We start from the raw sequence: 72,089 nt of genomic DNA on the forward strand, positions 1-72,089 counted from the left end.
GACAAAACCAACATAGTGGGTTTGCGACCAGCATGGATCCAGACCAGCCTGCGCAGTCTGATCAGGATCAATGCTGTTCGCTATCAGTTTCTCTACTTGTTGTAGGGTTTGTAAGCGAACAGCATGGATCCTGATCAGACTGCCCGGATGCGCAGGCTGGTCTGGATCCATGCTGGTCGCAAACGTTCTATGTTGGTTTTGTCGTGACGCGGCTCAAATGATGTTACCAGATATTATAACCAGAGGCTGCCGATATAAAAATAAAAGTTAAAACATCTGCAAAACAGCTGATCAAGTTCAAAAATTGATTAGACTAGCCAGAGGTAATATCATTTTTAGAGGTTGCCACAAAAAAAAGATATAGCTACAATAAAAAGAAATGATACATAGTGGTTGCCAGACAACAAAAAACCTTCCTCCAAATGAGCTTCATTGACAGACTGGAGCCACCTTTAAGTGATGAGCAGTTAATAAAGCTAGAGTTCATTTCGATGTGTCAAGCATGCTGAAGTTAAAGTCAGTTTAGGTATACATACTACTTTATTGTTTCATGTTTCCCATACCCCGCTTAACTTAAGTTGACTTCATCATCTTTCAATCTGGATAAAACAATATTTTAAATATATACTGACTGAAAAGCGGTCAATGCAGACGATAACTATACGACACGGTACATCACATTTCGTATGTCAGTGAATTTATAGCACAATGAGCAGCGCGCGTTTAACATTATTTTTATCACAAAACAATCAGTACGTCATATTTTTTGGTCTCGTGTCAATTACTTTTTTTTCTAACGAAAACCTAGGCAGGATGTAAAATAGAAAATGAAATAAATGTAAGAAATATTATCGTAAATAAATCGCTTAGAAATTGTCATCCTGGTCGTTAGAAAACATAATTACGGTACTAACGATCGATCAAGATTGAAATTTGCGATTATTATAGCTCACAATATCCGAATTGGATACAGCTCGTTCTCATTCATTGCTCCGAGCCCACAGGCGCGGGGCTATTTGTGTTGACTTTTTTTTGTCCATGGACCCGATTTTTATCAATTAATCCCTTCGATTTACAGCTAAAAATAAATTCGGAAGCAAGAATTCCTTTCGATTTTTATTGTGTAAATTAAGTCATATATTGGTTTCCCATTCGTGATTCGCAGTATGTCATATTAATGGATGAAAACGGGAATTAATTTCATATATAAAAGCAGTATAAAAGACAAAATGAAAAAAATGAACATTAAATTTGGTAATTTATTTCTTACATTTGTATCTTCTACAGGAAATTACCAATTATTCTGTAGTACACAGCGGGTAATGTATGTATTTATTGCTGTATATGAAAGCTACAAATAGATATTACCTTCACATTGTAAAAGGCCGAAAATCTATTTACGGTCATTTGTTTCGCGCTATGGCAATAAACATCGAACTGGATAGTCTTGCAGGAAATGAAATGCAAACATATTCAGCCATAAATTGCACTCTTCATAAAGCTTTTATATCTTTCATTCGCATGAACATGATGTTAGTGAATTTCCTCATATCTGTCAGAAATTCAAGTAACAGTCTTCAATTGATAAATAATGTTTCACTATATCAACATGCAAATGATGCCATGCAAATTTATTCATGATTTTTAATGCTGTCAACGCGTATAACAAAAATCATGAATTTGGTCATTTTGAAATTCATCACAATTATTCATTCCAGTGTGTGTACTCCTTCCAGTATTTATCTTGGACTAAGAATACATTGTATTGCTATTGTATCTATTAAAAGAAACCATTTTACTTCGTTTGACATGAAAAAATGCATGTAATATTACTATATTAGTCCCTTAATTTTATTTCTATTTTTATAATATGTAAGACTGTATATTTGTTACAATCATAATAATGAAAACAGACTTAGTTCATTTTGACTACTGTTATGTATGTTCCAAAGAAAATACATTTAATAGTCTTATCTCTAGCAAGCCTACCACAGTTTATGATGAACAATGTCTTTCGTCCGCTCATTTATCTATGATAAACATGTACAATTCTGATAAAATCCAATTAACCATTGAAAAGTTAAGTCATCAGATGCCTACTAGGTCATCGTCACTTGCTGCATTTCTTGCTCGGATGCGCTTTGATAATGTACACTAGTACTTAATCTAAATAGAAAATGACTTGTGCGCAGGAATGATTTGGTAAGGTATGTGTAATGAGCGCATTCTTTTGCGCGGAGCTTCTCAATTGCTGCATTGCAGCAACATTTGTTATTGTTGCTATTTATATAATTATCACGGGGGTGGAACCCCATTTGAATCTCAAAAATGAGCATCGGTAAAAATGATATGTGAATTTCCGCTGCACCAGATGTGAAGCGTAACACCAGATGTGACTGGAAAAATAGGCCGATCTCAGTGTAAGTTTTCATCTTTTTAAACATTTATATAAAATTCAATCCTTTTTTTAAGAAAATCGAAATGTGATTCTACCCTCCTGACTCTCCTCTATATTACCCCTTGTTGTTTTGGATTTCTATGCAGTCTTCATCGAGATATTATTTCCGTCGTGGGTTCTGATGTGTCCAAAACATGCAATATGAATGAAGAAAATGTCACTAAAGGGACTCGAAAAAACATAGATTTTACGAAATCTCACTACAGGTCGATGCTAAACATTGAAACAAACCCTGGTTTAAATATTTATTGAGATTTGGCTACATACAAGGGAATCGCTGCTCAAAATTGCATTTGAGCTCCAGATGTGCTGAAGAGATTCATATGTGCATAGCATGAAAAATTAGCAACATAATTTCGCATCTCTTTCATACGGCAATCTAGAATTTATTCTATTGTGTATCATTCTGTAATAAATACTATTATCCGAAATAGACACATTTTCACGAGACGAGCTTGAATAACATAGTATCCATATAGAAAGAGATATAAGACATTCTGCATACGAAAGGTTTTGAAAATACGTAGATATGGTGGGAAGGCCTTGCTTATTTTGACTTATTGACGTCGTGTGTACTGCAATCTTTCCCTTTTTATGCCACCATGCATTAATTAATTAATTAATTATTCACTCGACTGCACTGTCTGCTTAATAGGGGAGTAATGTGAAGCGTGTTTGAATTTGTTATGATGCTGTAAGAAAGTTAATGATAAACTTTAAAAAAAAGATCAAAGAAGATTTGCATATTTATTTTCCACATTAAGAAACGTCCCTGCAGAATATTTACATGGTTCACTCCATGCCCACAGTCGTAATTATGAGTCAATGCCTATCTGAATATAATGCCTGCTCTGTAATTCTTTGAATGGTTTTAAAGAAACTTTAACATATCTTAACCGTATTGAGCGGACATGCGTAGCTCATAATGCACATGGATTGTTTCCTGAAAATGTTCATGTACGCAAAAAGATCACTAAACTTATTCTCCGCTTTATAACTATTATTTCAGTGGGAACTGTACATTATAAACATTTTCGTAATTCGTTTCTTTTCTTTTGTTATTTTTCAGGAAAATGGGTCGTTTTCTAGGCACAAAAAGGAAAGGTTTAAAACTTTTAAGAATAAAACGTCACGTCATCGTGTATCGTGAAAACAGGAAGTCATCAGCGCTTACATCTCCTTTTTCGCCTTTTAAATTGTCCCCATGTGTCAAAAGATTCCGCGTATCGCAGACTCCAAAGTCCAAGAATTCACCAGAAAGTGCACGTATTATTTTTTCCAATTCAAAGAAAAAACGCTTAATATTCAATTCACAACTATTAAGTCCCATGAAATGTTCTCCGCAGATAGGATTTGCAAAGATATAGAGGATATTTGTTTGTTTGTGTGTAAGATGAAATTTTATTTCATCGAGTGGGCTTTAAAAACAGTATGCTCACGAGTGGCGTAGCCACGAGTGAGAATACTGTTTTTAAAGTTCACGAGATGAAATAAAATTACATCTTACACAACAAACAAACAAAGTTTCTTTTTATTTTATGCTTAAAAACAAGAAGTCTTGAGCTGAAAAATAAGTCCGACAATCGACGTTAAATGACGGTAATATTATTCATTTTATTAAAAAAAATATGAATGATCGCTTGTTTTAATAATAAAAACAAACAATTCTTGTAGGAGAAAAAGTCCAACCATCCATCCATATTTCTGTTACTTATTGCGAATTTATATTAGACCTGGCTTTGTAAAATGTAAGCGGCAGCCATTTATTAAAGTTGTGTATTTCACGGGAGGAAAATAATAGTGTTTTATTCAGAGGAATATCATTTAGATTTGTTAGTCATACACCTTTTTAAAAGAAAGAAAACTTATTTGAGGATTGCAACAGACAAAAAATAAGTGTTAACAAATGTGAAAACATTAAAAAAAGCAGCAATGAAAATGGAAAACTTGGAAGCTGGCTCAAGAATGCTTGGTTGTTTTAACTTGTTCTTCGAGTGATGGCTGTCATTGCTTTTCAATTTTTTATAAAGCATACGGCAGTTATTGCTCGAAGGATACTTTAATATGCCCAAATGTCATCAAGAGCAGTTTTGCATGTGGAAGGAATGTATTTTTCAGACTGTAAAAATGAAAACAAAAAATTTAGAGACGAAATTTGGTGATTGGAATTTGATTGAATAGAAGTAAGTTTTCTTCTTTTTATTACTTTTGACATTTAAGTTATTTATCAATTTCAGCTTTGCTTTTTCTTTAAACAGCCTGACATTGTCAGAATTGTCAGCAAAAATAAAATTGAGGTACCACATGGGGAAAATCTTAAAAAAGTAGTTTCGTCATTGAAAAGTGTGAAATTATATTTTGATAATTTTCACTGTGAAATTATCAAATATAATTTTCACGGATAAATCAGTAATCCACTGAAAAGCATAAAATAAAAATAAAATCAGTTGCAATGAACAGATAGACATTATGGATGACATGGGTTACATTAAAAGTAACCGAGGTTCGGGTAGGGAATTTAATTTATGGAGAGAAGCCAGTCATAAATTGAAATTTTATGCTTATTAAAATTATCATTTCTGTTTATCATGCGAACAGTGGAAACAGTTATAATATATCGAACTCGACTATTATGTAGAAATATCATGACCTGGGGCGGCATCTCGGTTTTTCCTTACAGACAATGTTCTCGGCCCATAAAGAAAAACCTTCGATGTCGCATTAGGCCATAGTATTTACACATAACAATCTGTCGCTATAACTATAATTTGTGGAATTTTAAAGTTAAAGATAATTTTATGAATGTAAACATTATTAAAGAAACATATTATATGACACGATAGCTTTACAAAGTTCAATACTTTCAGTTTGGTTTGTCCAAGTTACATATCATTTATTAGTGAATGTACGTTTATCATAAGAGTACTATCCGCTCTGCGTTAACATTTTCATGTACTCGGGCCTTTTAGTATTTCTAATGCTAGCATAAGCTAGTAAGCTCTGTCACTGTGGTAATCAAACACACTAATGTTACAATTAAACTTTCAGCCAAAGCTGCAAAACCTATATTGTTTCTATACATTGGCTATTCAATGATTATATGGAAGTGGTCCGTAGTTTTGTAGATGGTTTTCTACATCACTTATGAATCTCTTCAGCACATCTGGAGCTCAAAGGCAAATTTTGAGCAGCGATTCCCATGTATGTAGTCAAATCTCAATAAATATTTAAACCAGGGTTTGTTTCAATGTTTAGCATCGACCTGTAGTGAGATTTCGTAAAATCTATGTTTTTTCGAGTCCGTTTAGTGACATTTTCTTCATTCATATTGCATGTTTTGGACACACCAGAATCCACGACGGAAAGAATATCTCGATGAAGACTGCATTTTTACCGATGCTCATTTTTGAGATTCATATGGGGTTCCACCCCCGTGATTATGGGACAGTCATTTACTATTTATATAATATAGTCTATAAATAGAATTAAAGTATCTGGCTGATTGAGTTTAATTATAGTTGGTTAAGCGGAAGTAAAACTATAAACTGAAAGAGTAAAAAAATCAGGTAAATTAAACGTTTTCCTTTTATTACAAGAGGCTGATAAAAAATAATGACACACTCAAGATTTAAAATTGAAAATTGATTAGCAAATAAGTGAACTGAATATATTATATTTCATTTTGTTGTAAATAATAATATTATGAACTACTTTCGGTTTCAACTACTTTTACATGTTTTAGCATTTTTAAATGTTTCAGTTTTTGGTTACTTTATAATTTAAGTTAAGTGTAATGTTTTGCGATATCTGTAATTAAAAATCTAAATACATTTATACTTATTAAATAAACAGCTGATACCTCGATTGTTCTTTTTAAATATTTAACTTTCGTTTTCAAACAATACTTTGATTGATTCTAAAATAAGACTCTTTACTGTTTTCGTTGATTTGTCGTTTTAAAAGTAAAAGAAGTGTTATATACATAAAAATTTACATGTATATTGTTTATGAAATAAACAACAGCGATAAAAATTAACTTAACCGGTATACGCATGTTGTTTTAATAGCCATTTCAGCTTTCTTAGAAATAATTGAACAAAAAGTGGTTGATGTGTAGATGATTAACGAGCTTGTGATATGGGATATTATTATAAAAGACAAAGCATGTGTTCACAGGTCACAATCTTTTCATGTATATTAACCTAATCGAACTCAACTTGTGTCTAGACTTTCCGTCACTATCCGTAGTTCGTATAGCTGTCATTATCCAGTCTCATTTCTTGAGCACAAACTAAATACCGTTTTCCGGTATATACCGTACAAGGCGCTTGAACGGTTAATGCTAAAATCTCACGTATTCACCCGCTGGTCACACCGATTTATATACGATAAAGATTGAAAGATGTAAGAATCGGCGAAAAAAAAGCGATATTTTTTCTACTTTGTGATCATGATATTTCTGCAAGCGTCTAGAAGTACTGGTCCAATACTGTAGTGAGTTAAATCCATTATCAAGTCTCATATCAGTATAAAAACTACATGTACAGTTCCAGATTATTTTTATGCATTTCCAGGGAATCGAAATATGACTGAAACACATGCAAATATTATAACTCTCCTCTCCAAACCTCATCTTAACAAGGGGCGATATGCAGTCAGTATTGATGCAACAAGCAAAGACGATCCAGGAGCTATCATAGAAAAAAGAAGAGATGAGAAACTGGTACATTTATGTATAGATTAAGATGACAGTAGCATATGTCACCGTCTATTTTCATTATAATACAGTCATGTTCATGAACAACACTCAATCTCTTTTCAACAATACAATACTACAAACCACGTACATTTTGTAAATAGAAAATATGCAATTAAAGAAAGATAGTGCACAAAAGTTTTATAAATACAGTAAAAATCCTACTGAAGAACACTCCGGAATTAAGAACATCCGCTATTAAGACCAGTTTAAAAATGAACAGAATTTTTGTTTGTGTGTCAATTTTTACCAACCAGCTAATCCACTAAGACCACCGGTTTCAGTCCCAAGACATTGTTTTTGGTTGGTTTTTTTAAATCTATTATTATTTTTACCCCTCTTTATATAAATATATATTCATACAAAGTGCGGCAATTGAAGAATAAATCAATAGAAAAAAAGAATTTTTTTTTATTAAAACTGGTCTTAATAGCGTTTGGTCTTAATTTCGAGGTGTTCTTTAATAGGATTTTTATTAGCTCGACTTTTTTTTGAAAAAAAAGTAGAGGTATTGCTATAGTCGCGGCGGCGTTGCCGTTGCCGTCCGCAAACTTGGACCTGGATCATAACTTTTTTATTTCTTGGTGTATTGCCGCACAAGACCTTTCAGTAGACCACACTAACCTTGACCTTCATCCATAAATTACCTTGACCTTCAAGGTTAAAAGTCCAAATTTTGCTTGTTCATGCTGTTATTGGTTGTAACTTTGTTATATTTGAATGGATTGTCTTCAAACTTGAACATAATAATCTTCAAGGATATCCCTTAAAAATAACCAGACAGACCTTGACCTTCACTCATAAATGACCTTGACTTTGAAGTTCAAATTATTGAAATTTTCATTGTTTTTGCTGTAACTGGCTGTAACTTTGCTTTTATTGAAGGGATCAACTTCATATTATAACAAAACATACTTAAGGACAAGACTTTGTTACCACCACGTGACACCACCACCACGTGACACAACCACGTGACACCACCACATGAATTCACCTCGCGACACCACCACGTGTCACCAACATGTGACACCACGTGTCACCACGTGACTCCACGTGTATCTATTTATAGCATTTTCTATTTATAGAATTGCGTGTTTCTATTTATAGAATTGTGTGTTTCTATTTATATATGTAAAATAGTATATTTATATATACAAAATATATAGACAAAACTAATGTGACAAGATAGACCGATTAATTTTATAAAAACGAAACGTTAAGATTTTGTTTAAACATTCTTTTGTTTGCTTTTAGAGAAAGTAAAAAGTCGAGCGTTGCCCCGCCCGGCTGTGGCCCTTGTTGTATATAAAATAATACATTGTCAGTGTAGATTCGAAGTTTTATCAGTGCAAGTTCAAAACTTTTCAAGATATGGGCAACACATTTAGGACACTAACAGATGTAATTAAGCAAGGTATCTACAACATTTTGTGATAAGCGAAAATATTGATTCCAAATTCTATTTCTGTCAAAAGAATATTATGTTTACCAACATGAATGAATACATAGATAATGAAACAAAATACACCAATGATATGAAACACATTTCTTGACAAGCGAAAACATTGTGACATTTTAACAATTATAACCAAAACATATCGGCAGATTTAGCTATATGCATGGAACAGTACATGTACATTTAATTACTAATTATGGACGACCATTAAACCCAGGTGGCCCCAAATATGCCTGATCTAGTCGCTGTCTTTGTGATAAATTATTGTTTTTTATCAACAATAAACGCATGTTTCTACTTTAATTAAATGCTGTAAATTAAATTGATTTTAACTTTCATGAAAGAAAATTGTTTTTATGTCTATTACAAGAACGTTGACATTTCTGACGTCAGGAATGCTATGCCAGACTTCTCAGCATTTCAGCATGTGCTGCTTGAATGAATATTGAATATTATATTAAGACTAAAAATATAGTAAACACCAAAGCAACATACAGAATTCAGGCAATTTTGATACACCCTGAAAGGGCCTCAAATACAGGTTTTCTTTTCTTACAAAACACTCAAAATAGATGTGAAGCAAAGCTCACTGTTTTTTAAATTAGTTGTTTTTTTTTTCAAATCTAAATTGTCAAAAATATACATGTAGTACATCATAAGTATTTGGCATTTTTAGTACATTCATCTCATTTTATCTCTCAAGCACAAATCTATTATCATATCATATAAACATATAAGGATCCATGCTGTTCGCTATCAGTTTCTCTACTTGTAATAGGGTTGGTAAGCGAACAGCATGGATCCTGATCAGACTGCGCGGATGCGCAGGCTGGTCTGGATCTATGCTGGTCGCAAATGCACTATGTTGGTTTTGTCGTGACGCAGCTCGATCATATGTATTTCAAGGCAGGAACACTGTCTATCAGAACACTATAATTATGTAACACTACACACAAGTTCCATAATTATATTGTCTTTTCACCCACAACCATCAAGTCTTTATCACAAGTATAGAACTTGTTAATTTTCATTCGGGACATAATGCTTATCTATTTTCTAATATTGTGAATATTTCATGGCAGTAAATCAATCAAAACATAGATAATACATATATATTACTGTCTGTATTTATGTTAAAAAGCATTCCTTTAAATATGCTGTGCATATATCGTTAGAATAATGCACTTGATTGCCTTATCTGTTTGATAAATTCATTTACTTATTAATTAAATAATTAATTAATTAATTTATTAATTAATTTATTTATATATTTATTTATTTATTTACTTATTTATTTTTATTTATTTATTTATATATTTATCTTTTTATTTATTTATGTATTCATTCATTCATTCAATCATTCATTCATTCACTAACTCACTCATTCCTTCACTCACTTACAAAATCACTTATTCATTCATTCATTCATTCACGTAGTCAGTCAGCCACTAAGTTATTTATTTATCTATTTATTGTTTTATACTTATGTATTATTTATTTATTTATTTATTTATTTATTTGCTTATTTATTTTTATTTATTTATTTATTTATTTATTTATTTATTTATTTATGTATTCATTCATTCATTCATTCATTCACTAACTCACTCATTCCTTCACTCACTTACAAAATCACTTATTCATTCATTCATTCATTCACGTAGTCAGTCAGCCACTAAGTTATTTATTTATCTATTTATTGTTTTATACTTATTTATTATTTATTTATTTATTCATTTATTTATTTTTCATTTATTTATTTATTTATTTATTTCAAGGAATATATAGAGGATCATGTAATGACAGGTGGAGGATGTTCTCCACAAATAGAGCTCCATTTAAACAGAGGAAAGTGTAAAATACAAATATTGATATCCGGCGCATTAAAACCCTCAGCTAAGCTCGAAAAGGTATAAATGAGTTTTAAAGTTTTAAAAATTAACTTCCATAGATGGTTATGTTTTTTCATAATAGCAATATTTTTATCCATTTTTTTCGTGTCTAGCGTGGAGAGTGTTTTTAAGTCTAATTTTGAGGCCGGTTTGACTTGGAGCCACTCTGACTTAGGCCGATTTGACCCTTTTGCATAATGACACTGTGAATATCAATCATATTGCAACGTCCCAGCTTTACCTGAGCAGAAAGACCTCCGGTGTCCCTTTATGTATTAATTCAGACACCTTAGAAGAACCGCTGAAGCTTTGTAAGCGATCTCTGTAGCTTCTAGTCATGAAATAATCCAAAACTCCATGACTGATTTTAAAGCCACAAAGGAAAGGTAATTTACTTGAAAGCAGCAAATGTACAGAGAGAGACCTTGAATAAAAAGAGATAAAATAATGTTTACAGTTATCTGCATTCGTTTGTTTGCTGGAGAGAACATGCTGTAGTGTTGGGTTCGAACTCACGCCGACACTGTAAATGGTTATAGGGCAACTATAAGGCTTTTCAGTTATACGGCGACTATACGACTTTACAGTTACACGGAAACTATACGGCTTTACAGTTATACGGCAACTATACGGCTTTACAGTTAAAGTCATTGTCTCCGGCACGAAGTTTACCGAAGTAGAACTACTGAATTGCTCATTAGCTGAAGAAATGAAAACAGATCCAATTGAGATATTATTCATAACTGCTCTTACAGACTATATCAATACAAGCAAACTTGTGTTAAAGACCACTTCCGAATTAAGGTACCCCTGTAAATAAAGGCCACTTTTCGACAATCCTACATTGATCAAAAAGAACAAAGCTACCTCCAAATAAAATCCACTTGTCTATAAAGGCCAAGTTCGGTCTCTCCCTTGTATGACCTCTATTCACAGGTTTGACTGTATATTAAACACTGATGTAATAATTGTGACGTAAAACTTCTCATTACAACAGGGAGAAGATGTTCTAGTTTTTAACGAAGCTCAAGGGGAGTGTAGAAAAATTTTGAGCTTGATTCCTGTATACGACGGTTCCGAGGATGACACAGCTACGATTAAGTTCAAAGTCGACGATGAGATCAAACATACGGTACACATTCATGAAATACCGACTGAGAAGAGTCAGGATCTTAGCCAAAGCCTGAAAAGTACACGAAGCGCTAATTCCAGTATTAATGATGCCAGTTTTCGTACGGCGCCAGAGAGTATGGCGTCATCGAGTTCCTCTTCAGATTTTACAGACGAGTCTACTTTAATGCAAGGTAAATGTGCGAAATCTAGTCTTCACAAATCTTACTTACAAAATGAAGGTTATTCATTATTTATTTGAGACAGTGCTTGTTAAACATAACGAGAACTAACTTAATTTCAAACATATTTCTTAAAAAATGCTTGCCTCTAGAAGATAACAAATAGCAGGCATTGTAATAACATTCCAAATTTCTTCAAATGCATAGAATTGTTTAAAAAACGAAATATTTCTTTAAAATGTGCATTCGAAATAAGACAGTCCTTTATAAAATTATACTGCTTCTGTCATCCGGGTTATAATTAGACCGAATATAACTTTTGACTGTCTGGGTAATAAAGATGGCTTTTAATTCCCCTTTTTAAGAGACTGTTAAAGGAACTCCACTGATGTTTAAAAGCATTAAACAAAAAATTTAAATTTCATACATAGATCACCTATTGTACTTAAAATAGAAACAATATAATTAGAAATAGACAGAGAAATAGATTGAAAATCATACTTTTGTGTTATACTTGAAACGCTTTCAATTTTGGATCATTTTCACAAAAGAATAATTATTCTGGAAAAACGGAGTGAGCAAATGATACGAAATTTTCCACCAAAGTTATTAGCATTTCGTCAGTTTTAGTATTATAACTAATTATCGCCCCTTGAGAAAAGCAACATAGTGCAAGAAAATCACATTTTCACTTTTTATAATTTTATAAAAATACGATGGTTCTCAATTACTATGGTACCAATTTCATCGTTTTTGGATAATTAAAAGTTGTTAAAATATTAGTTCGAAACAAAAGAGGATTTAACGACGGTGACGTCATTTTCTACACTATGTTGGTTTTCTATTGGGGCGGCCCATTATGTGATATAGGCATACGGTTTGATTTGATAGAAATGCTAAGAACTTCATTTACATATTTTACTGCACATAACATTTTGTCATTTTAGCAATAATAAATGGTTTCTTATATTTAAAGGTTCTGTCAGGCAAACAAGGGTCTCAACATCAGGTAAATCACCTTTAACTTACATTTTTATAAGTGCATGTACTTGTGTAAATGCTTGCAAGAAATGACATTAAACAGTATTTATAGTGAAAATCTTGGTGGGTATCGCCTATATGTGACTACATGTACAATGATATTTGCGACTGTTCAAACGTGGGTGTTTGCGTTTGAAACAAATGTCACTGCTCATGTTATAAGGTAAAAATTCGTCACTAAAGAATCGTCAGTGTTATTTTCTTGTTATTTTTGTCAACAGGAGGTGAATCTGCAAGGTCAAATCTATGTGCTGATCCGGTTCCACCAAAGGATTCAGGCCTGGATGATGCGGTCGGTAAGTTCATTATAGCTTAAGTCATCATCATTACCGAGCTATAAATGTTACCTTGCTGTCCTGGCTGTACTGGTGACCAAGTTATTTTCTGTTCCAGCGGGTTATAGGTTAAAGCATATGTCTTTTCCTGCCAAACAATGCATATGTATAAATAAACATATATTGACAAATGTTAAGGCCCATAACCTTATCAGTAAGTCAAGCTCGTCCGAAAGATATGACCATTCATTTTGGCAGCTTTTTTTCTCCATGGCTTCCCGTATATCAAAATAGTAAACACCACAAACGTCGAATTATATACATATTTAGTATTATTTATTGAATTACTGAATTCAAAATTTATAGGTCACCGTTTTGATGATAATAACCTTTAAGGATACGAATTGTAATAATGTCCGGGGTTCATACTTTCAGTGCCTGAAAGGGCAGATGGACCCTCATTAAGACTAGAATACACACATACATAGTGTAAAGGCCATAACTTTAAAATAGAATAATAGGGATTACAGAACCAAAATACAATTATTCGGGTTCAAACAATATCACTGATGGATATGCATACGTATACAATACACGTGCCTGGCTTTATACTGGTTGCCAAGGCCAATCACTGATTGGTTCAATAAGCTTGTAGCTTCCGACACAAACGAACTAAAATAAGTTTTGTATAAACTAATCACTGATGAACATAAACGGTTCCGGCAGATCATCTCTTGAAACCGTAAAGTTAAACTTTGCTTTATTGGCTGTCACATCTTGCCAAAACTACGCTTCTTAAGAAGCAAGCAGACCAGTTTTACATTTTTTTACCGTTTTTTTTTATTGAAAGAGTCACAAAATACAGCTATATTAAACGTCAGGCAATCCGAAATATTCTATAGTTTCCTAGTCAAATGGGTATACACTTCTTGCATACATATTTTATATTTAATAAGTTCTTGTTTTACACTGTATTTTATTTTTTCACTCTTACTTTACTTTCTTTCGACTGCTTTCGTAATACATGTACCCGCTTTTTAAATTTAGTAATTCATTTTTGAGTCGTGAATTGGTGTTTCCAATTATGACGTAATAATCTTAGAAAATACCAATATTTATTTTATGCTTTTCAGTGGATTACTGATTTATCCGTGAAAATTATATTTGATAATTTCACAGTGAAAATTATCAAAATATAATTTCACTTTTTTCAATGACGAAACTACTTTTTTAAGATTTTCCCCATGCGGTACCTCAATTTTATTTTTACTGACAATTCTGACAATATCAGGCTGTTTAAAGAAAACGCAAAGCTGAAATTGATAATCAACTTAAATGTCAAAAGTAATAAAAAGAAGAAAACTTACTTCTATTCATTCAAATTCCAATCACCAAATTTCATCTCTAAATTTTTTGTTTCATTTTTACAGTCTGACAAATACATTCCTTCCACATGCAAACTGCTCTTGATGACATTTGGGCACATTAAAGTATCCTACGAGCAATAACTGCCGTACGCTTTATGAAAAATTGAAAAGCAATGACAGCTATCACCTCGTAGAACAATTAAACCACCCAGCGTTCCGAGCAAGCTTCCAAGTTTTCCATTTTCCAAGCTCCTTTTCTGATAGTCCTATAACATAAGACGTTTCCGTTCATACTACGTACACTCCAACGTCTTATCGGCTTCGTCACAAGTTCCTTTAGCAAAACGCGCAGCGATTTTGAAGCGCTATATAAACCGTCGTAATTTACTACAAAAACAATATTTTGAGTAAACAGATATACAGACAGTAAATCTAAACATTTTTGCATCAATGTGCAGCAAAAAAAATAAATGACTCACCTTCGTATGTAAATAAATCCAATCCAATACAATCTATACCATTTTCACCGCTATATACATTCGGCCATGTTACCTGTATACATGTGGTTAATTAAAATTTCGGTTTACTTTAGACGAAATTAATTTTCCTGCATGTTTGTCTCTTGATAATTGGATTATAGTGCAATGTAGTCGATTTTTTTTCATTTGTGCGTTTACACAGACATTTAATCATCGTGAAAGGAATATATAACAGAAATGATATATTACTTTGAAATTTGCAAACAAAAGTTATTTATTTGGTTCATATTATTTCCTTGAAATTGTTGGAAGTTTTGCATTTATGGTTTTGCGAGACAATTCTCATTCAATGTTCAATATCTATAATAGAAATAAGATTTCATTTTCCAAACATCTTAAAATAGAACAGCTTATTGCAGTCCATGCTTTACGTTGTCCACATAAACTTAATTAACCAGTTAAACTGTAAATATATGTACTATATAGTAAAACCTCGCAGATAGGATCGACATTTTTATGTTATCGTGAAAATGTTTATGTTGTCAACATCATGATAGAAAATATGTTAATGAAAAAACAGGGTCTTCAAATAGAAATACCCTGATGAAATTAATGTGCACTGTTTGGCACATAATGTTGATGTTCATCTGTATTTTTAAAGACTTCTTGCGCTTTTTGATCACGTGAAATAAATTTCATTCACGTTAAATAGATTCATTTTTGGGTCTGCATGTGATAACTTAGAGGCAATTAATTTTTAAGAAGAAATACATGAACATTTCGTCTATCTTAACATATTACTTTTTTATTACAAGATAAACATTTTAGTAATTTATGAAAAACTAATAATTTTAGATACTCATTGACATTTTTTTAGATAATTTATTATTCGTTGAAAATCAGTTATCAAGACCATAATGATTTTATATACTGGTTGAAAAACTGTTTGCAATCATTTATTATTGAATGGTGTACATGTATGTATAAAGTGTCCGCAAAATTACAAATGATGTACAGCGCCTGCTTGTTCTGTTCAATGACGACGTAATTGATGTGACCCGAAAATCTATCTCTTTGTAGTATTCCGATCTTCCGATCATCACATGGGTGAGAGTTCTATTACTAGTATCTTTCATGCAGTACTAAGGTACGCTTACGTTGTATTCTAATATCATACTTTAAGTGAATTTTGAACATGGATTATTAAAAGACGCTACTTTCGTCTCTCCTTTTTTGTCTAGGATTTGTAACAGGTTATATAAAACTTGGCTGACAGTTAACTGGAATACTTTTTTGATATTGTAATATATTCACACTTTGAATATGTCTGTGAATAACTTAAAAAAACAAATCGAAAAGCTTGGTGATGCTGTAGAAGATTACCACCATACAGGAAGTCGTTGTTTTTTAGTAACTGACAGTAAAGGAAGGTATTTATCGCGTCATCTTGAACGAAGGGATTACTTGGATATTATTTGGAAGAGTGGAGCGCGAGTTGAAGATGCAGCTTTACTAAGCCGTCTTGAAGTTAAGCTTAAAGATTTAAAAGCTCCATTGGTCTTGCTTTGGCTTGGTACATGTGACTTTACAAAATTAGAACGTAATAAAACAATTAGTCTCAGGAATATCTCTGCCGAAGACGTTTTTTCTAAGATGGTAAAAATGCACACTTCAGTATTACAGATTAACTCTTCCGCACGTGTACAATTTTCTTCAATGTCCGGTATATTCAATGAAAACTTGGAATACTTTGAAAGGTTTCTCTGACTCCGATGATAAAGATCTGGAGGATTTAGTAGCAAAATTTAACGAACTGGTCGACTCATACAATTCCATGTATACGCCTAAATTTTCATTGGATTTAGAAAAAAATACAAAAACGAAAAAAGGATCACGATCTCGATATTATTTTAATTACAACTTGTATATTGATGGCATTCATCCTGGTCCTGAAATTGCACAACTTTGGATCTTAAAAATTCGCAAACTTATCAAAATCTTCAAGACTAGTATATCCCGTGTAAAAGCAGAAACATGTTTGACTGTTGAATGGGGATTGCCTCGCTCACATATCAAACGATGCCTGTTTTGGACTGAATTTTAGACGGTAGAAGAAGATACATATGTACATTCATTATTATTGTCGCCGTTAACGGACTGCGAGATATATAATGAACCTGATTTGAAATTTTTTTACTGTACACCGCCTGCGCTAAGCAAATCAGAACAGAGGATCTAATGCCATATATGATTTAAAAAAAACTGGACGGCCAATCTTCTGTGAACAAATTATGATAAACAAGATCAAAAAGAAAGGCGGCGTTCAATGAACGCAAACTCCTACACGATCCAGCAACAAGAACCAGTGGCAAGCCCATGATCCGCCATGTTATTCGTCAGTAGTTTGCACTTGACAGTACCGTCCATGAACAAGCCCAATCAGGCCAAGCCTGCAACATTTTCAATTTTGCCGTGTTGGACTTTCTTTAGGGATTCTTACTGTTTCTTTTGTTTTATTTACATGTATAAAGGACATAAAGCACCATTATTGTATTAAGTTTGTAGGCTCTTGCGGGGTTAAACATTTTAAAAGGTTCATCTGAAAGAGTTAAGAAACATTAGTGTTATTCTTCGTGTAAGGAATCTATCTCAAGAAAATACTTTTTAGAAAAAAAATCTGTCAGCAAATATTTGTGGCTGAATGGTGATTCAAAGCATTTTTTGGATATGTAATTTAACAAATCAACAAGTTTTGATGATACGGTGAGGTGTCCTTGCTCTTTAATCGAATAATATTCATTACAACTATATATACTGTATACCATGGAGTTGAGTGTATGTATATCTGTGTGTATACAATATCTACTCTTATATATATAATAAACGGTGATAATATTTTTAAAACTAAGAAAAGTGACAGAAAATATCCTAATACTTCATATCATTCCCAAAAAATTAATTTTTTTAATAGTGACTGAGGATTGCCTCGATCACTAATCTTTCTGCTGTAAAATTTTTTTCGTACAAAATGAATTTTAATTATATCGATTCGGGGCCCTCGGTTGTTACTGTTCGAGGAAGTGGAGGAAATGGACAGCAGACAGGCTGAAATTTGTGTGATTTGAAATTGGATTGGATTTATTTACATACGAAGGTGGGTCATTTATTTTTTTGCTGCACATTGATGCAAAATGTTTAAATTTACTGTCTGTATATCTGTTTACTCAAAATATTGTTTTTGTAATAAATTACGACGGTTTATATAGCGCTTCAAAATCGCTGCGCGTTTTGCTAAAGGAACTTATGAAGAAGCCGATAAGACGTTGGAGTGTACGTAGTATGAACGGAAACGTCTTATGTTATAGGACTACTTTTCTGAATGTTTTCACATCTGTCAACACTTATTTTTTGTCTGTTTCAATCCTCAAATATGTTTTCTTTCTTTTAAAAAGGTGTATGACTAACAAATCCAAATGATATCCCTCTGAATCAAACACAATTATTTTCCTCCCGTGAAATACACAACTTTAAAAAATGGCTGCCGCTTACATTTAACAAAGCCAGGTCTAATATAAATACGCAGTAAGTAAACAGAAATATGGATGGATGGTTGGAATTTTTCTCCTACAAGAATTGTTTGTTTTTATTATTAAAACAAGCGATCATTCATATTTTTTTTAACAAAATAAAAATAATATCACTGTCATTTAACGTTGAATTGTCGGACTTATTTTACAGCTCAAGACTTCTTGTTTTTAATGAGAAATTCCGACTAAATGGGGCTCTCAATGGGGAAAACAGATTTTAATATTTACGTTAATGTCATGAAAATTTCGTTTGAACTTGTTTTTTAGCATAAAATAAAAAGAAAATTTGTTTGTTTGTTGTGTAAGATTTAATTTTATTTCATCTCGTGAACTTTAAAAACAGTATTCTCACTCGTGGCTACGCCACTCGTGAGAATACTGTTTTTTAAGCCCACTCGATGAAATAAAATTTCATCTTACACACAAACAAACAAATATCCTCTATGTATTATGCTTAATAGTGTCCGCTATCCCTAAAACGTTTGCCATTTACTTGTCAAACAAGAATCAACTTTTTATATTTTTTAAAACTTCTTTTAAAGACAAATGAGCCGCGTCACGACAAAACCAACGTTATGTGTTTGCGACCAGAATGGATCCAGACCAGCTTGCGCTTCCGCGCAGTCTGTTCAGGATCCATGTTGTTCGCTGGTCGCAAACGCATAACGATGGTTTTGTCATGACGCGGCTCAAATGTCTTCCCCAACCTCTCCTCCTCCTCCTCCTCCAAATGAGTTTCAATCAAATCTTCTTAAGCAAACTCGATAGACTTTTCATGTATAATTTATTTATCGATTTAATTGATATATTTATGGATATGAATTGTTTATGAAGTAAACATTTTTTTACAATTTTACAGGCGGTATGCGTTTAAGTGATAATGCACCAGGACCAACAGTGGTTCCGCAGGAAGATCCAGGTAAAACCTTTCACTTCTATGCATTAACTTGCTTACTCTTGAGTTACTCTTGAGGAACTTAATGACTATTACTTCAAAAGTATATGTTACGGTTAATCTTGGATAATGAATTAACCTTTTCTTCATAGAACATATAATAACTCTTGAAGAACAGATTAACCATTACTTAAAAAGAACATATAAAGGCTATTTCGAAAAATGAATTTACCATAACTTCAAAGAATTTGTATGTAAAATACTCTGGAAGAACCGATTGACAATTACTTGAATAACATGTAAAGGTAAACATAAACATAAAAATAAACATGGAGAGCGGGTTGACCATTACTTCAAAGAACACAATTCACAATTAACAGAAAGAGAGAAAAGAAATGCAAACGTTTCTCATTGAGAACGGATCGACTATAACTTCAAAGAACATATAACATAAACATAATATGTTGACGAACGATTTAACCATTTATTCATATAACGAGTTAAGATTTATTGACCATTTCCTCAAAGAACATATAATATGAATATAACATGTTGACTAAATAATTGACCATTACTTCACAGAGCGTGTTACAATAAACTTACCAATATTATATTTATTTTTTTATAATCGTAAAAAAATACTCTTAAAAAAAGTATTGGCCATTTTTTCAAAGAACATGTAAAAGTTACTGTTGATGAACGAGTTTCTTCAAAGAACTGGAAATGTGACTCTTCAAAAACGAATTGACCATTACTTCAGAGATTATGTAAAGGTTACTCTTGAAGAACGAATTGTCCGTTACTTCAAAGATCATGTAAAAACAAAAACGAATTTACCATACTATAAAAACCCTTTAAAGAACGGATAGGCCATTCCTTCAATGAATGTGTGAAAGTGACAGATTGACCTTTTCTTCGGTTACTTTTAAAGAACGAATGTGCCTCACTTCAAGGAGTAAGTTAAGGTAACGAACAAATCGACAAACAAGTGGACCACTTCTTCAAAGAACATGTAATGGTTTCCCTTAAATGATGAATTGACCTTTAATTCAAAGAAAATATAATATTGATTACTTCAAAAATACATAGATTACTTCAATTTACTTTACATTACTTTGTAAATATATAGATTACTCCAAAACATGTTTAGATTATTTTTCTTACTAAATAGCTTATGACAAGATTTTGCTAGACGACTCTCTATTGGCTCTGATTGGTGGGCTTTCACCTAGCGACGCAAGCTTGTTGTTAACGAGTCTACTAGTACCAACACATATACAAGGCCAGAGTCGTTTTAATAACAGCCAAAATATTGTGGCGGCAAATTTTACATCTCTGAAACATTGGAAATCAAAGAAAACATCGAGGAAAGATTTGCCGGACACAACCAACCGACAGCTGTGTGAAGATTTGATCACAGCGCTTGAAGGCATCGGAAGGAAAGACATTGTTCGACTTATAAAATTGAAGTTACAGGCAAATAAGGCGCTAGGGCATGATGATTTTAGTGACCTTTGAAATAGCATCATTTGAGTAATATTTGCAACACTTTTTTTCCATTTTTCTTTTTAACCTGTATACATTAAAATAATTAATTGTTTTTTTTTAGTTCATTTCTGATCTATTAAAGAATGTTAACTTTGATTTGCCATTGTACGCCTGATCTCAATTTATGAAACTTACACATTAACTTGAGAAGTCGATTTTTATTAGACTTTTGTGGTGTTTATGTATAAAATTTGCATGTTTAAGAGATTATTTTTGTTAGGCATTTGTGATGTTTTATATTTTTACATTTTCTCTTTCATACAATGTACTAACCATTTTTTAAATTGATACATTGATTTTTTTACCTAGGAAATCACAAATCATCTATTGATCGATAGTACTATTGGAAATTCATAAATTCGTTTTTATTTAATATCAAATCAATGTAATTCTACAGAAGTTACAAATATTTTGGACAAGTTGTATGACCGTGAATAAAAGAGTTACAAATTTTATTAGGTCATATAACTTGCAAATATTTTAACTTAGAATATATCTATTTTTAATATTTAAATACATTTTGTAAATACTCGTATTTATACAAAGGTTTACCAAGATATTGTTATGTTTTAAAGGCACATGCCTAAGAAATGAATATTTTCTCATTCTGTAGAAAGTGTAAATGTGTGTTATATGATATTTTAATAATGGAGTTAAAGGCACGTTATGTCTTAAAAATGAATGTTGTTTTTTTTTTCTTTCTTTACAAAGGGCAAACATAAGTTTTATAACGTTTATATAATAGTTTATTAGAATGTTAAATGTTTATTGATTGAAGAAAATGGCATTGAAACTGAAACTATTAAAAAATTTGTCGTAAACGTCGGAAAGTGTAAACAAAGTAGTATTTTGACTCCCATAAATGCTAAATCACTATAATTGTTATAATTGCAATACTGTAACAGAAGCAATAAACTGTTTCAGGTAAAAGACCAATTAGTATCTTTCTGGAAACTATAACAGGACACCAAAAATAAATAGAGGATATTTGTAAGATCGGAATATATTTCACCGAGTTAGCACCAAAAGGTATATTTCACGAGTGTCGCAGCCGAGAGTGAAATGTGAACTTTTGGTGTTCACGAGGTGAAATATATTTCGATCTGACACTAAACTAAACAAATTTTCTTTTTATTATATGCAAACAAACGTTAAAAAGGACATTTTTACCTAATACTAAATGAATAGCGCGCAAAATAATTATACAACTTAAGTTGTTTTCCGCTGGTATTTCACTGAAACAACGTAAGGGGCTTTAATTCAAAACAGTGAAATTATCAAATTGATAATTTCACTGTTTGAAACAGTGAAATTATCAGTTTTAATTCACTGATATATTTCTATAAACCATCGAAAAGCATGTAATAAAAATAAACGTTTGGGAATCAACAGGGGAGAGGATTTATTGGGAATAATGGGCCTTTTAAACATGTGAGATACTTATAACCTGAAGAAAATAGTGTTGAATGGAAAATATTTGTGATATAGGTAGCGAAACGTAAACAAATTGGTTTGTTGACTTCTACACAAAATATACAATCACTAAAACCGTACTCATCGTAAAATTGAAAGAGAAGCATATGGCCAATGCGTAACTTTATTGACACTGTAACAGTACAACTAAAAATAAAAAGTTTTTGAGAAATAAAAATGATGCATAACGTAATGGGCCTTTGAACCGTATTCCTGTGTAATCTCTACACTATGTCATTTGTTATTAAAGTCATACACCATTTAATTATGTTTCAGTTGCAGCCAAGATCATGTGAGCAAATTTATGGCTTTGCGCCTTTGGTATACTGCATTTAGAAAACATATATTACTTAATGTCCCATTTATACTGTTTATAATAAGTTTGATTTTTGGAATTTCGTCCCTTAATGGAGGACCTGCCAGAAATGATCATTTTACTTGCCTTTATAAGGTGATATGTATACCGGTGATACAAAGGTCAATGAATAGATACCAACTTTGAGTGCATGGTTGTAGAACAACGCACGGTTCGAGTTCAAATGCGTAGGAATATAATTACGGGCGCCGAAAGGCCCGAGTGATTAATCACAAAGCATTTGAACTATATATAAACCGTGCATTATTATACATTGTATTATATTTCAAGAAAGAATTAATTCTAATTTTCTGACATGGTAACAAAAAAGAATTGATAAAAATATGACGAGCGAACAAGTTACTTTCCTAGCGTTATTTTGTTTATTGACGTCATATCTTATGTGTATTCATTCCATTATTCCATTTTTATGCTGTGCATATATCATATAATATAATGACTGATAGGGGATATTGTATATTGTATTTATATTTGTAAATAAATATAAAGAATACATATATCAAAGAAGTTGCTCGTTTTTAACTAAACACCCCCATAGACAACAAAGAAAGACAACTCCGTATGAAAAATTACATAGTCCTTTCCAAAGAGTTGTCTTTCTTTTAAGTGAAATTTTATTGGCAGTTATTTATGCTTCAGTGACAGAAAAAACAACAAATATCTCTTATCAGACAAAACATAACAGTGGACATTATCAGCTGTATGATAACGATTTGTGAAATATAGATGACACATGTTACAAAAGAAATATCAACGGCAAGAACAAACTAATACACATGTATAAGTATTTCTAAAAAAAGGCTGGGAATTGCCGTTCAGCGAAATATTCGATTTCTTAGTGAAATAGACGTCTTCTTCAACAACAAAACTAATGTTTCTTTTTCTGAATCAGGATCTATCCACTGTTTTCGAGCTTCTTACATAAAGATAGTATTTCAATTCAATTGTAGGTAACCCGACAAAAAGCATGGCAGATGGCGTGCCTCGTAGAGGTCTTGTCGTACATTTTACTACCATGTGACATTATGTGCCTTCACTATGCTGGTTAGCTTAGGGCAGGTCAAGTATTGTTAATGTCGTCATGCAGGTATGGCGATAGTGAGCAGTTATTGCCAATGTAAAATGTAGATAGCAGACAGTCCATGTAACCCAGTAGATGCTCACTTTAATAGAAAGCTGTCATATGAAGAAATATGGTCGTGACCGGAGGAGGGCTCGAACCCCATGATCTCTGGGTTGAGAGGCAGACACCTTAACCACTAGGCCACCGCTCCCCTTGATTATCTGCTTATGGGCGTACCATGATTTTAATAAATTTCAAATTGTAAACATCGTAATGTTCAAAGAATTCGGAACCGACAACAATAATGGACGAACAATAAAAGAATAAAACAAAACAAAAATGAAAGGGGCTAAGAAGTATCTCAGAATTAATTTGAATAATCATAGAATGTTATATATCAGTTTTTAGATACAGTCGAATAGAATGACAGATAGCCAGCCAGGTCGGCTTTCAGAAAGACATACTAAAACGGAAAGAAAAACAGAAAAAACAGACACGAAGAGTAATTTTTTACAAGACGAACAAGAAATCTTATTACTTCTGTATAATGTCCTCAATAAATCTGGCATCATAAAAATGCATTGTACCATGTATCAGATAATTGAGGAAACTAATTGGTTATAAGTAGTTAAAATTAGAAACCGCATCGAAACCGCAATTCCAAATTGTGAAAGTTTGCCGATGATTGCCTGTTTGAAAGGTCACGAGACCGTTACAACCTATTAATGGTCGTCAGATCCTTATGCGAAGCGTTAATCAGGAGCTGATTTTAATTAGATTGCGAATACAGCTCCTCGTCAAATTTTAGAGCAGAGTTCGGTGAAAAGCTATGAATGATGCCCTATGCAGCACCAACTACGAATAGTGGACCCCTTGGTGCTCTACTTGAAGGGATCCCTATAGAGTGTGACACGCCATTTATAGTCATTTTCAAGTTGATTTATGGTTGCAAAACGTGATGTAACCGGTACAAGAAGTTTGCAAGTAAATTTAGTAAGATATCCGGATCGTGTCATGTAAAAGACAAAAATAAACCGTTCCCACGGTTATGGACAAACACTTCGGAGCCGTTTTGCCATAAAGACTCATGTGTACAGGAAAATCGATAGTCAATTTTAAAAATAGGTTAAGAAAATCCTTAGGGTATGTTTATCAATGTGAATTGTTGAAAATGTTAAATGATAATGCGTACTAGTTATTCATAGGTATAAATAGGTTATGCATATCCAAGTAACATGGCAATGTTATTAATACATGAAACCTAAACCTTTAATTTGTTTATCTTTCATGTATAAGTAAAGGATATAAACTGCAGTAAACATTCGTTGCATGTTAGTACATAAATTATAATTTTGTACCGTGATTTTATTAAAGTGGCGTACATGTAATTAGAAATGGAGTTAAAAGAAGTTATAACTGAGATTCCGACAGTAGCGGCAAAGCTTCACGATGACGAGGACTTGAGGGGCATTAATTGTCATCAAACAGGTCAGAACAACGGCACAGTTAGATCTAGAGTTAGTACGTTAAAATTCTCGAACAAAACTAATCACATGATGAACATAACGCGAAGAACAAAAACGTGCGTTGACGCCAATTTCGATAAGATTATCGTACTAGGAAAAGTCGTGCTGGTTTTAGGTTATTTTGTATATTTTGGTTTTGCACTGGCCTATCATATCGGTGATGAGGGATCTTGGAGACTTGTTTGGTGTACAGCTTTAGGAGTATGGATAGCATGCTGGGGACTACTGAAAAGGACAAAATGTTATACCGGTTGGTCATTAGCCGTCGACAAATTGTTTGCCGAGTATTCGAAAGGGAGGCGAAGCTCTATATTTAGATGGTAAGTCTTTTTTATTTTTCAACTAACTTACTTGATACCAACTTTTATTTTTTGTAAAAAAAAAAAATTAGAAACAAAGTGATCCCTCAGAATAATATATACATTGTAATTGATGCATTTTGTAATTGAAATCCAACTATAATTGACAAATATCATTGTAATGATTGTGTTTATGCTTTTAAACTTTTTATTGACGGATATATTGCAATTACAATTAACCAACATTGTTTAATTATTATTAAAGTATTCAAATGACGTTTAATCTTATTTTTTTCAGGTGTTTGTATTTCTTGATGACAGCATTTATGGTTGTATATTTGATACTATTTGTGGCGATAAAGACACCGGAAAATCTCAAATCTCTAATTGGACTTTTTGTTTTTCCTTTTTTGATGTTTCTATATTCTAATAATAGACGGAAGGTAAAAATTATTGAAAGTGCTTTTTAAGTATATTTGAATAAGTTAGAAAGAAATGGTTTGTTGAAATTGATATATGTTCTTTATTTATTTAATTGCTGTCATACTCTCTTAAAGGGCATGTCGTCATACTCCCTTAAAGGGCCAGTATGCGTCGGAAATGCTTTTATATTTTTTTTTCAAAAGCATTATTTGTTTCTAAGGCATAATGTGCCTTTAACTTACTAAATGTGTATGTTATATTTCGCCACAGAAGAAATGATTACAGATTAAACCGATGAAAATAAGCAATCTACATTCGTATAGTCTATATTTATAGTGTTTGTCAAACCAAAGGTTTCGCACATTGCTACCTTCACATTGAAACGTTGAAACGTGGAGTTTACAGAAGCTCTTTCATTTTTTCAATGCTATTTACTTGACGTTAAGAAACGTTTGTTACATTACAAGTTATGGTATTGTAAATAACAATGTAACAATGTAAATAACGCTTCAATGATTTAAACAGATAAATTGGCACACCATTTACTGGTCGATGGCTTTGCAATTCGTTATGGCATTACTAATTTTGAAGACGACTTGGGGTGCAAGTGCTATACAATGGTGCGGGGCTAGACTCAAATCGTTAGTCGCGAACGGAAAGGCTGGAAGTGTATTCATATTTGGTGAAAAATATGTAGACCATCCATTTGCATTTGGCGTAGGTATTGTGATAATGATATATTTTTTTAGGGCAAAAATCTTTTCAATTTCTAGATAGTTTCATGATCAATTATTTTATGGTTTTACTCTATAGATAGGCAAAATCAAACATGATCGAGTATTTGTGATTTGAGTGAAAGTTTAAGTCGTCATGCTTATGCCCTATTTAAAGTCAAAGCATATAGGAAACTTTAATAATGTCAGTTTGAACACGAACTTAGTCGCTAGATGTTAATCATAAATATTCAAAGTCATTATCCCTGAGTTTGGCAAAATAGTAACATATGAAATCACTCAATAAAGTTACCATTTATATATACATGTACATGTAATATCGTTCTGAATTAGATCTATAAATTTACTTAATTTAGATGGACATTTACTCCATACATTGAAATAAACAACTTCCAGCATTAAATTGCTAATTGTTTACATGTTTAGTTTCTTATTTACATAAGTTAAAACAAAATACCGTATCCGTTCTGTGTATTCTTACTATTGTCTTCGAGGTCTTTAATCTAAGCTTGACGGAAAGGGCTGAGATTAGCTTCTGACGGGGTTTGAACACACGCGGCCAGCAAACCTTAGATTATCTTTCGGCCACGCCGCCATGTATAGATCTAGCAATGATTAACATTTCTGTTTCGTGTTTAAGTGTGTGATTTGTAAGCATTTTTTCTATACAGCATTTATGCAATTCCCTTTTCATGTCCTTCGCATCCAGTGCTTTCAGCACTTTGATTGTCTAAATCAGTTTCATGTGCGAAACATTCTTCAATTCATTTCAGTCAATGGTACAGGGTTTCGTAGTTATCATCGGCATGTCCGTTTTAACCTACCTTGGGGTCATCAAGTACATTGTAGAAACTCTTGGTAGGGCACTTTCATTCTGTATAGGAACATCTCCTTCCGAAGGAATCAACGCAGTTGGTAATATGTTCTTGCACGTGGTAAGATATGATATAGATACATGTGTACTTTTTTATTTATTACATACTTTTATAAAAGTTCAAATAGACCTATTTAAAACTGATATAAAATTGTGACTATTAAATTTAAAGTAGATTTATTCATGCTTTGTATATTATGTTACTAATTATTATGGTAATTAATTCACATGGATGTGAGATTTTTTTAAGTAGCATGTGTTAAATATAGAGATCATTCAATAACTTCTGAAAATCCTTGAATTTCGTAAAGAGTTAAGTAAATTGTTCCCATGTCCAGTTTTTATTATATATATCACAGGTACTTGAAAGTCTATCAAATAACTAATATTAACGATAACATCAAAAAAACCTATATAGTATAAATAAATTACATGAATAGTATAGAACAACTATGGTTGTACGGAGGTGACATGTGTGCGCTTTTATTTATCTCGTGCGCACGAGATACTATGTCGTGATTTCACTAAGTTGAATTCATGAAGTTGAAATCGGAAATTCATGAACCTGAAATCGGGAATTCGTGAATTCCGTATGTTGTAAACGTGAATTCAGGAAGTAAAAATTGTGAATTCATGAAGATGAAATCGATCATCCATGAAGTTGAAATGGCCCTTCCGGTCTTTCGTACGTTTACCTTGTCCATGCGATCACATGAGAAGGAATAAGCCCTGGTTTATTTTATTTATTTACCTATATTTATGTTTGAGGTCATGAGGTCGAAGGTCAAGGTAATTTCAAGGAATTCCAAGTTCCTGTGATTTACATATAGAATCTACCAACCCATGTTCTTTCTATATGTATTAGTAAACAGAAGGGAAAACATCTTTTACACAAGCTTTATAGATAATCGTTTACGTTTTAATGGCATTGATGAATTATTGGATGTTCTTTCGATTAAAACTTTTTAAGCCTGAATCTGTTATGCTTATACAAGAGTACTTACCGGAAATGACGCCATCACAGTTGTTCGTGACGTACGCAGGTGGCATGGCAACCGTAGGTGGATTGTCGTTAGTTATATTTATGTCATCAGGGGTACGTAACATGTATATCAGTTCTTTTTTTCTTCGACTCGTAGTTTTTGTTGTTGAATCAAACATGTCCGTGTCAGCAAATGCATATTGCACTCTAGAAGGTAGTTTTCATTTCCTGGTCCCGTATCTGTAATCAGTATGTTTGGAACTTTTTGTCCCGAAAAATGAAATCGAGGCTAGATATATTGTAATTTGATATGATTAATTAATAAGATTTGATCAAACAATAGTAATTCAAATTAGGAGGTTACATGGTCGCTCAGTGCAATATTAAAGATTGAATAATAAGGAATACGTGTACTCAAGTTCTCTTATTAGCATGAAGGTATTTTTCGAGAAAAGGTGTGTACCAGAAGCTATATAGTGCTAGCTCCGCGCTGGTTCCGCTTCGGTTGTCTGCTTATCATATACATGTATGTTCCTATTACGTACTAGATCTATATGATGCAATATTGTATCACCCTCATCAGAATTATTTTGTGTATACTTTTGCGCACTTTTACTCGTATCTTGGCAACGACTGGCTACTGCATGTTTTAACGCCTTTACTATTACAATATAGACTAGCTAAGCAATCGAATCTTACGTAATCTATTTCCTGTTGACTCAGGTTCCTGCCGCCCCACTTGTTGCTGCTTCAGCAATGTCGGCACCAGCAGCTCTTGCCGCGGCAAAATTGTGTTTTCCTTCACATGATGAAGAAGAGGTCCCTGTTCCAGCAGAAGACAATAATGATACAAAGAAAGTCGCTTTTCTAAGGTATACGAAACCTGGGCCATACTTTTTATTATAATGTCCCAAATCATGTTAACTTTCAATTTATATTTACCCTAAACGCCGAAAAATTAAGGGGAGATCACTGCGTAAAGATTGTCAAATGACAGCGGCATTAATTTTCAAGAGAAAAAAAATCCCGATTGGTCAAAGATTTCTAATATTGTGTTATTCTTTATAGATATACATGCTTATATTAAGCTCCATGATTATTTATAACATGTTTACCGTGAACAAGATGTGTCGAAATTAATAAGGGTTACAAACACTAATTTAGAATAATATGATTTTCTTTCGGGTTGTTATCTCGTGGTCGAGGGGTGTACACGCTCGCTTAGGAAGCGAGAGTTCTGGAGTTCAAATCTCTGTTTAGGCATCTCATGTTGTTTTTTTTTAATTGTTTAAACCAAAGAAACATTGAATTGAATATCAGTGTTGCAATTAGCCTTACAGCCAATTTACTACAGTTATAACACTGGAAACAGCATTGGTTGCACTATACAAAAACAAATTGGTTTATAATCTCACAACCTTCACCTTTCTGACATTATGAGACCAAAACAAATTCAGCCCTTCTGTGCTTTGATTTAGTCTCATTCTTGTTTTCTCGCATACACGTTAAAAAACGACCATTGTCGAATTCAAATCAAAACTGTATTTCAGACACCCTAAATCTTTAATGGACGCTATCATTCTCGGAATTAATCAGGGCGTGGCACTTGTTGTGCAGGCTGTTGCTTTCATCATGTCTTTCATCATCATACTTGAGTTTGTCAACAACACATTGACCTGGTTCGGTGAAAGAATTGGTGTGGAAAATATGACTATACAGGTACCATTATTCATACCATTATGATTATTATTAAACATTACCGCGCTTGATATCTTAAATGGTCTTGTCTATCTTTCCATTTGGATGACGTTACTGTTTCCCGTTTTAGTTTAGTTTGTTCAATGCAAACCAAACTGGGAACCAGGAAATTCTACGGATAAGTTTGAATTTTTACGAAAGTAGTTACGGAATAATACGGAATTACACGATATTACACGAGTGAGTAGCTCATACCATAAGGCTGCTGGTGCCATGGGTAGAATCAGTTTCTCCAGCAGTGTACGTTCTGTTAATCACGGAGTTATCTTTTGATTGGACAACCCATATATTTGACGGACCGCTGTGTTCTTTAGTTCCTTTTACCTTCTAGTACAATCTTGCTTAAAAGTTATCTTAATCATGATGTAATCAGGATCGCGCGCTATCAGATCGTGAAATGAAATCATATCTCATGTACATATAGTAAATACTGTTGTTAGGTTTAGTGTGAAAGTCCAGTACTACTGACCTCTTATTTCAAGAAAGTTGACAAAATCGCTAGTATAACGTGTTTCGAAATTACATTTTGCATAATTTACACGTAACTAACGTAGTACTCCACACAAAACCAGGGCGTGGTGCGCATACGATATATTAATGTGGCCAGAACGGGTTTTCCATACTTTTTATACGATATTCAAATAATAAAAAATATTTCAAAAATTTGACGAAGTAGTTTCTTTTGTAAATACCTAACAAATTGTGACACCGTTTTGATTATTTGTAAGTGCAGTTTAAAATCTTCAGCACAAAAACCTTTCTTCGAGGTAACAGCTTATTTTTATTGGTTTTGAGGTCGCTTAGGGCATACATGTATGCTTTATACAATATTGATTCATTTTCTTTTTCAGTTTATATTTTCCTATGTATTTTATCCGTTTGCATTTCTAATGGGGGCAAGGCCAGAAGATTGTTTGTTCATCGGGGAACTTTTAGGAATACGGACCTTCAGTTTAGCTATTGTGGCATATCCGAAGTTGGGTCCAATAATGAAGGTATAAGTCAATGTGCTTTCTTCAGCTCTCCAAGTCTTTTAGTGATTCTGCATGCTCCAGATGAGCCAAAATGTTTCAAGAAAATCAATATTGAGAAAAATGCACTAAACTCATAAGAAAGTTTACATGATATGTGCAGTTCAAGACTGATTTTGCAGTATATATTATCACTATATTTCTACTGCGTTTATTACTAATGCAGCAAGTGCGTTTTTTGCATATATTGACCACTTTTTGTTAATTTTCGTGGATTGTATATGCCTATTGTAATATGTAAATTGCTTCATTTGTTCATCTCACGATATTTTACTTTTAAATACATTTCTAATTTTTCATGAAAATTAACATGAATCCTGGAGGCGTGCTGCTTTAAAATATTTACGGTAGTTAATAGTGGTATATTTCAAATTGGGCTATTAGAAACAAGTTTACGACGCTACTGGTAGAATGGATTAGAATAAATAGAATGTGTTCGTACAAAGTCTTATTTTGTGTAATTCGTAAAATTCAAATAAGCCTTCGGATGCTTCGAAAAATGAGAAGAACATTTCTAAGAAACATTTTACTTGGTGTTGAATAGATTGTACTAAACATTTGTCGAAATTTGAATCAAAGTACTGGAAGGCGGTTGTATTTAATCAGTGGAATTTAATAGTTTATGTTCTAGCTACCACAAAGGAATTGCACGCATAAGAAACAAATATATAACGAGTATAACTCAGTATTTTTATGAAACGTTAAAAAGGATGGTTCTGGTAGTTACCTGATATTAAAGTACATTATTTTGATGAATCAAGCACGCGCATACCAACGTAAAAATATGAAGTTCTTGTCGTGTCATTTTTGGTATCGTTCGTCGTGTTATTCGGCTGATGCTCGACAATGCAAAGCGTCGTATTGCTTTGTCGCGATGTTAGTTCACACTGTCGTATGAAGTGGAAAACATTATAAAATACAAATGGCACGAAAAGAACACCGTATATTCAACATGCGTATTTTTAATTTCAGAATGGCGTTGCCTATAGATCTTACATAGCTGAAAGTGTAAACAATACGTGGACGGCTGTTGGTAACGACATAGTTCTAGATAAATTAAATCAGACGTTAGTTGGCGGTGTTATAGATGTAAGTAGTTTCTTTTTTCTAAAAAGTGGACTTTTTTTAATTTGATTGTCAGACTAGAACGAGTTTCCGTAGTTTTTATACGTGAAAAGTGTGCTGCATATTTTTGAAAGATAAACGAGGTTAATATCTAAGAATAATTCCGACTAATAGTGACTAAATAATAGTTTATTGATATTTTCATAAAATCATCTTTCTATGGTATAATTATCTTTTCTATAGTAAAGCATACATATTTTGGCAATTCATTTTACCTAACTAATTAAACAGAACAACTTTAGAACTTACATGTGTACATGTACTGTAAATTAAAATTTTAAACCGACATTTTAATATCCCTGTATATGGCAACTATTCACTTTTAATTTACTACATAAAAACTATTCAGTGTTATAATAGCCATTCATATATGAAACTAAAAAACGAATCATTAATTGTATACAGTTATTGTATGACGATGATATTAATATAGTACATGTCTATGCACCTCGCAATTCGATTGATTCCTCAACCTATTTAATATTATCTATCCAATCTTAAATCTAAAAAGAGTGTTTGTTAAAACAAATCAAATTATTTTTGTTAATGTTATAGGACAAAATCTTAATTGACACAATGGAATAGTTGTCATTCTACGAGGGTTGTTCAAAAAGTTATAGGACTGGGAGTCTTGCGTATTCAAATTTCATTCAATTTAGAATATTTTCATATGTACAGCAATCGTAAAATGTTTTATACAAATAAAACATACGTTTTTTAATCTATTGTGCTTAACGCGCTTTTTCTTTGCTATTGAATAACCATGGTAACACGCACCCGGCGCAGCACATAAATATAGTTATTGGAGCTAAGTTCTACTTCTAATTTATTCATAAATAACTATTTGTTTTCCCCTGTATTCCATCAATACGTTGACATATATTAATGTGACATTATGTCCAAATTTGACGTCATTCGGACATGAAATGGCCTATTTATTAAGTTTTGAACAGCAGCGGTCATGGCGTTAGATGTAGAAATATGACATTTGTTAACAAACAGAAAATGTGTGCCATCGTTAAATTTTGCCAACAGATTGACTATAATCATTCAAATACACACAAAATGATTAAATAAACTAAGGACAATTATCCTGCCATCAAGACGACACTTGTTTTCAGCTGGCACAAGCAATTCAAAAACTGCAAATACACGATCACTAACGAGAAAGGGCGAGGATGAAAGTTGAAAATTGACGGGACGTTAGTGACGTCAATTGCAAAAGCGCTACAAAAGAATCCACGGTAAACGGTTCGCGAACTGTTTATCGTCGTTTGTATCTGCTTCGGGTCTACTTATTCATTTTTAACCAAAGGATTGTAAATAAAAAATTTGTTATAAACATTATTTTATTGTATTTAACTAGATATACGTGTAATCAATAAATTAATGTAATAGTTAACGGTAATAATTAGTAGTGTTTCCCGAAAACTTGTTTTAATAAACGATAGACTATGCTAAGTAGAAAAGGATACTTTTCAATTGAGAAATATCTTTATTGCTCTGTATATAATCATATTGTTTTAAAAACATACAATGACATGAGTAAATTAATAAAATAAATTGCTTTTGCTTTAACATTTTCAGTCCTATTGAGTTCCAAGGTTACTAAAAAAACACGAGAAAACCCGGAGAATGGCCGGCTATCGGGCATTTATTTTATTTGTTTTTTTTTTAAACAGTGGAACGAGAATGTGATCGCTTTTTTCTTGCTTCATCTCCACATATGAGGCAAAGTAAAAATTACATGACTAGGGACTAGGGAGACTACTACTAGAATGACGCTTATTACAATTTCGATTTATTTAACGACGTCATGAACGTCAATTATTGTATTGTTAGCGTGCGCCGCGTTTCTTACCCCTTGTCATTTGAAAATTTCACAGAAATTTCATTTGTTTATATTTTGTTTTGATTTTTTCACTGTATATAGAAAACATGTTCCGATATTTGTCTCATGTAAAATTTTGTACGTGAATTAAAAAATGTGAACAGTAGAGCTGTAGTCCTATTACTTTTTGAACAACCCTCGTATATATTGTTTAGGCCACATTTAAATTTAATATTTAAGTTATCTTTTTACGATGGTATATCTTAATGGGTTACCGTCTTTAAATGGAGATATAATTATTAGTCCCCTACCGGTTTAACCGGAGGGGACTTTAGGTTTACCCTCCGTCCGTCTGTCCGTCTGTCTGTCTGTCCGTCTGTCTGTCAGTCCGTCCGTCCACAAAACTGGATCCCGCGATAACGCAAAAAGTACTGAAAATATTTTTATGAAACTTGATATATGTATAGATGGCAGTATGGAGATTATGCACGTCTTTTTTTTTTCTTCCTATGTTGAAAATTCTGGTTGCTATGGCAACAAATAGTCTGAAAATATGGCAAATTTAACACATAAACTGGATCCAGTGATAACTCAAAAAGTACTGAAAATATTTTTATGAAACTTGAAATATGGGTAGATGGCAGTCTGGAGATTATGCACATCTTTTTCTTTTCTTCTTATGTTGAAAATTCTGGTTGCTATGGCAACAAATAGCCTGAATTTCAAGATTTCTGATTTAAATTTTTCAGCTTTTTCACTATATGTTATTTATTTTTTAAGGTGTTTACTTCAAACTTTAAATATAAGTTTCTGGTCATCAACCACATCATATGTGACAAGGTTTATAACTCTAGCACAAAAAATATCAGTATTACCTCCCTTGAACTTAGATTTTTTAGGGGAAAAAATGTTGTCTTTTTTAAATAACTTCTTTATTTCCTAATGTATCTACTTCAAACTTCATATATATGTTTCTTATTAACACTCGACATTTTTGAGAAGGTTAAATACTCTAGCAAGACTATTTCCAGAATTATGTCCCCTTAAACTTAGATTTTTTTCGAGAAACTGGTATTTTCACTCCAACTTCTTCATTCCTTATAGGATTTACTTTAAAATCCCACATCGTAATAATATGACAAGGTTGTATAGACATAATTTCCTTACTAAGCATGGAAACTTAACACATTACTTTGATATAGACAAACTTATTTTATTATGTTTTGTGGTCGATATTTTCAAATACAGACTTCATCCTCAAATTCATTATAAATGGCAATACACAGGAGTGTATGACAATTAAAGAACTTTTTGAGGGACCGGTAGGGGACTACTGTATTGCCCGCAATACTATCAAATGCTTGTTATTATTATACTACACGATTCTAACTCATTGCAATATTTTATTTTAAGCTATTCCTCCTCCATTTCAGCCAAGATCAGAAATTATTGCAACATACGCCTTGTGCGGCTCAGCCTCGTTTGCAATCATGGGTCTTATTATAGGCTCATTTGGAGTAATTGTTCCAAACAGAATAGGGGAAATAACGAATCATATTTTCAGGGCTATGATCGCTGGAACCGTGGCAAGTTATCTCACTGCATGTTTTGCAGGTATATTGATATTTTTTGTTTGTGTCTAATTTTCGAGTATAACAACATGAATTAAAAAACATATTCAAATATGCGTTTTAGGAGTGATATTTACATTACTATTCAGCTATTGTGCTCACCCTGGCGTGCGCGTGACACTTTGAAGTTTGGTTAAGTTTTTGCTCCAAGTTCGTTTTTGCGTGCAAGTTGGTATCTTCAAACAATAAAGAAGGAAGTGGGTTAAAACTACACACACTTGTTCTTTGTGATTATCTCACCTGGTTAACACAGGTCACATAACTCTGAGTTACATTTGACGGAGTTATGTCCCTTTTCTTACTGTCATTCACTGAAAGTAGACGAGCGCTCTGTTTCACGGACAGCTCTTGTTTTTTACTACATTATAGTAATTTCGATCATGTAAAGAGTCTGACGGGAGATTGTGTAAAATTACATTTGACTACACATCTTACACAAATTTATATTTGGACGATATGTCGTGTACATGTTGAGCTTTTTTTTTTTTTTTTTTTTTACAATATGGTCATTTACTAAAACAGCGGACACACATTACAAAGCGGCAAGATATAGGCGTGCATGTCTTTGAGACACGTTTGTAGTCCGTTCATTTTAATGTCGAGTACATTTTAATGTTGAAAACTTGAAATGATTTTGGGGAGTTTTAACCCGTGTTTCCACATCAAAATATTTCTGAACTTAAAATATTATAAAATTATTGAATGTCAAATAAAAATCAAATCGTATAAAATGTTAATGTTTAGCCTTTCTCCTTTTTCCTATGAATGGTAGTTACAAATATAAAAAAGAATCAATTTTCTTTTTTCTTTCAGGTTTATTGTACGAGGAAGACTTGAATGCATAATACTGAAAACTCATTCGGTGAAAATGCGAACAGTATCATACATAATCATATAACATAATACGATAAAGTGATAGTGTAAATCACAAATGCCAAATTCAATTCACACCAGCAGGTGTCAAGTGCCGTGTGGTAGCTGTAAAAATTGTCCTATACTTCACTTCAGTGTTGTTATATTTTTGTGGTACTTCGGGATCATTGATTACAGAAAATTGAATACCGCTCAAGCCGGTGCTAATGGGGCGTGAGGGATGTTGCACTTTTTCATTATCCCTCACGCGCAGACTCAATCAAATCGGGACAGCAATTTTTATATTATTTGGTTGTGAGTTATGCTTCCGAGGGATCACACTTTTTCCAAATTTAATTCTAGAAAATGCATATCAACAAACTGACAAAAATTACGGCGGCCATTGTCCGTGCAACCATTTCATACATAATCATCAAATTTATGAAACGCATTACCATTTTTAATCTCACAAATCAACGATGTCAACATTTTGTTTCGAAAAACGCATACATTTATTTATAATCTGAAATGTCTCATATTTTATCTTTCTTCACTTCAAACACTTGTTCGAAATGTTAAAATTCTTTATTCTCAATAATCAGCGGCTAAAAGATAAATAAAAAAGATTAATCAATGCTGCCGGGGTTATTTTTGTTGTTCCCCCTTGCAATCTTGAATTTGGTCGACCAGTTCTAAACCATTCTACAGCTACATATGTATATAGAAACAAACAAAAAACATTTCAAATCCGGAAAAAGCATGCTGACAAACACGATTTATATCCCTATAGTTATTCATGGACGCTTGATGCTTAAAAACCCCTAACAAATTAGTTATGAACTTATGACCCTAAAATTAAAACCAATACTATCAGTCATGACCAACATCATAGCTTATGACCGTACTTATAAGTCGGACAAGCAGTGGTCAATGCCATGTTAACCTAATCATATGAACCTATAAAATTAACAAGCAATTTCGTTGAATTTATATCCCCCGCCGAGTACTGGTTATTACTAACACCAAACTGGAGACATAAGGCTTTTTTTTTTACATAAATCTATCTTTTTCCTGATTGATGGTTTCCATAAAATCTTCTTGAAATCAATCCAGCAATTGAAAAGAAATAGCAATATTCATCTATATGCATACAGCCCTACTAATTCAAAGACCATAACACTGTGTTGAAGGCTCTGAGCGGTACAAGGCAATGATATGCGCATCTACTCTTGGTATTGAAGGTTCCCAAAAAGTTTCGTTGAATTCCAGCCAGTAGTTGCAGAGAAGTAGAGCAGAAACGATTATTGCCCTATATTCTATATGCATACAACATAACTAATCAAGGGCCATAACACTGTGTGGAATGGTCTGACCAGATATTGATTGTTACCATTAAATTGCATTGGATTCCAGTCAGTAGTATCAAGGGCCATAACTCTGAGTTAAAGTGTCTGATTGGAACAAGGCGACAATATGCGCATTTCCTCTTGATATTAAAGGTTTTCATAAAGTTTCGTTGAATTCCATCCGGTAGTTGCAGAGAAGTAACACGGAAACGAAATTCAGACCGACAGTTGGACGGACGGACGAAAAACGCCAAAACAATATCCCTCTCCCTATTCCATCGGCAGGGGATAATAAGGGTCATCTACTAGTCATAACAACCAATCAATGTCATGATGACCTTAACCTTGGACCTTTTGATCTAAAATACAATTGATCTTATGAACTAATCATGCATCAACTCTTTCTTGGATCTTCTACTCAAAGGGTTGTCTTGTAACAAGCTTTTAATGGACAAGACCATGGTGACTTTGACCTGAAAATCAATTAAGGTCATGCCCAACATCCAAACCAAATCTTAGGACTGTAGGCTAAAATGTTCTCTAATTATTGGCCAAATAAGCTTTTATTGACAAGATTTAAGTAGTCAATTAAGGACATGGTGACCTTGACCTTAGACCTTAAAATCAATAGGCCTCATCTACTTGTCATTACCAACCTCTACACCAAATTTTATGACTGCTTGACAAAGCTGCGACCTTCAATTAAATGGTCAGACAAGATTTAAGTAGTCAAGGCCATTGCTGACCTTGACCTTTGACCTCATAATCAATAATACCGAATTGTATAACTGAAGGTCAAAGCATGCTCTAATTATTAGTCAAAAATGAAGATGTAAATTTGTGGACTAACAAATGGGCCTAAGATTTGACCTAATCACAGAATGTTCCCACTTTTTAAGTAGAAGCATGAAAATCAATCAATGAATAGTGACATGTAAGTTATTAAATCCACCTCTAAAGCTTCAAGCTGATATATCCAATTCTTCTTGATTTGCGGTTAATACAGATGCTAAGCATGCAATGTAACAAAATGGCAATAACTACATGTATCAAGATTATGAACTTCTTGACATTAAATGGTAACAGAAATTCCTGAAATATGACATTTATCATTATAATCCAAAAAACATGATTTTGTTTTTTTAAATAGGAAGAGGCTCTAACTATGTGAATTTGAAATATGTCCATTAGACACAGGTGCCCCTACATTCTATTGTTTTGTCAGTCTATTTAAGAAAAGTGTGTTGGAAAAGGGAAAATCTGTATGACTTCTACTCATGAGTGGGAGCATAAAATTAGTGGTAAGTAACCAAAATCATACATGACAAGTTTTAATTTCAATGATGCATCTGTATAAAAAAATATTTTAATCCATTGCTACGTTGACAAATTATCCTCCTTAAACCATATGTCAAGCTCACTCCTATATACTCTGGCATAAAAGGAAAATCTAAAGCGACTTCCAAGTTTCTGGTACAACAGCATAGACATGAATGTTTATCATCTCTTAGAATTTGAAGAAAGTTGCTTTTAATATACAAATGTAAGTTATTCAAAATCGTCGCTGGTATAAAAATATACAAAGGGCAGTAATCAAAAGATAAATAGAACAACACATATTATCTCCCTTTTTAACACAACTTTAAATGTTTTGGAGAAAATTGCACAATATTCTGGCAAGTGAATTGAAGTCAATATCACGTTTCAGAGCTGTTCACTATTTAGGGGAGAAGATGTGTAAGCTGCCGTATAGCTCAGTCAGTAGAACCGCACAATGGTATTTCAAGGGTCCCCGGTTTGAGTCCTGGTCGGGCTGCACATTTTTCTCCCCTTAATATTGGACAGTTCTGAACCGTGACATCAGTGTTGTTAACCACCGGGCCACTGTGAATCAAAACACAATATCTGGATCCTTATAGCTGTCAAAATATCCACGGTAAGTTGGTTCTTTTTCTTCTTCATGGTCATTCAGTTGGACTGGAAAAGGAGAGGTTGTATTCTTGTAGCATTCAAGAAATGAACCTAATTCTTCATGAAACCCAGCCTTTAAATTTTTTAACTCATCTGGCACCCCTGAACATAATAGTTCATAGTTAAGTGTTAACCATAACATCAAAATTGTCACTGTTTCAAATGACTCGTGCTCTTCAGATAACATGAGGTTTAAAGTATTACTCCTCAGAAGAATATCTTTTTCACAGTCGTAAAAATGCAATTTCACAAATGAAGAGCCAAGGCCAATACATGGTATCAACCCTTTTCCTTTATAAAATGAAAATAATATTGTCTGCGCTAACATCTGATTCAGATCTCTCTCTGTGAAATCATGTTTATTCACTTCTGCACTTGCACTGGATTGTGAAACGTTTTCCTCAAATAAGCAATTATCTGTGGTTTGAGCAACTTTAATAGGCATTTTCATCCCCATTACTATATCTAACTCGCCTTGCCAGCCTTTCACACATCCTGAAATATATCAAACACACTTATATATAATCAACCAACAAGCCAATTGTACATGATACATGTTAAAATCTAAAACCTAATGTTCTTTAAACAATTTGAAAATATGATTGGTTGGTTGGCTTTTAAGTTACACCTACACTGTAAAGGTCATATGGTGACTAATTCCAGCTTCTACTGGTAGAAGAAGACCTCAGGTGCCCTTCCAAGCAGTGAAGCACTAATTCAAACAAAGTCACAGACACTTGAGTAGAACCACTGTTCATTCAGAAAGTTTGCTGGAATTACATGGTATCTACTGAAAAACAAATATTGAAGGTTTACCTTAGATCATGACAATAATAATCCTTTGAAGAAAGCATACAACCAAAAATAAACTGATAACTCTGTATACACATTACTGACCCAATGATCACTCCTATAAAGTGTCTTTATTTTTCACTAAGTAGTTTCAAAGAAGATGATGTTTGAAGGATAATTGAACGACAGCTCATTCAAAGCTTCAGGGGAGCTAATCAGGGGAATAAAAGAACCTTTTCTGAAATGACAATATTCCTTAAATTTGTATGCTAATTAAAATGTTAACTGATAATTGCTGAGTGCTAGATAGCCTGTGCATTATTATAAGCAGTTTATAAGTATGAAAAAGAGATCCTGATATTCTATAAACATACATCATATATTCAGGCCTAAGTTTAATATTCTTACCAATGCTTGTATTTCCAGTTTTACAGGGTATCATCTCTTTTCTATCACAAGGGCAACAATTCACTTCTTTCATCGTTGCACTATCAGCTAAAAATTCTGTTGTAACTGAGAGCTTGGAAAGTAAATGCTGAGTAATAACAAATGCCCAATTTTTCTCTGATCCATACTTTGAACTTCCAGCACTCAGGGCTGGTCTGTCTGAAAAGTAAACATTCAACATGAAATTCAATTTTCGCAACAACAGTAACACTCTGCTGCAAATGTCATAATGAAATTTCAAGTGCTATGGATGCCTAATGTTGCCAACCAGAGTAGAAACTTTCAACAACAAAAATTAAAAATGGAAACTTTTTCTTGATGAAATTTTCAAAAGATTATTTCATGTCCTGCAAATTAATTTTCCTTACAGCTACAAAATTCTGGACAAGAAATACGCTAATAAAATGTATCATTGAGGAATAATTAAAAAAAATTGCACAAGTCCAAGTTACAGTTATCTATCTTCCATTAATGCCAAACTCATCAAGGTGACTTAAACATGACATGTCTGTGTGCAGTTAGTCAGCACTGCACTTTGAGATATTACAATTAACTTATTTGTATAAAGCATTCACTCCAAGTTTTGATTAATTCCAACTTAGAATGAAAATTTATACTCCGAGAAATGCTTTAATAACAGTAAGTAATTCAACAACTGCACAAAGTTATAGTTCTTGTGTACTGTACATGTACTTTGATTGTCAGAGTCATGCAAGAAATATAAATAAGAAAATTTTAAAATTTCAATTAAAATTGACAAGGTAATGCTCTAGAATAGAAATTTTAAGGGAATGACATTGCAGACACAGCCAAAATATGTAAAACCTATATGTGTGAAAAGAATTAGTCGTTTGTGAATGTCACAGGGTAAGAAAAATGGGAAGATTGACTAGGACTTGAACCTGGAACCCTCGGAACACTGTTTCAAGGCTCTACCAACCAAGTTTTCTGGCCGCTTACACATCTTCTCCCTTAAATAGTGAACAGTTCTGAACCATGACATAAAGATTTTAGTACATTGGCCTGGGCAATGATGTAGTCTCAATATTTCGACTGAAAGACCAACCAATTCTACAAGCCGATATTAAAATAGATGGGCGACCATCGTCAATTTGATATATAAAAAGCCCTAAAGCACACAATTTCTTGGGCTAGGCAATGACCTTGTCCTCTATTGAAAGACATCGCATTTTCTTTTTTTTACAGTTTGACTTTTATCAGAAAATGCGTAGGATTTGACCCCATGTAAAAAAAAGCTTCAAATCCGCGGTTACGACTAAAAATTTGAACTAGGCAATGACCCTGGACTGATCATGCAAACTTACCGTCCGTGTCATCCAACAAAAACTGCAACAGTTTTCTTAATGCCTCTTTGTACATTTCTTTCTTTGGAACACTGCCAGAAGTTAGAAACTCGTCAAGTAGCTTATATCCAAATGTGAATATGGACCTGAATGACATGCATGCTCGAAATTCTTTTTCTACCCATATTTCTTGTGTACAGCAAGTTGCCTTTGATAACGAGACAGGACTTCTAGCGTTTGTATCTTCAACTTTCAAAAATGCTACACCAATGACATGCAGGGATTTTAACGCATTCTTTAATTTCAGATACTTCACATTGTTAGACCTAAACTCTTCAAAAAGGCCGACTGTATGCAAAACGTCCGTGCGTATTTTTGGCTTGCAGCCATTTCATTTGGAAAACCTGTTCCGGTTAGGTGGTTTTCTGCTTACATTTATAAGTGCATGATTGAACGGGAAACCAGTTGAAATCGTGCCAATCGCAACTTTTCGGCCTTTTCCGTCACTCTTCGGATTAATGATAATAGCCGATGTACTTCCGATTGCAATCGTGACAATTCGGACGATTCCGTCATACTGCGGAATCAGACGAAGTAATATTACAGAAAGCTAAGCTATTTTAGTTACTTCGGTAATCCCAGTTTGTTTATATAAATAGGATTCGTATTTTTACTTGATTTATTGATTTAAACCGTAATAAATTATAAACGAAAGTGTTCCGTTTCAATTCTTTTTCAAGACGCAAAAGTTAGTTTCTTTTATAATTGTTTTTTGTCTGTATTAGTTTTACACAATAGAGGATGTTGACTGTAGTAGTATTCCGTCTTCAAAGGGTGGTCCAAATCACACAGTGCATGATCGAGTTATATTTAGATCTACTGAAATTGGTGAGGTAACCTAAAAATAGCCCATGCATATCATTAACCTTACCACGTGATGATTTATAGATAGCGCATCGTATCTGGGAACATGCTTATTAATTAAATGAAATGTGCACACTTGTTTCCTTTCAGTATGATAGATCTGCACGTTAGTAGTTAGTCAAAATATATTGACGTGCCAAAGCTTGATTCTGAGATATTTTCGTTCTGGGGCAGAATCTCGCTTTAACGTCTTGATAACACAGACTACTAATACAAATGACGAAAACAAACAAAGGGAGAGAACAATTGTTCTATGGATATTTCGGACCATTGACATTTCGAACCAAGAACATTTCGGACTAGAATATTTTGGACATCTCGGACCATGATAGGGTCACCTCTCACTTAAATATTCAATATGGGGTATTATATAAAATTCATAAACCATCCACAGTAAACCAGGCTCTTTAATATTTTGAGAAAATAATGCATATTAAATGTGGTATTTAACATATGTGACAAGCAACCATACATTTGTGTATGACGAAAAACCACAATTCTTTTTCAAATTTTCATGACACATATCTAGTATATGTGCCTAATTGAAAAGATAGCACATACACTGCAATTTTCCAGTTTCTTGTCCTGTTTATTATTGTAATTCCCAGTATATATGGAAGGTGTAATGGGAGTTAGATAGCAGACTAAACATCCCGTCTGTAGAATTGCACTCAGTGCTTGTTCTAATATTATAGTTAGGACTCCAAATTGGTTTCATGGGACTCCTTTTTTCAGTTGGGAGTCCTGCACTTCTACTTGTACTTTACAAATACTATAGAGGATACTAGAGAGAGACCCGTTTTAAAATACTAGTGAGAAGCCTGTAATAATGGTAGCTTACACAACCAATACTACACTACACACTGAGCACTTTAGGTTTCAGGACTATATTCTGTCATACGAGGCTATCCAGCTAGCTTACATAAGATCTTTGGCTTTACTCAGCAGCCCGTCTTGGAATGAAATACAACAAAAAGAAGCAATTGCAACCATCTTCCATTTACCTTAGGCTGAAACATTGCCTTTGAAAATATAGAACACATTTCGTACATTTGATATTGAAATTGTCTAAACATTTGAGCCTTGTCATGACAAAACCAACATAATGGGCATCCGCGCAGTCTGATCAGGATCCATGCTGTTCGCTTACCAACTCTATTACAAGTAGAGAAACTAACAGCTAACAGCATGGATCCTGATTAGACTGCGCGGATGCGCAGGCTGGTCTGGATCCATGCTGGTCGCAAACTCATTATGTTGGTTTTGTCATGACACGGCTCATTTATAGTCAAATCTGAATTTCAAGGACAGTCTAGTCCATTACTCAATTACACGATACAAGTAAGCAGTGACATGGATCAATATAAACAACAACATTTGTGAACTTCAGAATTATTTTAATTAATTATAAAGAAATATAGCACATTTTCTACAAATCTTTCATAATAATCATCATGTAATTACACAAAAAATCATATCATTTTGTTTGTACATGATTTCTTTCAAATGACAAATACTTGAATGATTACTAATGTATCTATGTTGCTGACCTGAGTAAATAGAACAGTAGATATATCATGAACAGTGCTGTAATTAATGAAACCTGTAATGGCCCATGAGACGATGCTAAATACCACCATGACGTCAACTAAGCTGTTAATCTTTAGGAAATACATGCAAGTCATACTTTATGTTACAAAAGTGACTCCCATCTTTCCAGTGGTTACTGCATTAGAAAGAACATCCAAACACTAGGCTATCTAATTTGTATGCGGGCGCATAGCCACCAAGTATAAATCAGATTGCCAAATATTTGATGTTCCTTGATTCTTTTGTATAATAGGCAAAAACTTAAACACTTTTCCTGTCTTCACAATATGAAACCCCAGAACAAATGAACCAATGTACAAGCATCCCTTTCATTTTCGTCACAACAAGTTAACCCCAGAACAAATGAACCAATGTACAAGCATCCCTTTCATTGTCGTCACAACAAGTTAACCCCAGAACAAATGAACCAATGTACAAGCATCCCTTTCATTGTCGTCACAACAAGTTAACCCCAGAACAAATGAACCAATGTACATGCATCCCTTTCATTGTCGTCACAACAAGTTAACTCAAGAACAAATGTAGCCAGAAACAAGGATGCTTTATTTTTATCCCCCAACAGAGAGTACCAAAATTGGAGAGCAGGTAACGAATACCTGCACTCCAGTTAATGCACTGTGCATTTGGTGTATATTATTTTACACATTTTCAAAAGAATGCTCTCCAATGTATAATAATTTTTTTTTATATGCTATTAATTAAACCAGTAAATAATTACCTAAGGTATTTTTCAAACACCCAAATGAATGATTTCTTAATGACTTTTACAAAACCCAAATGAAATGATTACAAATTAAACAAGAGCTATCGGTAGGACAGCAACGCTCGACTATTCTTAGTGCTTGATAGTAAAAAAAAAATGCTTGATATAGTTACCTCCTCCTGTTTACAGGTTGGGGTCATGATGGTGAACAAGTGTGCAAAGTTTCAAAGCCATATGTCAATGGACTTTGAAAATATTTGAACTATTAAAAAAACTTTAACGTAAATTCTAAGTCCAAAAAGGGGAATAATTCTGTCAAAATGCTTGATAGAGTTACCTCCTCCTGTCTACAGGTTGGGGTTATGATGGTGAACAAGTGTGCAAAGTTTCAAAGCCATATGTCAATGGACTTTGGAAATATTTGAACTATTACAAAAACTTTAACGTAAATTCTAAGTCCAAAAAGGGGCATAAATCTCTCAAAATGCTTGATAGAGTTACCTCCTCTTGTCTACAGGTTTGGGTCATGATGGTGAACAAGTGTGCAAAGTTTCAAAGCCATATGTCAATGGACTTTGAAAATATTTGAACTATTACAAAAACTTTAACGTAAATTCTAAGTCCAAAAAGGGGCATTATTCTGTCAAAATGCTTGATAGAGTTACCTCCTCCTGTCTACAGGTTGGGGTCATGATGGTGAACAAGTGTGCAAAGTTTCAAAGCCATATGTCAATGGACTTTGAAAATATTTGAACTATTACAAAAACTTTAACGTAAATTCTAAGTCCAAAAAGGGGCATAAATCTGTCAAAATGCTTGATAGAGTTACCTCCTCCTGTCTACAGGTTGGGGTCATGATGGTGAACAAGTGTGCAAAGTTTCAAAGCCATATGTCAATGGACTTTGAAAATATTTGAACTATTACAAAAACTTTAACGTAAATTCTAAGTCCAAAAAGGGGCATAAATCTCTCAAAATGCTTGATAGAGTTACCTCCTCTTGTCTACAGGTTGGGGTCATGATGGTGAACAAGTGTGCAAAGTTTCAAAGCCATATGTCAATGGACTTTGAAAATATTTGAACTATTACAAAAACTTTAACATAAGTGGTTACGCCGACGCCGACGCCGACTAGTCGAGCTAAAAAAAGTAAATATTATTCTTAATTAAGTCATAGCCTATGAAAATGAAGGCATATATTTTCCCAAAAAGCAATTGATATGAGTGATTATTGGATGAAAATTACACAAACAAGTAACGTAAATTATCCATAACAATTCCCAAATAAAGTTAATGAAAATTAACTAGACAGAATGACAACCAATCAAAATCTACATTAAGTATATGATTACATGACATCAATAATTACATACATGTATATCACAAATTATATTCAAAATAATTTATGTAAGTATTTAAAGATTCTCCTCTATGGTTACTGCTTATAACCTTACACACAATGATACAAGATAACTCATAGATGATAAATACACAATACCAAAATCTATCGAATGATTTACAAAGTATATTTATAAATTCAAACAAGCCAGTGATAATGGCCTCGTTTGTATAGATATCAAGTCCAGAGCAAAAAATGTTTCCCTTTAAAATGCTTACTTAGATACAATTAATGGTTTGTCAGTAGCTACAGCAGCAAACCTTACAGTTATTGCCGAGCAAACGATTTTTAACTGCCTTAAGTTACTAAGATCATCAAAAATTATGTTGTGAACAACCATCTAGATTTTATTAGATTTTCAACCCTGTCTCCAGACTTCCTGCCACATGTGACAGAATTTCGGAATACTTAAATCAACAAAACAATTATTGGCTCTTATAGACTTTACTTTAGCAGTCCAGTCTAGAAAAATCTTCTTGAAAAATATCATAGGCACTAAAAAATTTTCATACCAAAAAAATGAGAATGATTCATGATAAAATGGTATGTACAGAAAAACAATGCTATTTGATGATGTATATAATGTACAGATGTTATTTCATACCAAAAATGAAAGTCAAAAAAAGTTAGTCAAAAGCAATTAATGAAAAGGGTTTATCAAAAGCAATTAGGAGTTTATTGAAAGCAATTAATGATAAGAGTTTGTCAAAAACAATTTATGATATGGGTAAATCAAAAGCAATAAATGAAACAATTAATGATAAGGGTAAATCAAAAGCAATAAATGAAACAATTAATAATAAGGGTTTATCAAAAGCATTTCTCAAAGCAATTAATGATATGGAGTTTATCAAAAGCAATAAATGATAGCAAAAGAAAATGCAAAGCAGAATATCAAAGCAATTAATATTAATAGAATTGTAATAGCACAACTTTACAAAACAAAAACATTGTATAAAACATGAAAATATACAATTACTAACCATAAACAAGAATGTTTTGAATTACCTCAACATACACATAATTATCCTTGAAAAAAATTTGACAAAAAATATATCATGTACTAACAATACACAAGGAATTTAATAACAATCTCTAAATAATGGCAATGTAATTGTAGTCACAAATACATATATGCAAAACCTATAGTTTGACATTAAATACAAGAAAATCGGTTACATCAAAGGATGCACTCCAATGTCTTTTACACATAATTAAATCTAAAGCAGTCAATGACCCGAGAAAATCTATTTTTAGCTTCAGTGACCTTAACCTTATTTACCAACAAGAATATCAAAGATCATACATGAATAGAGGTGAATTGTGAAAATGAAAATATTGTACAAGTATTTAAGGCATTCCAGTATATTTTACTAGATTTCATTGTTTCAGAATACTTTGTTTAGATGTTGTCCCATTTAGACATTTTTTGACATTTTAAATATTCTCTTTTAAGTAAAACCAAATTTATATTGAAACACTACCTCAAAAATAAAGATTAATTCAACCTCCAAAGCAAAGACCAACTGTACTGTATAGTGTAGGAGTTCCCCTCAACTAAAAGCAAATTTACACAGAAAATCCAACCTCCAAATATAGAAAATTCCACTGCCAAGATGAGACCTATTTATATAGGAAATACAACCTCTCAAAACAGATCAGTTCTATATTGGAAGACCAAATATAGGTAATTACATTCCCTATACGCAGAACTAAATTTATGAAGGAAACCTGATCTCTAAAATGAGAATATGAAAGACACTGCCTTTAATCAATAGCAAATTTCACCTCTAAGGACCAAATTTATTTAAGGAAAACCCATCTCTTACATACAGTATAAATTAAGGAAACCTCAACTTTAATATAAGACCATTTATACAGGAAACAATAAATTGGAAGACAAAATAAAATATACTTCAGTAAAATATATTCTATGTTGTTGGTATGTTTTTCATCAACCTTTCTAGACATCATACTAAACCTAAAAATAAAATTTATTAACCATATTCTTTTTTGCAAGAAAAATACAAAAATCATTACATGTACTTTTGCAACAAAACTTCCACAAAAAATCATAATTGTTATTTATTCAACTTATATCAAAATGCAAGTAAACACACAAAGTCATGGTAAATTCGTAATGACTGTACAAGATAATTATTACAATTTTGATAAAAAAAAACGATTCTCAAACTTTACGAAATTCACGTTCCGTTCCATCAATGTTATCACTCCGGGCTCCTCAGACATTTGAAAAAGTAAATCTTTGCATAGGCTGAATTCAAAACAATGCCCGAAATTAGCAAATCAGATTCAACTATTGTACAACTCAACCAATCTTGATTTGACTCAAGTCAACAGAAATTTGGACCCATAATTATTTATGAGGGGGTAATTTCTTGAACCCTCAATATGAACAGTCTGTCTGTAGGAAATTAGCCAATCCCTTTTACGTTTTCCTTATTTCTTTCTGAGAGAATATCCTGAAAATAGAAATTAATTCCAATGATATAGTCTTAAAGTTATTACAAAAATAAAAATATTTGTTATAGATTTAATAACGTTTTATAAGTTATAATTTACATAAAACAGGAGGCTTGAATGCATTTTTGCCCAACTGCAAAGATTGGAAAATTATTTGAAATTTATTCATTGCAAAAGTTGAAGGTGACTTGTGACCACAAACGAATTGTGATTATCTTGGGTAATTTGTGGACAGTTGGCTGTAAAGTTCTTACAAAAGAACAATGCAAGTAAGTAACGGGTTAAGTCCTTCTAAATTTAATTGGAGTTAACCAGTTATTGCACTGAGGTGAAGATATGTGACCTCAATTAAGTCTCCAATTCATGTTCCATTGCGTTTCAACAAAAATCTTTACTACCATAAATAGAATTGTCAATATTTCAATCTAAACAAAAACCATTCATCATTCTAGGGAAAACTTCAAAATATGCACTGACTGAATGGCAAACAATGTAAACCATGACTGACTTTGCTCTGCACTGGTAGCATAGAAACAATCTTATTCTATTGCCCACAGCAAGGTAAAGGTTAAGCTACTTCCTCTGTACTAGACAAATGATCATTACCACTACCAATTTTTTTCTTTCTTTAAGATTGGGTTTTATGTCACACCAACACAGTATAGGTCATATGGGGGCTTTCCAGCTTTATTGGCGGAGGAAGACCTCAGATGCCCTTCCTTGCATTATTTCAGGCACCCCGAGTAGAACCACAGATGTTCGGTAAAGTAGCCTGATAGTATAGGTCCCTGTCGGGATTCTAACCCACAGCAAAGACTGGCAAGTGATACTAACACCTAATGAGAGTTTCATTTGATATACTTACGTCTGCCAGATGGACCAAGTTTGGATTCAGCACTTTCTGGTAAAACTGGAGCAGACAGCCTACGGAAAACAACAGAAATTCAAATCACTACATGTATATCATTTCAAGGGTATTAAGCTATCTCTGATGAAATATTTTTATAAAAATTTATAAATGGCAAAATTATCTCATTTCAGAATTTTATAGTTGATTTTCGAAAAAAGTAGTACATTGTAAAGAATTGTAACAAAGAAAGTCTCCCTTATATCACAAAACAGAATAACATATTCCTGAAACTATGATTATGCTGCTATTTGAAGTAGGGTTTAAACTGTTCAGCAATGATTTCATGCAAGCACCTTTTGTTCCAAAGAAAATTTGAAGACACTTCTGTCTTACAGGTATTTACAAAGTAGTCTCTTTCAAAATCTAAATGAGCCGCGTCATGACAAAACCAACATATTGTGTTTACGACCAGCATGAATCCAGACCAGCCTGCGCATCTGGGCAGTCTGATCACGATCCATGCTGTTCGCTTACAAACCCTATAACAAGTAGAGTAACTGACAGCGAACAGCATGGATCCTGATCAGACTGCGCGGATGCGCGGGCTGGTCTGGATCCATGCTGGTCGCAAACCCATTATGTTGGTTTTGTTGTGATGCGGCTCAAAAAATTAAATTCTTTATCCTACAGGCAGCAGATACAGGTATATATTACACATTTTCAAGGCTATATTCCGAAACCAAAGATGAATAAAATTTTATGTGCAACAGACAGCGAAAAATTCATATTTTCAACATAATAGGCTTAAAAACAAGATGAAAACATTATTTTCTGTTTTTTAATGCACCTTTCACAAAGGCAAGTGCCAATGAGAATTAGGGGTTATGAAAATACTCCCACCAAAACATTTATCAATTTATGACAACAAATTGAAAGTGTTTACCTTTTGGACTTTTTTTCAGCTACTGCAACTGGCTGAAAGAAAAATGTATAGAAATGTTACTTAAATATTTATGTTACATCACCCTTGTTCCCCTACTAGTATATCAGAATTACATACACATATGAAATTAAAACTTATTAGCAAAACATATGTGTATATCAACATAATAATAATAATATGTTTATTAACATAATAATGCCAATAGGGCTGTCACTGCATATCGCAATATCTATATACCATTGATATTCAACTATCAACACAATATCTATTCACAATTTAGAATATCAATACAGTGTAAAACTCATTTATTCATGTTTAGTGAATATATTGTTCTATTTTGTGTAAAGGAAAAAAAAGCCACTTTCCTTCCCTAGTTTGAACACTGGATTTAATTTCCAGAGGTCTGTAAGATATTGAACCAGAAAAAATTTTGGTATGCTGTATATGCAAGTGTAAAACATGCTTGCAAAACACCAAGATGATAGTTTATTACACATATTAAAATAGTTTCCACTGTACAAGCTATTTAATTCCATATATCAAAAAATATGTGGCTTTTGATATATCGATACAAAATTTCCATCAATGACAGCCCCACATGAAAACAGGTACAAAAATCAAAGTAAAATTTAACATGACAGAATGCTAAATCTATTCGCCATATCTTAATTTTACTTTTAATTTTTTAAACATATCTGTTTTTATAATATTTTCTTTATTGTGAAATACAATAAGTTGTCATACAGAGTTAATTTTATGGTAAATCTACATAAGAAAGAAAACATAGTCATTGCAAGCATTCTATTGAATATATTCACATTTTAAAAAGAACAAGAGCCATGTCAACATGGCCATCCCCCGCCGAATGTGTTTGCTCATTGGAAGAATGTATATGTAGTAGAACAGAATAATTTCATTTTAAGAGGTCTTTTGGTAATGAAACTGATCGCTATAGTGATTACAGATTTGAAACCTATGTGAATACTGATGGCTGAAAATAACAAAGGGCAATAACTGAAAAATAATGCAGGGTAGGTTATCAATCTTGTGTGCTGCATCCCTCCTCAGTAAAATCTATCCACCTATGAAGTTTCAAGTTGATACCTCAAATACTTTTTGAGAAAAAAATTGAATTGAAATATTAAGTATGAAAAATAACAAAGGGCAATAACTCAAAAATTATAAAAGGTAGAGTTATCATTCTTGTGCAGTGCACACCTCCTGAGTGAGATCTATGCTCCTATGAAGTTTCATTTTGATATCTCAAAGGCTTTTTGAGTTATGCTCTGGACAAAAATTAATTTTGAAAAATAACAAAGGGCAATAACTCAAAAATAATGCAGGGTAGAGTGAACATTCTTAAGCACTGCACTCCTCCTCAATGAGATCCATCCACCTTTGAAGTTTCAAGTTGATACCTCAAATACTTTTTGAGATAAGCTCTGGACAAAATAGCATGAAAAAAACAAAGGGCAATAACTCAAAAATTGTATAGGGAAGAGTTATCATTCTTGCGCACAACATTCCTCCTCAATAAGATCTATCCACCTATGACTTTCATGTTGATATCTCAAACACTTTTTGAGTTATGCTCCACTCAGGTGAAAAATTAGGTATGAAAAATAACAAAGGGCAATAACTCAAAAATTATGAAAGGTAGAGTTATCATTCATGTGCACTGCACACCTCCTGAGTGAGATCTATGCACCTATGAAGTTTCATGTTAATATCTCATAGGCTTTTGGAGTTATGCTCTGGACAAAAATCAATTTTGAAAAATAACAAAGGGCAATAACTCAAAAATCATGCAAGGTAGAGTTATCATTCTTGTGCACTGCACTCCTCCTCAATGAGGTCTATCCACATATAACATTCCTCCTCAATAAGATCTATCCACCTATGACATTTCATGTTGATATCTCAAACACTTTTTGAGTTATGCTCCACTCAGGTGAAAAATTAGGTATGAAAAATAACAAAGGGCAATAACTCAAAAATTATGAAAGGTAGAGTTATCATTCATGTGCACTGCACACCTCCTGAGTGAGATCTATGCACCTATGAAGTTTCATGTTAATATCTCATAGGCTTTTGGAGTTATGCTCTGGACAAAAATCAATTTTAAAAAATAACAAAGGGCAATAACTCAAAAATCATGCAAGGTAGAGTTATCATTCTTGTGCACTGCACTCCTCCTCAATGAGGTCTATCCACCTATGAAGTTTCAAGTTGATAACTCAAATACTTTTAGAGATATGCTCCGGACAAAAATGTCGGACGGACGGACGGAAGGTCGGACGGACGGAGACTATTTCTATATCCTCCGCCGAAAATTTTCGGCGGGGGATAAAAAGACTTTAAAATTCATTCTCTAAAATACAATTAATTTTGTGCATACCTTTGTTTTTGGAAATGAAATTTCTGAGTCAGTTGAATTTTGATCATTAGCTTTACCAGCCAGCTCACCAGACAGCCTCCTTTTTCTTGTCCCTCGTACCTCTGCATGTTTTATTACAGCTTTCTTAGTGGTTGATGCTGAACCAGTCCTCTGCCGTTGAGACTTCCCTAGGGGAGTTCTAAGTTCTGGAACAGGCTCTTCATCTACAGCTTCAGGAATTTTGTCTTTGATTGCAGTCAGTCTAGCACCGCCTCTTGATCTCCTTGTTGGTCTTGTTTCAACATCTGATTGGTCAGTTGTACCATCTGTTCCGCTATGGTAATCATAAATTCTTTTCAATTCAGCTTTGCTTCTGCTTGCTCTAACATTAGTAGTGGATGAATCAGAAAGATCACTTTCAGCTTTTGCTGCAGCACGTGAACGTTTCGGCCGAGTTGGACCATCTGCATCAGACTCCTCAATGTTGATTACTGGTTCAGAAACCCGTCTACCTCTCGTTACTCTCTTTTGTTTAGGTACATCTGTATCGGCATCAGTTGCACCATCCACCTCAGTCTTAGGTTCTAAAACTTTTCCAGCTTTAGTTGATCTTTTTTGTCTACTTTTATCTGAATCAGCTTCAGGCTTTTTGTCAGATGATGGGACCACTCCACGACTCTGTCTCCTCCCTTTCAAAGGTGTGCTTTCATTGACAGTCTCCTTCTGAGATGCCTTGGTATCTAGGTTTGTAGGTATATGAGGAGATTTACTGTTATTACCTTTAGCATTTGGAGAGGAACCTTTCAGGTGTGAACCAATATCAGGTAAGAAATCAATATCTTCATCACTATCAACACTTGATGATGGTAAGACTTCTTTCTGTGCTTCTTTTATCAAAGACTTCCTTCTAGACTTTTTTTGGCTTGAGGGAACAAAGTCCTCAGCTGAATCAGCAGCTTTCTCATCATTTACATGTCCGTTTACTGGAGACATTATCTTAGATCCAGTTTCATTTTTCTGAGGTGTTGTTTTCTTTTTTCTATCTGAAGCAGGAGTTTTAATCAAACTTGAACCTTCCCCAGACTTTGGTGTTATTATTCTTACAATTTTTCCATCTGGACTCTTAACATAATTTGTTTCATCTGTAACATTTTTCTTATTTGACTGTGGGGTTTTAACATTTTTCTTAGCAGAAACGGGTGTGGTTTTCTTTTCATTTAATTCAGGACTTTTTCCTTGGTTTACTTTTCCTTTTGGAGTAGTTTCAGTCAATATAATTGTTTCAGACTCATCTTCACTGTTGCTATCTGAACCTTTGGAATGGGCTTTCTCTCTAAAAGTGGTTTCTTTTCTGTCAGAATCAGGAGATTTAATTAAAGATGTGTTCTCTCTATCTTCTTTTGATGTTTCAGAAGAACACCTTGGAGATTTTGGAGATTTAATTTCTTTTATTGTTTCTTCTGGGCTCTGACCCTTTTTTGTTCCATCTGTAATATTTTTCTTATTTGACTGTGGGGTTTTAACATTTTTCTTAGCAGAGACAGGTGTGGTTTTCTTTTCATTTAATTCAGGACTTTTTCCTTGGTTTACTTTTCCTTTTGGAGTAGTTTCAGTCAATATAATTGTTTCTGACTCATCTTCACTGTTGCTATCTGAACCTTTGGAATCGGCTTTCTCTCTAAAAATTGTCTCTTTTCTGTCAGAATCGGGAGATTTAATTACAGATGTGTTTTCTCTATCTTCTTTTGATGTTTTAGAAGAATTCCTTGGAGATTTTTTAGATTTAATTTCTTTTGGTGTTTCTTCAGGGCTCTGACCCTTATTTTGTCCTTCTGTAACATTCTTCTTGTTTGACTGTGGGGTTTTTATATTTTTCTTAGCAGAAGCTGGTGGTGTTTTCGTTTCTTCAATTTCAGCACTTTTTCTCCGGTTTACTTTTGCTTTTGGGGTAGTTTCAGTCAATATAATTGTTTCAGACTCATCTTCACTGTTGCTGACTGTATCTTTACCTATCTGATTGTCATCAGAACTATTTTTTCTTTTATCTGTACTTCTGGTTAAACTTTTATTTGGAGACGACACGTTTTTATCTGGAGTATCACTTATTGAAATTTTGGTTTTCTTCCCCTCAGAAACAGATTCCACAGTTGCTTCAACTGATTGCACCAAGTCATACCCATTTTGTAAAACAGTATCCTCACTGTCTGATTTATGTGGAGTTTGTTTGTTCCCCTTTTTTAAAGGACTTCTCTTTGTTGGAGAAGGTGTTCTGCTTACATATTGTTCTTCTTGAAATTTTGATTTATTATTACTTTTACATGGCGAAAAGTCAGAATTTTGTGTTTTATCGTCATTACCTGGTTGATCAATATCACTTTCACCACTACTTTCTATTAGCACAATTTCATTATCATCTTCAACAGTAGATACATCTTTTTCATCATTTTCATTGACTTTTACTGATTTTAATTTTCTAGGACTAACTTTACCCTGCTTTATTGCATCTACCTTCTCTGCAGATTTATGCTCTTCATTTGATATATTTTGATCTTTTTCTGCAGATTCAACAGAATCATCAGTAAACATTGATTCATTAAGTTTTTCCGCACCTTGAGACATAGATTTTCTTGTCCTGGGAGTTCTAATCTTAGTTTTGATATCCTCAACAATCTGAATTATTTCTTCAGTTGATTTGGTTCTCTTTCCCTGGTCCCCACCATCCATATCCTTATCTTGACTTTCATTATCATCATTCTCTGAGAAAAGGCAAACTGAACCAGAAACCTCTTGGGTCTGACTTACTTTACCTTGTCCTTTGGACTTTTTAGGTGTTTTCTTGCCTTTTATAGCTTTCCCAATAAACTTTTCTTCAATTGATTTCACTGTTTTAGCTTCCTTTTTAGCTTCAGGTGTTTTTCTAAACACATCCCCATCACTCTCATTTCCTGTATGCATTTCAGACAAACATTTCTTAGGACTTGTCCCTACTTTTTCATCTGACATTGATTCCTTTGATCTCTTTCGCAACTTTCCCATGTATTCAGACTCAGATCCACTGGATGATTTCATTGGTGACCCTTTGCTCTGTCCTCCAATGAATTTTGCAGTATTATCAAGCTCTTGTGCTTCCAGTGTTGAATTCTGGTCTAATTCAGAGACATCTGTTGAAGAGATAGCTGCTGTTTCTGAGTAATTTGTGGCAGTAGAAAGACCTGACAAGCAACTAAGGCTGCTCTCAGATAAATCCATATTCTTGCTTTTGTCAGATTTAACTGAACCTGGGCTTGAGTTTGAAAGTTGTTTTTTTGGAGTCTGACCTTTTTTATTTTTTCTTGTTGAACCAGCCTTTAATACAGAGTCTCCTTTGTTACTTTCCGGCCTTCCACTACTTGAAATGGATTCTTCAGTTGAACTGTCTGTCTTGTCTTTTGAAGCAAGAACAATATTAACTATTTCTACACTGCTTTCATGGACAGAACTTAAAGAATCATAATCCACTGTAACATTCCTATCAACATTTGTTGTAATTGTATCATTAGAAACTTCAGATATTTCATTATTTGCCTCAGCCTCAGTATCAGAGGTGTCTATACATATAACACTGTCAGTCATATCAGCTTCAGAACCATTGACATTTGCCTTTGACTTCACACCAGTTATTTCCGTAGATGAATCTACCTCAGCTTTTGAATCATTAGAATATTTCATTGTCACATCTGCTGAACTATCCATGTCCTTTCCTGGGCTCTTTAGCGACTTTTCTTTCATCTTTTTTGGTGTTACCTTTCGAACAACACTTTTAACTGTGTGATTATCTTCAGACATGGAAGAGATGGAGTCACAGAAATCCTCTGATTTTTCAATGGCTGAAATATCAGAATAATCAGACTCTATTTTCTTTGCATTTTTTTTATTTCTCTTTCGTCGTTTATTCGGTGTAGATGAACTTGACTCTCCCCATTTCCCTGATTTGTCAGAACTGTTACTAATCTGACTCTCATTTACACTCACTGTACTATCTTCAGTTTGTTCTCTGTTCATGACTGAGTCTACTGAGGTTATAGAAACAATTTCCGACTGAAGGAATTTCTGGTCCTCTGGGTCTACAACTTTCTCTTGGACAAATTTAGGGTCTAATGTGTAGGTCTGTGGTGAGTTCACTTCATTCTTTTCAACATTGGTATCTACAATCTTCTCTAGGTCTGCTACAGTTTTTAACACAATAGGTTTACGCTTTCCTTTCTTGGCACCTTTTGTCAAGTATTTCTTTGACAAATCTTTTGACTCCAGCTCTTCAGTTGCATGCCCATTTGCCTGAAAAAAGTAAACAAAAGTAGGAAAATTTTACTTTATTTCTTGAATATTATAATATTTGAAAATTTTCTAAATCATACACAATTCTATTTTCTTCAGTTGGTATCTTCCATTCAAAATATCAGTTTTACACATACTCATGCAGTTTTTGCAACTCCGTAAACATGGTATTGCACTGCTGTGCATTATATTTTGACGTGACGTCATTTTTGTTATATAAACATAGCGTTAAGACGTGCTAAATGTTAATACTATAAGGCGCATCAATGAAAAAAGGTTATTTTTCACTTCAAACGGTCTTTATTTTTGGTATGTGATAAATAAAATATCAAATTCATGTAAGTTCATTAATGATTTCATTGAACTTGTTTATAAAATAATATTATGCTTGCCAGAGGCTCGCATAATATAGTTTTATTCAACTCATTCAATAAATTCAGTATTTACTAGTAACATTCACTCATTCAATATCCTCTCTCAACTCAACAGTCAATTGCATAAAAAAGTTGAAAATATGTTTTAATAGTCATATAATTTCAATTCCACAGGTTATTTTTCAAGTAATCGGATACTATAATTGTAGACAGAAGTGAGAAATTACAATTCATTTTGATAAGAAATAAGCCTATATAATGCAAACTAGGGTCCATCTTAAAGTGACATTATGCCCATCTAAGTGTAAATGTTGAGTGTTCAGACCAAATTAAAAATAACTTTACATTTTGTCATTTTTGTTTTCAATTTCACAATAAACATCACCCAAGTACCGAAAAACCTCGTGACCCACATGATTATCTTTATATTATCCTGCAAAAATTATTGTTGATGTTCATTTTATAAAAAGAATGTCTTCTTATATTTTAGACAGTTTTTATATTTTATCTTTAACATTTGTAATTATCAATTATTTGTTAAATCACCATTAAAATAGTCAATCTTATGTTATATATGAATACAACTATTTATTTACAGTCTGACAGTAACGAAACAAGCATAATATCACTTTAACCCAGTTTTCATGCTTAAAACAAGCTTGGTATTTAATGTTATACACCTAAATAAATACAAAATGTATCTATCCTCTCACAGAACATAATTATTAAACAAAGATTTCAATTTTAAAATATCTTCACCTTAATCTGTTATTGCACTTATGTGATGAATTATGTTCTCAGCTACAGTGGCCCAGATATACAATGGACATGAACTATTTCAACAGCCCTTCTTCAGTTCCATGCCAATTATATCAAATTTGGTAAAGTTTTTCCAGAGAAAATATTCTTTGAAAGAAAAGTTGGGGAGAGATACATGCATTTGTATACAGATAATGTAGTAAATGATTTAACTATAATGCTAATCTTTGGCAATGTAAGCTAACAATATTTTTTTATTTGTTTCTGATCAAAGAAGTGTAGAAAAGCTGACATTTCCACACAGAACTTTAGGATATTTCTTTCACCAGTTTCACCATTATATTAACTGGCAAAATAATAAGGAACAGAACAAGAGCTGTCCGTAAGACAGCGCGCTCGACTTTTTTATTGCTTGCCAATAAAAAAAGTTTTTGCAGTAAAAGGCAATACAAGAATCTCTGTATTTTTAAAGTGAACTAGTTGTTTGATACCCTTGAATATTACAGCAATGTTTATATGACATAATTTATGGTAAAGTGAACAAGTGGATAGGAATGAATTTTTTTAGATTTTTTAAGTTTTTTAGTGCTTGCCTATAATACAAAACATTGACAGTTAAGGGCCATAATTCAAATAAAATCTTTGACAGAATTACCTTCTCCTGGACATGTTTGGGAATCATGATTGTAAACAAGTATTCCAACTTTCAAATTAATATCTCAAACAGTTCAGTCAAAAAGTGGACTGGTACTAAAAACTTAACCAAGATTCTAAGTCGATAAAAGGCCTTAATTTTTAAAACAAATCCTTGACAGAGTTACCTTCTCTTGCGTACAGATGGGGGTAATGATGTGAAATAGCATTAAAAGTTTCAAAGCAATATCTCAAAGGGTTAAGGCAATAAGTGGATTTTACCCATATTCAATGTATTTTCTAAGTCAAAAAGGGGCATAATTCTGTCAAAAACCTTGACAGAGTTATGTCCTCTTGTCTGTTGATGAAGGTCGTGATGGTAAACAAGTATGGTCAGTTTCAAAGCAATACCTCCAATGGTTTTGAAATAAAGTGAGGTGGTACAAAAAACTTAACCAAGCTCAATACACTTTCTAAGTCAAAAAAGGGCCATAATTCTGTCAAAAACCTTGACAGAGTTATGTACTCTTGTCTGTAGATGGAGGTTATGATGGTGAACAAGTATGGTAAGTTTCAAAGCCATACTTGTAATACTTCTGAAATAAAGTGGGGTGGTACGAAAAACTTAACCAAGGTGTGACGCCAACGCCGACGCCAACGCCGACGCCGACGCCGACGCCGGGGCGAGTAGGATAGCTCCCCTTTTCATAGAAAAGTCGAGCTAAAAATGCCTTATTTCAAAATTTAACACCTTATTAAAGATAACTAGTGTGAACAATGCCTTTTTATATATACATTGACCATCAATCACAAATCTATTGCTAATTATATTGCTTATTTTATTTTAAAAGTGGATTTTCGCAGATACTTTGATACTATGTTAACATTTATTCTATTACCCCTATCCTCTTAAATATGAGGAAAAATAATTTGTATTCAAATTACATATGAATTGATTATGGAAGATAAGATTGGCATTAATTCACCTAATTGTCTTACAATATAACATACAGTGATTTGCAATCATAGCACATCTGATTAAAGCAGACCATTGCACAAGCCAGGCATTTTTATTAACCTTATTGTCTAACAAAATTAATATAGATTAAGAACATTAAGGTCAAACTTAAATGAACAAATGCCACCAAAAGGAGAGACCAAACATGGCCTTAATAGACAAGTAGTCTTTATTTGGGGGTTACCCTGTTCTTTTAAAGCAATGAATGGTTGATGAAAAATGGTCTTAATTCAGAGGGTGATCTTTATTCAGAAGTGGTATTTAACACTGGTCTGACTGTATATGCAATCAGAATACTGAAATTACTTGTCAAAAAAACAACCTATCATTAAAAGTACTCAAATTGGCTTACCTTACTCACACCAAACTATAACTTCCTATTATTTTCACAATTTTAAGACGGAAAATTGCAAATTAATCCATAAGACATGACCAGTGAGTGTGTAAAGCATTAAGTAACTGAAACTTTCGTAACTTTATTATAACTGAAAGCTGTCCCAGTCCCCAACAGCTTGATTTCAAAATGACAAAGTAACAGCAGTTGCAACCATATTTCAGCTATCATTTCTAAATCAATAACTATTTTAAATACTTGTTTAATTTATTCGATTTTTTTTCCTTATGCCATAATGGCAAATTTAAACTTTCCTACCATAATCAATAACAACAAGTATTACAAAACATGCTTCATTTCTGAAGCCATATGCTACAACAAAAAACATCAAATTTCATGTGATATGTATGATTTCAACAAACCCTAGTCAAGTTATATTATCAGCTCTCAAGACTCACTTGAATCTGAAGAAAATTTTAAAAAAATTGTGTAACTTTATTCAAATTTATTTTAGGGAGATTGTGTCTGAAGTTATAAGCTTATTGAAACGCTCTTGAATCTTTTCCTGCATCCAGCCAGTACTATGCAAACAGTGTAAAGTTTCTTGCTCACAGAAACAACAGCTTGACCCTGATAGTGTTTGAACCCTACAGCCAGCTAGACAACAAGTCTGACATATTAACGTGCCATGCCGCCACAGTTTTTTGTTTGTTTTGGAATCACATACTCTTGCGAAGTTAATTTTATTATGTGCAGTTATATCATCGTGAAGATAAAGGCCTGACTGACTAATACAAATTCTAACACTCACGTGAATTTGTCACTATAGACAAAAAAGGAAAAAAAACTGTTGTTAAAATGCCAATAAACACTGGTTAACGACTACTTGTATATGCGGCTGTTATGTTTTCATCCTCGATTATATAGTTTACAAAGCCTTTTAAAGCAACAATAACAAGAGCTGTCGGTAGGACAGCAACGCTCGACTATTCTTAGTGCTTGATAGTAAAAGAGCCTTGATAATGTAAAGTTTTCTAAGTTAACAAAAGGGCCAAATTTTCCTTTAAATCCATGTTACTGTTATAGGCCTTGAAGAAGAGAGTCCTTTTATGCTCTAAAAGAAGAGTATAAAATTTCAACTTGTTTCAAAGCCAGATGTCAATAGTATATGAAAATATCTGAGGTGGTATGCAAACTTGAACGTAAATTCTAAGTCAGAAAAGGGGTACAATTCTGTCAAAATGCTTGATACAGTTATCTCCTCCTGTCTACAGGTTGGGGTCATGATGGTGAATAAGTGTGCAAAGTTTCAAAGCCATATGTCAAAGGACTTTGAAAATATTTGAGGTATTACAAAAACTTTAACGTAAATTCTAAGTCGAAAAAGGGGCATCATAAATTCTGTAAAAAATGCTCAATACAGTTATCTCCTCCTGTCTACAGGTTGGGGTCATGATGGTGAACAAGTGTGCAAAGTTTCAAAGCCATATGTCAATGGACTTTGAAAATATTTGAGGTATTACAAAAACTTTAACATAAGTGGTTACGCTGACGCCGACGCTCGGGTGACTACAATAGCTCTACTTATTCTTATCGAATAGTCGAGCTAAAAAGCATTTTTATTAATATTTTCAGTTCTTATAATGTTTTTGTTTCACACAATACCGAAATATTATCGCACATAGACACTACCGCCACATATTTGATTCATATTAGTTAATAAATATTTTAACAAAACGGCGCCAATCCGTAAGCAGCATATCATTTGACGTCATCCTAGGTAAACAACTCATTCATACACAAGCTGACGTTATTTCATACATAGAAAAATGATAAATGGATCACTGGTGTAAACACAATACGACATAAGTTTTTATTTTGAAAACTTGATAAAGTAACGTTCTTTTCTTATTATTTCTTTTCTTAAATTATTTCTATATCTTCGCAACAGTAGGGTGCGAAAATCGAACAGCGTTATACAAAAATCGGCACCGGAAGTTATTTCCGCTTAAAAAAATAACATTAATGATCTTCCTTATTTTATCGTGTTAGAATCGTAATAACATCGGCCTGAGAGGTGTATATCGGCTATTTAACACCGGTTTTGTCGTTTTGATGCGAAAAAGTCAATTCCTACGCATCAAAACTCCAAACCGGTGTTAAATAGCCGATATACACCTCTCAGACCGATGTTATTTCTTAAACATTTGAACAATAAACTACATGTATGCGACACTATATGAACATGCATTCTATTTCATTCTGGTCCAATTCTATCCCAATTTTTACTAAATTATTTATATGTTTATAAAATAGAAAAGAAAATTGTAAATTGCTAATTTGCTTCATATCATTTGAAGTTACATGATAGGGAATTGTCCCTTACCTTTACACTAAAGTCATCACATGGCGACAGTACTCTTTAATGAGACACATCTGAATAAATGGAAATATCCATGCATCAAAATTTTAAGTTTGCTAAATCATTACAGGAAAATTCATTTTAAACCTAATCAGTTTTTCAAGTTTCAACATTTATTCCTATTTTTAGTACAAAAATCTTCTTTTTAGAAATGATAAGCGCAATGGGAAGCTTTGATAAAGTTGATAAATAGGTAAAATCCTATAATGTACAGCTGCATTTTTGATCAATCAATTTGGGATAACTTTATTCCAGGAAAATCAATTTATTTCAAGAAAAAGCAATTTTAATGATTAGTGTGAAACATTAATCACCAGGGCAACATATGTCCATCAGAAATGTTTATGATTTCAAACTCTATCAACGGATCAATGATTTAAATTTTGATTGAAGGATAGGACTTAATGTCTGATTTCACTCAAATTACGTAATTTTTTTCTAAATTAATTTTACTGATGTAATAATGGTGTAACATAATATATTCAAGTTAAAAGTTGAAGAGAATTCAAATAAAAAATAACAGCATACAATGAAAGCCAAATTTTAAACAGTTAGAAATTTTCTGTTTAAATATGTTATTTATTTTTCTTGTTTTAAAAAATGCCAGGGCTAAAACAATGCAAGGATTGAAACATTTATACTTAGGAAATAGATCTTGATTTTGAGTGATCTGTGTTATAATATAGCACAGTAAGGAGTTCAAATGCGCAGTAGTATAATCACAAAGGGCTGAGTAATTAATTAAATCTGAATGTCATAAAGTGCTATAATTATGTATAATTAAATATATTTTATGTGTTAACTGTTGCTCTGAAAGAAATTTGGTAAAATTTGCATGAAGCTCTAGAAGGGTTGTTAAAATTGTTATTATCTGGGCCACTGTAGCTGAGAACATAATTAGTGTAATAACAGATTAAGTCCTAAATTTAATAGGAGTTAACCAGCACTAAGGTGAAGATATTTTAAAATAGTATGTTCTGAGAGAGGATAGATATTTTGGGTGTATAACATTAAATATCAAGCTTGTTAGGTTGTATGAAACCTGGGTTAAAATATCTGGCCAGCTTTGAGATTTAAAATTGTCACTTATCTATAATGCAAGCTAGAAAAGTCTCTAATGTCAAAAGACAGTGACTGCTCCATCAACTTGTAAACTGCACCATTACACAAAACAGAAAACTCAGAAAAATGATTTTGGCACTTGTTTAGTTTAAATATATTTCAATTGATCAAATACATGTCAAATATTATAATGATGAGTATTTAACATAAAGCAAATGGGTTGGGCAGCATAAGATTAAGCCCTTCCCAGTTAAGCCCGTCCCAGTACTTGTTGAAATACAATTCACTGTAAACTATTAACTTAAACCAACATTTTTTCTTATTATAGTCTTCCCTACAATGAAAAGTCTGAACAACATGTGGATAATTGTGTAAGGCAGTAAAAGCCTAAAACATCTGCTTGCGTACCAGATTGCAATGTCATTCAGTGTGCACTACAGATCAATTAGACATCAATATGCAGCGAAGACTGTATATCCCAGTTGATCAATACAAGTTTTGTCAAAAGATTTTTGAAAGCATCCACACTACTATTCTCAAACATCTAACTAAAATATACTCAAATAAGTTTTTAAGTCAGTGGCCTTAACTATTAAGCTTTGACCCCCCCCCCCACAGACACACACAAAGAAAAGTTTTATATTCAAGAAAAAAAGTAAGAATTATGTATTATTAAGTGTGAAGGATTCTAATAAATTTTGCTTTAAGCCAAATTCCAGTCCTATAACTTGTATTCATTAAATGTAGCAGTGTGCCCCAAAATTTTCCTCTTTCTTACCAATTTAAATCAAAATCACTAAAAAAGAGAAAAACAAGTTGCTCTAAATGTGTTGCCTTCAAATTGTCACATAAAACATGTTTCAGACAACAAACTTAAAACTTGGGAACCAGCCTAAATATGTTCTAAAGCCTGGTATTTTCCTCTACAACTGAAACATGTTTTATTGTCCTAGTCGGCAATGAAAAGGTGGAGGATGGTTTGGGCAAAACTTTCAGTTTAACACTGAAAAGTATCTCCCTATGTGGTTAATGTATTAAATTTATTTCTACATACCAACTCCAATACTGAAGAGCCTCCAGCTTTATCCAGGTAGAAAAGAGGTCCTGTTGGCATGGCAACACTTATATCCCCATCATCTTCTTTCGTTTCAGGAACATCAACTTTTTCTTCTTCAGTAACATTGCACAAAGTCTGCAAATAAGTGACAATTTTACAACATACATATGTGCCTTGTGCTAAACAATAAATTTAAATCAAAACATACAAAATGTGGCGATACTAACAACAAAAATCTATATTCAACAATACTGAAATATCTACAAAGCTAAAAGGAATAACCTAAAGCTGGCAGACTAGTTCTTGGCAATACTGTACATGTATATTAAGTCAATCTGTTGTCTGCTTAAATGATTCTAACGCAAATTAATACAATGCAAACAAATACAATTTTAATTTATATAGTCAACTCTTTAGTAAATCTCATTCAATTTTAATGTATATCTCATTCTATCACAAGGCATACACAGAAATATAAACAGAGTACTTATAGATATTGTCTGGGACAAAATATATGGGGACAAGCAACTACCTACTAGATAAGCTAAATTATGTTGGCAATTAATTGACAGGTGATGGACCAATCAATAGTGTTAAGATCATATATCAATGTCTTTAATTTAAAGGGAATTACATAAATAAATTTTCATAATATCATGTTAAGAACATTTAGATTCAAAAGGACTGTTAAACTTTTACACCAGTTGCCTTATATCGTTTACTGTGGAGATAAATATGACAAAATGGTTGTCCGTGTGCTGAATTGGACAAAAAACAACAACAAACTAGAACTGCCACTATCATGGCGTGAATACCCCCGCATACCACTTTGTCAGAATCAACAGTGGCCATTTAGAACACAAGGACAACCTCCCTGCCAAATCTGAGGTTACTATGCCAGTGCATTGCTAAGTTATGTATTCTACATGCTTCAAAAGTGAAAATGTCAAAATCAATACACTCTGGACAGGCATTCTGAAGCAACTGAGGGGAAAAGCTTTATTTTGACAAGGTCCCTGTGACCTTGACCTTTGACCCAGTGACCTCAAAATCAATACGGATCATTTACTGATCATGACTAATCTCCATGCCAAACATGAAGACTGTGGGTCATAGGAACCTTAAGTTATTGGGCGGAAAAACTTTTTGATGTCAAGGCCCCTTTGACCTTGACCTTTGACCTGGTGAACTCAAAATCGATAGGGGTCATCTACTTATCATGACTAACCTCCCACCAAATATGAAGACTGTGGGTCAAAGGAATCTTAAGTTATTGGGCGGACAAGCTTTTTGAAGTCAAGGCCCCTGTGACCTTGACCTTTGACCTGGTGACCTCAAAATCGATAGGGGTCATCTACTAATCATGACTAACCTCCATGCCAAATATGAAGACTGTGGGTCAAAGGAATCTTAAGTTATTGGGCGGACAAGCTTTTTGAAGTCAAGGCCCCTGTGACCTTGACCTTTGACCTTGTGACCTCAAAATCAATAGGGGTCATCTACTAATCACGACTAACCTCCATGCCAAATATGAAGACTGTGGGTCAAAGGAATCTTTAGTTATTGGGCGGACAAGAAAAAACCGACGGACGCTGGACAGCCAGACGGACAATCTGATTCCAGTATACCCCCCTTACAACTTTGTTGTGCGGGGGTATAAAAAACAAAGCAACTCTTATCTCCAGTTGCTTGTTATAATATATCCCAGGTATTGTGTACAAGTGTATAAGCTTGGGGACTACTTTTTTTACTGACTCATTATTGTGTATTCCTACACTTACATTAAGCAGCATAGCGATCAAATCATCCTCTGCCTCCTCCAATATAAACCGGGTTATCTTTGTTTTCTTGAACTTCTTATCCTCAACAGGAATATGTTCCATTGCTTCTGGACAATTCTCTTTTACCCAATTTAGAAATCCTGTACTTGCTGGTATATTCTTGGTTGCCTGAAAATGAAATGATAACATATAAAATTTACTAGGATAATCATTTATGTAAAATTAAAGGAACATTAAAGCTGCATGCCATCAGATTAAGTCAAATTATTTCCAGAAAATCAAACTTGAGAAAATTGTGCTAAGATTTTAAGAAAGGTTCAAAGAGTCAAGTTATGATATACATATTATGTGTGATTAACGATTGATTCTGCAATATTTATCACCATTTTTTTTTTTTACTACTAATTTGACTACTAATCCAATGCTTACCTATTGAGCTAAGCAGGCATACATATTGCCACAAGCAATTTGCAGAAAAAGTCGACAATAAATCATTTAGAAATAACTTACATAGTTCCACTCTCGAACTTGTTCATATTCCCCGTAAGCATCTTTTACCTGTCTAACCAGCAAAACATACTTCAGGTAGTAAACATTATCCGTGCCCGATGGCTTCACTTCCAGACATTTACTATTGAAAGAAACAATAAACATGTGCGTAACTTTGATGTCAGAAACAAAAATAACATTACAATTCAAAAGGAAGGAAGCTAATAAACATATCTTGATAATGTTATATGATAATTCATCTAAAAAGTTGCAATCTCAGAATGAAACACAATCTCATACTGATAATCTTGACTATTTATAGTCTTGAAAGCAATTCAAAAGATCAAATATGGAAATAAAAGATTGCCTGCTCAACATTTAAACTAGTTCTCTGACATCAAAGTTACATTTTCTTTGAGATTACAAGATGAATAATTCTGATTAATTTACAGCTTGAAACAAGGAGGGTGGTGAACATTGATCATCCTAAAAACAGCTGTAGGGTTTCAAGTGAATAGATTCTTAAGATATCTTTAAGAGTATCAAAGCTGATGCTAAGGTGGATTCAAACACTCGAGAGTTAAAAATTAAATTTTCAGCATACCTTATGAGTGGCAACACCACATTGACATGGTTATCTTCTTCAAGTCCCTGCAGTTGTAGAGGGACCTCTAGTAAACTTTCAGGCCAGGCTTGCAGTATGTAACACACATAGCCTGCTATCTCACGTCCATACAACTTCTTCTGCTCAACTTTACTGCAAGATAAAATTTCATAATTATATTGCTTTGATATGTTTGGGAAAGTCTAATAAAAGGGAGATCAGTCTAACAAAACTATTCATCCTTAACTTGCTGGAACCAAAAGTGATTAATTTTTGCCACCAGTATACAGCTTCACAAAGGTTTTACGTTTCTTTATCCTGCCACCAAGATTAACTCTATGACAACTTAATAATGGATATTTCCTGTGTTTACATTCCAATTGCTACAAAGGGATATAATATACAAATATAGTCACTGGCCGACCTGGTTTATATAAAAGAACACACGATTTTGTCTCCGATACAGTTTGTGAGCAATTGACTAAGCAATGAATAGCAAAGGTGGGGCTAAATTTTTCATTGCTAATGTACAGGCCAATTATGGAGAGCATTTGGAGAAATTGATTATAATATTTTTGAGCCCATACAACAGTTTTGGAGGGTAACTCATAAAAGCTTCATATTTACCTTGAATAAACACAACATAAATCTACGTAGAAAGACAATATGGCTGAAACATATCTACAATACATCTTCTCCTCTGAGTCCTGTAATATATACATGTACATCAATATAATCTTATTATATATGAGACAAAGTCTATGTAAGGGGAAATGAGATCAAAAAAAAGTTTTCTTTCGTTTTAATTTTACATTTTCCGTTTTTAAGATGTCATTCAGTATTTCATGAACCACTTCAGTTTTCAATCGGAACACCTTGACAATTATTCCTAAACTTAAAGTTGCAATTGCTCTGTAATCGGAATACCCCACCAATTATCATCGAGTTAAATTAAAAATAGCAATGCCCAACTAGAAAAGAGACTGAACATTTCACTGATAGAAATCTATATATTTTTCAACGGTTTTTAATTTGATTTCCTTTTCAATATCTATGTGTAGTTTATTTCCTGGCAAGCCAAAGCCCAAGTCCACGACTTCCCTGTGTAAAGCTAAAGTGAAAATTTGTTTTTTTCTTGATATTTCTCTGACAGATTTTAAAAAACACCAACACATATGTCATATGGTTAAATGTTAGTTTCCCTATGAAGAAAGACCTTAGAAATAATGCACACAAATGTGCTTGAATATTGAGGTATATTTCTCAAACAAGAAAAGATATTATAATCTTTATTCATGGTCAACTTAAAGCCACATTGGACAATAGTAAAAACATTTATAGTAAATGACAACCTTTTGAGATAATGGCATTTGAATATTAATATGACATTATATACTAGTAATTTCATGTGGTCATTATACTGAGAATTACAATTTTAGAATTCAAGTGTAGCGAGGCATACATATGAACAAATACAATAGATCAAGTTAGAATTTGAATTTATAATGTTTATATCAACTAAGATTTATTTGGTTATGCTACTTGTAAAACATACATGTATATTTACATACCATAAATTAAGAATCTAACAAATATTCTAAAGGAAATATTTTTTCCAATATCTTGAAACCCAACACACTACAGTTACATTAAATTATTCATACATTTTGAAAAATATTTGTGAAGTACAAATAGTGAAACTTATATAAGGGATTCTTATTTTCTCTATTTTATATAAGGGAGGTAACTTGGAAAAAAAATGTTTTAAAATCACTCCCTTACCTCAAGTTTGTGCGAGTCCACATGGAGATGAACACATGTGATGAATCTCTTCAAAATTCCAGCTAGTTTCCCTGATCTGTAGATATAAGACAAAAAAATCATTTATTCGTACCATCCCAGATTTACTCCGAGCAATTTACTCAAATCAAAATTCAAAAATATATTTTCTTGCATATCGGCTAAAGATTCTTCCTAGTGACAGGCATATTTATGACCTTAACCACTTAACCCGCCAATTGTTCTAGTAAAATTCATCTTAATTCTGTACAATATCATGCAGAAAATCAGCTTTTATTATGCTAATGTAACATTATTTTACTATAATTTAAAATTTGATTATGCATCAATACATAATTCAGAATAAACTCTTCTTTGTCCAAATGTTTGTAAGGCTAAATTTCTGAAAATACTGTCCTTACAATGATTCAGATGCATAACATAGTCTCTTTTGAATAGGTTTCATAAAACAAGTTAATCTGGACAGAGTAAATGCTCTAAATTGACTATTTATGTTTACATTATAAACAATATTTTCCTGCATGCAGGGTGTAACTTTATATGCAAAACATATACTGTAATTATGTACATGAAAGGAAACAATACTATTTCATATACATACATTTAGTTAAAATTCTAATAACTTTTGGAAATTAGGCTTACCTGACTGGCTTGTTTTTTGCTATACATTTGTTGACATCATCCCCAATGTAATCAAACAGTATTTTAAGTACTCTAACATAAGCTAAAGGTTGGGAACCAGTCGCCAGCTCTAGCAGAAGATTACACATAGGTAACCAGTCAAATTTGGATTTCCCATCTTCCTCTTGCTGAATTAGATTGAAACAAGTGTTGTCAGAGGAGATAGCACACACAATTAATTATATACGGGTCACAATAAAATAACAAACTGTGAACAACGCCAATGTCCAAGGTTAGAGTTGAACAGTTCACCATATACTTCATAGTCAAGCTAAACTGTATCACCTGCAGAGGACTCAATACTTAAGCTAAGAGCCTTACTAATTTAATTAAATTTCAACCACTCTGCCTCATATTGACCTACGATTTGAGCAAAACTTAGTTGCAATACCAAAATGTGCTCAAACACAAAATTCCAAGATATTTTAACAACATGCTTGCCATACCTGAGATATTTCACACAAGTCATCAAAGTCTTGTATCACAGTCATGATGAACGGGACTTTAACATCTTTCCTGTTCAACAATTTCTGTAAAAATGTTCTATCTGCAAACATATGATCAAAACAAGGTTATGTTTGTTAAAC

The 72,089-nt window shown here is 33.1% G+C and overlaps 4 protein-coding genes across 4 annotated transcripts in view; 2 read left to right on the forward strand and 2 right to left on the reverse strand.

Moving 5' to 3' along the window:
* Positions 1 to 5,926: 5,926 nt before the first annotated feature.
* On the forward strand, positions 5,927 to 23,402 carry LOC132721312 (uncharacterized). The gene is made up of 8 exons (XM_060705593.1): positions 5,927 to 6,024; positions 7,033 to 7,181; positions 10,449 to 10,580; positions 11,560 to 11,866; positions 12,831 to 12,863; positions 13,117 to 13,191; positions 19,463 to 19,522; positions 20,670 to 23,402. The coding sequence occupies exons 2-8, from the start codon at positions 7,044 to 7,046 to the stop codon at positions 21,014 to 21,016; spliced, it is 1,092 nt and encodes a 363-aa protein (XP_060561576.1). The 5' UTR covers positions 5,927 to 6,024; positions 7,033 to 7,043; the 3' UTR covers positions 21,017 to 23,402.
* A 1,853-nt stretch (positions 23,403 to 25,255) lies between these two features.
* On the forward strand, positions 25,256 to 37,658 carry LOC132721313 (solute carrier family 28 member 3-like). Its single transcript, XM_060705594.1, has 11 exons — positions 25,256 to 25,804; positions 26,082 to 26,226; positions 26,732 to 26,923; positions 27,714 to 27,875; positions 28,785 to 28,910; positions 29,520 to 29,668; positions 30,347 to 30,515; positions 31,406 to 31,549; positions 32,558 to 32,674; positions 35,975 to 36,155; positions 36,986 to 37,658. The coding sequence occupies exons 1-11, from the start codon at positions 25,353 to 25,355 to the stop codon at positions 37,015 to 37,017; spliced, it is 1,869 nt and encodes a 622-aa protein (XP_060561577.1). The 5' UTR covers positions 25,256 to 25,352; the 3' UTR covers positions 37,018 to 37,658.
* Positions 37,659 to 39,685: 2,027 nt separating this feature from the next.
* Positions 39,686 to 43,406, reverse strand: LOC132721315 (uncharacterized). Its single transcript, XM_060705595.1, has 3 exons — positions 42,906 to 43,406; positions 41,542 to 41,739; positions 39,686 to 40,836 (listed from the first exon to the last, which is right to left on the reverse strand). Exons 1-3 carry the CDS (start codon positions 43,039 to 43,041, stop codon positions 40,262 to 40,264), a joined length of 909 nt encoding a protein of 302 aa, XP_060561578.1. The 5' UTR covers positions 43,042 to 43,406; the 3' UTR covers positions 39,686 to 40,261.
* Positions 43,407 to 45,184: 1,778 nt separating this feature from the next.
* LOC132721308 (transcriptional regulator ATRX-like) overlaps positions 45,185 to 72,089 on the reverse strand; it is a 30,291-nt gene continuing 3,386 nt past the window's right edge. The window contains exons 4-15 of the mRNA XM_060705588.1: positions 71,949 to 72,049; positions 71,464 to 71,630; positions 70,804 to 70,879; positions 69,649 to 69,728; positions 69,022 to 69,174; positions 68,439 to 68,559; positions 67,929 to 68,096; positions 66,145 to 66,282; positions 54,196 to 58,488; positions 51,798 to 51,829; positions 50,870 to 50,928; positions 45,185 to 50,003 (exon numbers count right to left, since the gene is read on the reverse strand). Of these exons, the coding sequence (XP_060561571.1) occupies positions 49,981 to 50,003; positions 50,870 to 50,928; positions 51,798 to 51,829; positions 54,196 to 58,488; positions 66,145 to 66,282; positions 67,929 to 68,096; positions 68,439 to 68,559; positions 69,022 to 69,174; positions 69,649 to 69,728; positions 70,804 to 70,879; positions 71,464 to 71,630; positions 71,949 to 72,049 (5,411 nt within the window). The 3' untranslated portion in view covers positions 45,185 to 49,980. The remainder of the gene's footprint in view (positions 50,004 to 50,869; positions 50,929 to 51,797; positions 51,830 to 54,195; positions 58,489 to 66,144; positions 66,283 to 67,928; positions 68,097 to 68,438; positions 68,560 to 69,021; positions 69,175 to 69,648; positions 69,729 to 70,803; positions 70,880 to 71,463; positions 71,631 to 71,948; positions 72,050 to 72,089) is intronic.

This window comes from Ruditapes philippinarum, unplaced genomic scaffold, assembly GCF_026571515.1.
Source record: "Ruditapes philippinarum isolate M1 unplaced genomic scaffold, ASM2657151v2 ctg1039_1_1_1_1, whole genome shotgun sequence".
NCBI classification, from domain to species: domain Eukaryota; kingdom Metazoa; phylum Mollusca; class Bivalvia; order Venerida; family Veneridae; genus Ruditapes; species Ruditapes philippinarum.

What these genes read in the sequence shown, in the direction of transcription:
- LOC132721312 (XM_060705593.1), top strand. Translation starts at nt 7,044, where the DNA reads ATGACTGAAACACATGCAAATATTATAACTCTCCTCTCCAAACCTCAT. An exon ending in AAAGAAGAGATGAGAAACTG is followed by an intron (nt 7,182 to 10,448) that starts GTACATTTATGT and finishes ATTTATTTCAAG; the next exon opens with GAATATATAGAGGATCATGT. An exon ending in AGGCCTGGATGATGCGGTCG is followed by an intron (nt 13,192 to 19,462) that starts GTAAGTTCATTA and finishes ACAATTTTACAG; the next exon opens with GCGGTATGCGTTTAAGTGAT.
- LOC132721313 (XM_060705594.1), top strand. Translation starts at nt 25,353, where the DNA reads ATGGAGTTAAAAGAAGTTATAACTGAGATTCCGACAGTAGCGGCAAAG. An exon ending in TGGAAAATATGACTATACAG is followed by an intron (nt 30,516 to 31,405) that starts GTACCATTATTC and finishes TTTCTTTTTCAG; the next exon opens with TTTATATTTTCCTATGTATT. An exon ending in TAGTTGGCGGTGTTATAGAT is followed by an intron (nt 32,675 to 35,974) that starts GTAAGTAGTTTC and finishes CCTCCATTTCAG; the next exon opens with CCAAGATCAGAAATTATTGC.
- LOC132721315 (XM_060705595.1), bottom strand. Translation starts at nt 43,041, where the DNA reads ATGTCATTCAGGTCCATATTCACATTTGGATATAAGCTACTTGACGAG. An exon ending in TTTGTTGGATGACACGGACG is followed by an intron (nt 41,740 to 42,905) that starts GTAAGTTTGCAT and finishes TTTACTTTTCAG; the next exon opens with ACAGACCAGCCCTGAGTGCT. An exon ending in AACTGGAAATACAAGCATTG is followed by an intron (nt 40,837 to 41,541) that starts GTAAGAATATTA and finishes GATATATTTCAG; the next exon opens with GATGTGTGAAAGGCTGGCAA.